Source organism: Pinus tabuliformis, chromosome 9 (assembly GCF_031772625.1).
Source record: "Pinus tabuliformis cultivar Carrire ecotype Pingquan chromosome 9, CPIR1, whole genome shotgun sequence".
NCBI lineage: Eukaryota > Viridiplantae > Streptophyta > Pinopsida > Pinales > Pinaceae > Pinus > Pinus tabuliformis.
The window spans coordinates 1406962654-1407034742 of NC_142307.1; positions in this window are offsets into that span (position 1 = coordinate 1406962654).

Sequence of the window (72089 nt, forward strand, 5' to 3'; positions counted from 1 at the left end):
GTGAAGGATTAAGGGAGAGTCTCCTGTAACCAGATGGAAGTCGCTGCATAGAAGCAAGATGGTTATCCAACACTTTTTTGGCTTCATCTAGATAGGGACAAAGGTGAATCGGGTGATTCCCTTCACATAACCTACAGGGAAACTTAACTTTACCCTTCTTTACATGAAATTTACTACCACTAGTTGATGGTTTGTCACTAGCATGATCTCGAGAAGTTGATGACATAGGATGATGTGAACGAGAAGACCATTCTTCTAAGATCTGAGGAATACCAGAACAATTTCGAAGAAGATGGTCTCCCGTACAAAGTTTTCAAGGGTATTGAAGTTTGTGAGGCTTAACGGATGGTTTCTCATCAGAAATTGCATTCGAAGCTATGATTTCTTGGTTGCCCCCTGATGAATTTGCTTCTTCTTCTTCTTCTTCCCTTTCTTCTTCTTCTTAGCCACGTGGTTACTAGTGTCAATACTTTCACTAGGCGAAGAGGAAGAAGGGGAGGAATAAACAATGGACGAAGAAGGCAAAGGGTCAACTTTAGGATCAACTGGAGGTTGATTTTGTCCAGTTGTAGGAATATTCACTTATGGGGCCAAGGAGGTTGAGAAAAACCATACTGGCAAGCCGATGGTAAGTCCCAGAACAGATAATGTAGCCATATAAGGAGCACTAATATTTCCAAAAGGAGGAAAAGGACTAGGATTCCCATCAAAAGGAATTCCTTGATCAGTGGACTCCGAGGTTGTTGCCATATGTATCAACGTAAGATCAACTAAGGAGTGATGTGGAGGATGTTATCCCTGGTCAATTAATTTATTTTAATCAAAATAACATAACAAAACAAAAGAGGGATAATCTAGGCAAAAGGATTACCAAGTAACTATGAACTGCAAAATACCTCCTGATGAACTGAGAGGTATGGGTAGGCAATCTCCCCGAATGCTGTGTTCGGTGTATCACAGTGTACAAGGTGGTCAAATTGGTTACCTAAGGATGGATAGCAACCTAATTTAGTCCTCCCATATATACCCAAAAGTACGTGGAGGCCCAATCTGTGTTAGCACTGTCTAATACGAAACCACACAGTGAGAGCATTCCTTTATACTTTACATACTGTAACACCATCCTATATACCCAAAGTTACGTGGATGAGCTACGATATACTCATGTACGTGGAATGAGGTATCACACTCATAATGTATCATAAACAAATTAGCGATAGCAACTATGTTTTACAACACTGGAACATGTCTCTAGCCTAGACCTCTAAATGTTATGCGTTAAGTTACAATGCTCCATTAGGTTAATTGAGGTTAATTTTAAGTTGATATTGATTAAGAATTTTCTTTTCATTGTTCACCACGTGATGTCTTTGAAATTCATAGAATTCAACTAATATGATAAGCATTCTTTTCATTCACTTTGAACGATGAAAACCTTAGCTAGTAGGGATAGAGCAATCAGATTCTTTTTAATCAAAGAACAAAGAGCACATTTAATGCAATTTCCCTAAACTATTCCTATGAGTACACTCAAACTTTTTCAATGTACAATGCAAGTTTTTATTTTCAATTCCCTTAATGTTGAAATGAACAAAAGGAAACTAATTCACATATAATCAATCAATCTTTTTGCAAGAACGAAGACTTTATGATAGTTCTGTTTCGAAAGAAATGAAGACTTTTACGACACTTTCTTTTGAACAAAGATTAATCAACTATAAACTAACTTTGACAATGAATTGATAGTGATAAAGAAATCATTTAAGAAACACTAAAAATCAAGGCCAAAGTAGGGCTAGCAAAGGAAACACAAATTGATTTCAGAGAGACAAGCATCATTGATCTTTCAGCAAGTAGAAACAAAAGGAAAGTTGGGAAAAATCAAGTCAAAGGAGGGATTTTTTTTTTTACCTAAGGAGGATCAGCACAACCTTGAGTGGGAGACAATGCGATTCAGAGTACTGCCCGTAAGCCAATGTTGCTCTCAAACACTTCATCTCTTGCCAGACCTGCATTGGTGCCAGAGAGGCCATCCTAGGGGCTTGCAAGCACAATTTTTACCAAAAAAACACTTCTAAAAAAGGATGAAACAACATCAATGGAAGCAATTAAGTCTACTACCGTGTACTAGGATGAAGGTAAACTACCCAAAAAATTATCGTTCCCCACCGGAGTCGCAAATTTTTTATGTGGAATTTTGCATCTATGGATAAACACAGTTTCCCTAGGTGGGTAGCTACACCTAGAACAACATAATTAAAGAATTTAACCTTTTTCTATAGAAGATAAATAAGACAAGGGACCTACTTGTTATATTTCTCTTTCCCCTTTCCTCCTTTGTATGGCTCCCATCACTCCTTCTCGAACTTAATCTGCTCGACAAGTACTTACAATCATAAACAGAGGACAAAAACCAATCAAGGCAAGAGATCTATTGACTATAATAAAATGGAATCGAAAACATTTACACATATAATCATCATACATAAAGATAAGAATATGGGAAAAGGTGTAAACAACTTTATTAAGTATAAGGAAGAATTACAACCATGAAGTCCGATCCATTGTCACTCTTCCAGCTTGGGTTCCAACCAACATCACATCAAAATCATGACACTTCGGTAGCATAACAATACTTGCTTACAATCTCAAACCTCACACCAACTGTATCTCCTTACAAATTCTCAAAGTCCAGCCCCTGATCACTTAGATGAGTGCTCAATTTATAGGAAAATGATGGTGGTTTGGTCATAAATGAGGGTATTGAATGGCCTTCCAAACATAGAGTTAGTTTCCATGGAGGAAGGGATGAGAGGATAGGAGGTTACTTAACTCATTCCCTATCTTATTTCGAGCTCATAGGAGATGATAAGTGTGAGAATATTCTAGATGGTTCTAGAAGATAAGAATATTCCCAGAACCTTATGATGATTTCATTCAATCTCACCCAGTGAAGGTCAAAGTGGGCCTAAGTGCTCCAAAAAGCACCCTAACATGGGCCTACCTGCACTGAAGCACACTTACCCCTAACCAAGGCTGCGCTGGTCCCTCAAGGAGGCATTTCTAGAGGGCTTGAGGCCAAGAAACTCTCAGGAAAGGAGGCATTCAAAGTGTTGACTTGTCTAGGGCATGTAGCAACTGAATTAGGGTTTGATGAGCCCCAAAAGTACTGATCTAAATGATGGGAGTGATGTGCCCAAATGGATCTGTAACAACCATCCCTCCCCTTCCACTCTTCCCCTCACTTGTCATTTAAAGGAGTGATGGGCTAAGCCTTCCTCTTATTCCCTTGTTGTTAGCTTATTTTAAAGAGAACCTTTTCAAAATAAATGGTGAGAGCCCCACATATCGCTTAAAGGAATGACTCACCATTCCTTTAAGTAATGGGAATGGAGGGGAAAGGGGAGGGAAGTGACAGATGAAAATCACCTCCTAATAAATTTTAATTTTTCCTTTTTTCTACTATAAGAAAATATATGTATTTTTAAAATTTCTAAATATTTTTCATATAATTTTCTTTTCTTTTTGTTTTTCCTTCAAAATTGGTTTTTAATGTTTTTTTAGGACATTCGTTTTAATTAAAAAGTCTAACAAATTAGTGTGTAGTAATTTTCTTTTATTTTTTGGTCTTTATTTTAAAATTTTTTGAAGTTTGTATTCTCTTTTTATACTCTATTTAAAAATGTCCCTTTATTATTTATAAAATAAAAAGAAATAGGATTTTCATTTTTTTTTTAATTTAATGTCCCAAAGAATATTATTATTGATAATATATTATTTCAATTCAATAATAAGTTTTATATTTTTTTATTGTAGGGTACTAGTTATCAAGAGTATGATTTAAAAAAAGAAATAAATTTTTAGTTAAAAAAAAGAAGTGCTAATAGGAGCACCATTTTTTAATTGGAAGGTTGATTTTAAGATTTTGGCTATAATAATACCAATTGTTGGGTTCATGGTTTCAAAGTTACTAATTTTAACCTTAAAAAAATAGTGATGTCAATAGTGCAACTTTTAAATTCAAGGGTTCATTTTAAGGATTTTCTTGGCAACATCATGAGATTTGAAAAATGTGGAAATTTAACCCTAAATAAATGGTGCCACGAGTAACACCACTTTTGAATTCAAGGTAAGAACAATTACTAAATACAATCTCTAAACCAATGAGATATCTTGAAGGTTCTTGTCAAGTAGGTAATTACGTTTGAGTCAATATAAGTGGTTGACTTAATTTATGGCACATCATGAAAAAGAGATGAGTTTATATGGTGATACCTACCAATGTAGGTTTCACTTACCCATAAACCCCATTTTCTCATCCCTTATGTTAAAACCATAACCCCTCTTGTTCTCATTCTTTCACGATGAGGACGAACCATTTTATATCATCTATTAAACATTAGAAACTACATATGTATGTCTAGTTATTTATGCATCAAGGCTTAGTTTGTCTAATGCCCTCAACACTTAACCCTTATTGATATTGTAGTTGTAATTGATTATGTTATCGATCTATGTATGGGCATGTAAATGTAAATGGGTAAAAAGAACTAGAATAATTGTAATTATAATTTAATACCGCCTAATGAAGGGGTGAAGCCTTAATACAATCCATGAGAAGGCATGAGGTGGAAAACCAACAAATGGGAACTAAAGCATTAAATTTTTCTAATGAATTTTTGGTTGTGGAAAAGAATCATGAGATCTAATATTGTAAAACTTTACCCAAGAAAATATCTAATGGCAAGGTGTGGAATTTTATGGAAGTAAAGGGGTTATACCTCAACTATATTATCCAAGGTACGGGAAAAATACCACAAGGAGACTTCTAGAGTCTAAACTAGAAGCTTCATATTTGACTAGCATAGGAAGACCTGGCAAGAAACCCATCAAGGAAGGAAACTCGAGGAAGAAGAAAGAGAATGGGGAAGCACTTTTTGGGGAGGAAGAAGAGTCTAGTAGAGTAAAGCACAAAACAATAATGAATCATGTGCAAGAAGCGTTGTGTGCAAGAAGAACAATGAATAATTGAGGAGGAAGTAAGGATGTTTTCCTAAAGCATGAGAAACCAGGGAGGAAAATTGATAAATGAATTAACCTGTGGAAGCAAGAGACAAGCCAGGAGACTAGAGAGGGGAAGAGAGAGGTGCATAAAAGGTAAGATAATACCAACACTTGTGGAAGCGTAGGAGAAGAAGATATAAATATAGATAGATAAGACAAAGATTAATGAATTTTATTATATGAATGGGAATAGACTTGACTCTACCTAGTGTTGTTGAGCAATATCTTCCCTCATGACAATTTCATGGTATAGCTCACGGGTTAATAGTAGAAAGAAATATGTAAGTGCAGTTGAGCCTATGGTGGTGTTGACGGTGTTGGACCTGCCAACATTCATGGGATCTCCCTGGTATGAAGTCCCAACTAGACCTTACACTGTTTGGTTTAGGAGACCCATCTGGTATGATGGCCTAGTTTCCATTATCTTAAATGTTTGGCTTAGCTCTTTCTTGTAATCACATGAGAGTGGTCTACTTTTTCTTTAAGGTTCGCGTGCCTAGTGAGTGCTAGTGTTACTTGTGTCAAGGTTCTTTCACCACAGAGGGAGAGGGTGGAGGTGAGTCTCTACGTGAAAGGGAAGAAGTCCCAACTCTATCAAAGACACACAACACAACATGAAATGCACAACTTCTGGAGGAGCAGTCCACATGGATGCGGAAGTCACAACACACAAGAGAAGATAGCACGTACAACACCCATGGAGTAGTCCACACGAGTGCAACGATCGTTATAACAAGTTTATGGGAAAGGTTTTGTCTGATGTCCGATGAGGTAACCCACGTGGGCATGACAAAGTTAGCAACTTATACAACACATTTTCATCAATATATGTATTAGAGAAACCAAAAGCATTTAATTGTTTAACACAAGTTAAAGCAACATGCATTACAAGTGTTCAAGATTAGTCTTGCAAATAGTTACAATACATGTGTGAAAACGCACTGGCCTGTTATCAAGCTTCTGAATTAAGAGAAAGTTCCAAGACACATCGATACATCATACATCACTAACCCCATGAAAGGTGTGTTGGAGCCACTGCTTGCTCCTCAAAGAAAAAGCTACTGACTCTCAAGGCTATGTGGGAGGAGCTAAGGTGAAAAGTCCTTTACATGTACAAATGAGGGGGTATTTATAGCTAAGGGTAAAATTGGCCCTTATGACTGTTCGACTTCCCTCATGAATGTCTGACTTATTTGACTCTTCAACTTTACATGACTCTTCGTATGACATGTGGGTCTCTTGGACTTCCACGTTACATTACATTGATTTACAGAGTATGGCCAACAGTAGTGATGTGGGCAACATGACTCATGACACAACTCGACACGACAATGCTGGTATGTTCATGCTACTCGTGGTCTCCATGTCGAGCTGCAGTGTTGCTGAGTGATGGATGTTCTCTTAGTGTATCACAATTTCACCTCCGCATGGCAAGGTGTGTGAAGTATTCGATGGTATTGGTGTTCTCTTGATGTTGCATGAACACATTGCTCCTTTGCTTGTAATTTGGCATGCTTCACATGTTCATTTGTTCGTGAAAAAGGCTCCTCGCGTGCATCGTCCGTTCATGAAAAACTCTCCTCGCATGCATCATTTGTTCTTCTATTCATGAACAAATCTCCTTGCATGTGCTCTCCTTGTTCATCCCATCCCTCTTCGCGTCATGTCTTATCCATGTACCTGTATCTACAATCACTCATGACGAGACGACATCAAATCCATAAACCTCCTAGTCTACCATGATGCGTTGTTGTTCGCTTTCAGATGTAGGTGGCTGGGAGGGAGGACACTGTAGAGCTATAAAAAGGGTCTCTTTCACCTCTAATTACCTCACATTAATATGTCAATCCGGGAACATTTGGTTATTTCAAAGAGTGACTCAATCCGAGGCTATTTGTCAGAGTAATGCAAGTAGTACAGCATCCTACAAAATACAAGAGCAAACTGATGCTTGTCTATAACTAAGTTCCTTCAAATGACTAAAGCACACACTCTCAAAATATCAGTCAAGGGTCCGACAGCAGTGTTCCATCCCTTTGGAAACTGATGGAAAAGGAAACTAGAGCATGGATCACGGGTCTGGGAGCAAGGCAGTAAATGCAGAGGCTCACTACAGCCACAGATCGTCTCTCACACCAAATGCGAGTAAATGAAACGGCAGATAGAAATTAAACAGTAAATCTAGAAAGGAGCAACAATGCTTAAAATGGAACAGCAATCACTATAACTAAACCTCGCGAGTAACAATCAAACTTTATCCTATCAACTCAAAAGCTCTTATTATAATCAAAACTCCAATCTTTCATTCTCCAAGCAAATCACGCAATCCACTAAAGGAATAGCAATAACTCTCAATTATGGAACAGCATGTGAAAGTCATACACACATAACACTCTAAGGAAGTAATCTGATTAATACCAATCATCAACAGGAATTACAACTGTGTTTCCAAATGGAACAGCATGAATTCTGAATCATAAAGAACACACCTTTTAGATAATTACCTTAACACGCATACTTAGCATAGAAGCTTCATAACACAAGGATAACATTGTTCAGTTGAATCTAATAAGAATTCATTCACTCTGAAAGTATTGATAATATAATGCAGAGTCAATGGAAAGAACATTAATGAACGAATCTTAGCAGAGCATGTGATGTAACTTATAAAGCATATCAGATTACTAACTAGTGACGATAAGCAAACCATGCAGAAATCAAATCGTAGTGATACAGAAGCAAGTGCCCTCCGGGGCCGGGCCCTTAGCCTCAAGGGTACACCGCTTTAAGCTAATCCAGACGCGAAGATGAGATAATCACCAAGTTTATATTAATGCATAAAACAGAAAGTACAATGAGCCAAGTTCAACGAGACTCAATGATCAAAGTTAAGTCTTTAACAAAAAGTTATATAAAAGCCTCCCCCCAGACTAACAGTGCTGTCCCTTTATATAAGGATAATGGCGGAGATGTCTAAGTGATAAGATAAATAAAGCAGCAATCCCTCAGGATCGAAGATCCTGAGGGATTCGCAAAACTGTTAATCCCTAATCACTTCTTTCTCTTCCGCCGAGCTGGTGCCTTTTCCTCCTTTTCCGGACTGGTTTGCTTCAGCTTGCTTTGCCTCGTCTGCACTCGGTCCTTCGTCAAAGGGACAGCAGTTACCCTGTTCTTATCTTCTTCTTTGGAACAGCAGCTCCTTGTTTCTACCCTTTCCTGCACAGGAGAATGACAATTATCAGCGGATAAGTCTTTACATACTAATTCCATGTATTCTACCACAATTCTCTATTGTTTTCCTCATTCATGATGTAAAAGATTCATAAGTCCTACTGAAAAGCCACTAAAATGATCATTAAAAACATACCTTTTTAGTACTCCACACACCCCCCTGCTTACCCTGTTTCATGCCCTCATGAAAACGTTGTAGTTGACATGCAAAGCAGTGAGAGAGTAGGCTGGAGAAGGAATCTCATGTGGAGGCCTACAGCCATGGTAAGTGACTAGGTAGTCAAAGAACTGGCCTATTTGACCCTCAGGCATCTCATATAGGGCTTGATATCTGGGTGCAGGATGCCAGATAATTGGACTGCAGAATCTATATTCTAACCAGGATGGTCCTGCCCTCAAGATGCTTTCGCCATAGAGGTTCAAATGATTGGCAGCTAACTGAAAATTCTCATACTTAAATGGCTCCCTGAGCTGGATGTTTGGATTAGAGGTTCGGTACCGAAATTTGGCTGCATCAATGGCGAGGTCTTTGATAGAAAGAAAATATTCTAAATTTTTTCGAACGAGTGCCTCGTGCATGGGTCCTAATTTTTCAATAACACTTGGAGTTCTCATAAGGTTTCTATGTGCTCTCCATAGTCGTGCTGGGTCCCTAGGCTCAGCCCTTACCCATAAGTCTAGGCCATTTTCCTGTCTCTGGAAAGTGTTATAGGCTTTGAGCCATTTAATCTGATTGACTCCAAATGAAATGAATGCTTGCAATTGAATGTCCCCAACAAAAGGGCCAGGGTTCAACCCAGTTTCCTGATCTAGCACGAGGTTATGCAAATAGAATTCACATAGCAATCTCTGGACCTTCACTCCATAATGTTTACAACAATCTATAAAGTCATTGACAGTATTAATTTGTATCAGGACACCTGCTTTAACAGCCTTTATCTTTAATTGCAAGTATCGTTCCAATAAAAACAAAGCATAGTTTTTGGCAGGGGCCCTACATGCTAAAACGTCATTGTATAAAGAACACAAGGTATCCATCTGTTTGATGACAGTATCTAACCTACGGGTTACCTTTGCAACTTTCTCCTGTTCCTTTTGCCACCCTTCAAAGGCCTGGCTTTCAGATTGATTGACAGTCCGTAGTTGCTGTTGGAGTTCTTCATACTTCTCATGAGGGACTGTCTGCTCTCTAAGCCTCTCCATCTCTTGCTGAGCCTCTTTCAATCCTTTGTGCAGGGTCCTTGTCTTTGGATCTCTTTTCCATGCATCAGTGGAGGCCGAGAGTTTTACCTGAACTTTCTTATTTCGTTGCTTTGAGTTCAGAACCCTTATCACCCCTGAGGGTGGTGCCTCTGTTTGAATCTCCTTGTTGTCTTTTTCTTTTTTAACACGAATATCGGCTGGCAGTTGTTCCTTTTCAAATGGAACAACAGTCTGTCCCTCAGCTTCATTTGGGACAGCAGCTGAACTTTCAGCTTCATTTGGAACAGTAGCTGGGCCTTCAGCTTGATTTGGAATGTCAGCTGGGCCTTCGGCTTCATTTGGAACAGCAGCTGGGCCTTCAGCTTGAATTGGAACAGCAGTTGGATTTTGGGCAGGGTTTTGATCAATAGAGCAATTTTTAGTCCTCTGCCGTTTTATCCTGCGGTTTCTTACTGCAGTGGTCATCTTTTTCTTACTGGCGGTCTTCCTTGTCCTCTGCCTTGCTTTCAGAATCCTGATCTGCTGGTGGAGCTGAGCTATTATACTCAATAGCCTCCGCTGTTCCTTTCGTAATTCTCTAATTTCCAATGTTTTATTAGAAGGAACAACAGGCTTTTTGCTGCATTTTGGGCTGTGACTAGTCCCTTGATCTTTCTCCTGGGGCACTTCTTCACTGTTTTGTGCTGGCTGTTCCGGGGTAAGAACCCTAGCTGATTCCATGGCTTCACTTCGAACTGCCCTACCTCCCATGGTTTCACTGTGGATTCACAATGGAACAGCAACTGCTTGTGTTGTTTGAAACACAGAGAGAGTAGTGATCGACGGTTTTGGGAAAAAAAAAACACAGAGTATGCAACAGAAATGAGTTATGAACAGCAACTTGTATAAAAAAAAAAAATAGAAATGTCATGCCGTTAAACCGTGCCATTTCCTGGTATGCTATCTTTCCCGAATAGTGAGCTGACACATAACCCGGGGAATCATGAGGTGAACCTCCCCCCCGCAATGCGATAGGCTGCCCCAGCCGTCAAAGAAAGGAGCGGCACCCCAATCTATAACCAAGTCATAAAGGAACAGCGTATGAAAATATGCCATGTTTAGAAAAACAACGGTTTGCCGAAATCGAGGCGTAAAGTTAGATCGCATATTACGTAAGAGGCTGTTGTGATATGATGCAAGGCCAGGGATAGGACGTCTGTCGTACTTGCCAAATCTCAAGTGGTCATTGTCACCTCCTTTGCCATGATTGGTGTAATAAATGTCCATGCGGTATATAAGTCGGGAGATAATGTATGATTAGTGCCTAGGATATAAGAAACAAAAGAGTATTAGTATCCTACCTATTGGTGTAATTAATGTGACCTCGATACCATTAACAGTGCTCTGCTGCCGACAGGTGTCCATAACGTTGGCAGAGTTGTTTATTTCACCTGCAGAACCATGATCCTTTATGTGCATATTAAGGAATGCGATGTCAAAGTGTAGGCCATTATGCTGGCTTGGTAACTAGGTAGCCATAATGCCATTCACGAGGAGGGGGCGAAAAGTGGGCAGGCCGGCTCGTGATGAGACCTCTTGTTCCAAGGTTTTTTCTTTTACTATACCTTTTGGACCATATCCCTGGTGTGGTGGCCATATTGGGAATGCCACTTCGCTTCCATCCTCATGATCATGGTAGGCTGGCTCTTGATGAGACCCCCTATCCTGCATTTGACAATTTATAATTCATTTGCTTTTTCTTTCTCTTTTTTGATAAAGCACTATTCCTTATATATCCACAAAGGGTGGTTCAACACTCCTTAAGAGTAGGAATGGTGGAAGAAGTCTTATCATCTCAATAGGAGGATATAAACCCTTTGCTCTTATTCCTGAACAAAATCAAAGAAAAGAAATGGCATGATAAAAGATAACCAATCAGGGCAGGATTAGTAAGACAATGATAGCAAAAAGATAAGTACATCCTTCCTTTTGTCCTCTTACCAATACATAGCCTTATAAAGATAGCGATTTATAATTGCCTGATTTCAGTGTGTTGTGATTTGGATTCATCACATAAGTGCATCGCTTGTCTCTAAAAGACTTGGAAAGAATAGGGGCAAGAAGCATCCTTACTTGGACCAGCAAGAGGTTAGCTATGTCACAAAGAGAGAAGAAGTATACTAGATGAATAAAGGAGCATGAGTTCAAAAAGTGCAAATGTCGTTCCTTTTGGGAAAGAAACAGCAGAACACAGCAATGCCGTTCCTTTTGAAAAAGGAACAACAAAAATCAAAATGTGTTGTTCCTTTTGAAAAGGAACAGCAGAAAATCAAAACGTGATGTTCCTTTTGAAAAAGAACAGCAGAAAATCAAACGTGCTGTTCCTTTTGAAAAGGAACAGTAGAAAATCAAAACGTGCTGTTCCTTTTGAAAAGGAACATCAGAAAATCAAAATGTGCTGTTCCTTTTGAAAAGGAACAGCAGAAAATCAAAACGTGATGTTCCTTTTGAAAAGGAACAGCAGAAAATCAAAACGTGTTGTTCCTTTTGAAAAGGAATAGCAGAAAATCAAAACGTGTTGTTCCTTTTGAAAAGGAACAACAGAAAATCAAAACGTGTTGTTCCTTTTGAAAAGGAACAGTAGAAAATCAACAAGTGTTGTTCCTTTTGAAAAGGAATAGCAGAAAATCAAAAAGTGTTGTTCCTTTTGAAAAGGAACAACAGAAAATCAAAAAGTGTTGTTCCTTTTGAAAAGGAGCAGCAGAAAATCAAGAAGTGTTGTTCCTTTTGAAAAGGAACAGCAGAAAATCAACAAGTGTTGTTCCTTTTGAAAAGGAATAGCAGAAAATCAAAAAGTGTTGTTCCTTTTGAAAAGGAACAGCAGAAACATGCAAATGTCATTCGTTTCAGGAACAACAGAAAAATTGAAATCTATGTATGCACAACAAGTTTGAAAAAAAAAGAGATTATGTACAAATTGTGAAAAGAAATGAGTTGCTTAATGAATTACGGGTGAGGAAGATTTCTCTTCCTCTCCTAAGATCTCCATATCAGCGTCTCTGCATAGCTGTTGGCAGAAAGATTCCCGAGTGAGTGGTTTACGATAGAGACGAACCCGGTGGCCATTCACTTTGAAGGTATATCCAGAACCGTCAATGGTAGTTAAAGTGATGGTCCCATTGTCATGTACCTTCTGGAGTTCGTATGGTCCTAACCAACGAGTCTGGAGTTTCCCAGGGAAATCCTGAAACCGAGAGTCATATAATAGGGCCCAGTCTCCTTCATGAAAGACTTTGTTTTTGATAAGGGCATCATGCCATTTAGCTCGCTGCTGTTGAATCAAGGCTGTATTTTGTAGTGCGGAGAGCCTGATTTTGTCCAATTCATTGATCTGTTGTAGTCGATTAATCTGTGCCTCAGTTAAATCTAAGCCGACTTCCTGTGTTGTTCGTAATGTTTGGATTTCAAATTCTATAGGTAAAATGGGTTGTTTTCCAAACACTAATTGATAAGGTGAGTAACCAGTGGTGCTTCTCCATGTTGTTCTACAGGCCCAAAGTGCTTCAGGTAGTCGGGCAACCCAATCACGCCTATGTGAGGCAATGGTTTTTGTCAGGATCGATTCTATTATCTTATTGCTGCTTTCTACTTGTCCGTTCGCCTGTGGGTGATATGGAGTAGTAATTTTGTGCAAGTGTTGCTGCTAATCTATGGCCAGCAAATTGTGGTCCTCCGTCTGTGATTATTTCCCTTGGAAGGCCATAACGTACAAATAGATGGAAGAGGAACTGTATAACAGAGTCCTCTGTGGCCCTTGGCAATGCTTCTGCTTCAACCCATTTGGTGACATATTCTGTTGCCACCAAGATATATGTTCTCTCATTTGATGAGGGGTTGATGGGTCCAACGAAATCAAGAGCCCATCGCTCAAATGGTTCGATGACTAACTGAGGTTTAAGGGGCATCTCATCAGCTTGACCAGGACGTCCTGCTCGCTGGCAGCTGTCACAGGCTTGGACAAATTTCTTTGCATCTCTAAAAATCGTGGGCCAATAATATCCTGTCTGTAATACTTTGTGTCCCATTCTATGCTCAGCTAAGTGTCCCCCACATGGTCCGTCGTGACAGGTTTTTAGGATGTCAAATATTTCATCTTCTCGAACACATCTCCTAATATGCATGTCTGCCCCTGTATGAAACAGATAGCCCCCAATCCAGGAAAATCGAGTACTCTTCTGAACAATATTTTTTCGCTCATTAGGGGTTAAGTGTTTTGGTAGTTTACCTACTGCAAGGTAATTGGCAACATCGGCATACCAGGGTGTTCGAACGGCAATATCAAACAGATGTTCATCCGGAAATTGATCTTTAACTACTGCTGCATCAACTGGCTTTGGCATTCTTGAAAGAAAATCGGCTACAGGGTTCTCTTTGCCAGGCCGGTCCTTGATTGTGATATCAAATTCCTGCAATAAAATCAACCATCTAGTTATTCTGGCATTTGTGATAGGCTTATTTGCTAAGTATTTTATGGCGGAATGATCTGTATACAAAATAACAGGATAGCCTGTAATATAATGTCTAAATTTATTGACAGCATGTATTACAGCTAGGAATTTCTTTTCAGTAACAGTGTAATTTAATTCAGCAGGGGATAAATTTTTGTTGATATAATAGATAGCATATGGTTTTTTATCTTCTTCCTGCCCAAGGACTGCGCCAATGGCTGTATCTGAGGCATCAGCTGATATATGAAATGGCAGGTCCCAGTTTGGTCCTTGCAGGACTGGGGCTGTAGATACAAGCTTCTTTAAATCCTTGAAATCACGTTCACATTTGTCTGTCCAAAGAAAATCAACGTTACCAGTTAGTGCATATAAAGGTGCAACAATATGTGAATAATGTTCTATAAATCGTCTATAATATCCAGAAAATCCAAGAAAGCTGCGTACCTCTGTTTGAGTAGTAGGAGTGGGAATAAGCAAAAGTATTTGGATTTTGGCCGGGTCTACCTGAATGTCAGCTGCTGAAATATAGTGTCCTAGAATAAGTCCTTCAGTCATCATCATGTAACATTTCTCGTGACTTAAGCAGAGCCTGGTAGCTATACAGCGTTGTAGGACTTTTTCTAGGGTATTTAGTGCTGGATCAAAATCATCTCCATAGGGTGTAAGTCATCCATATACAATTCAAGTCCATCATTTATGAAATCTGCAAAAATGCTAAGGATAGCCCTTTGGAATGTGGCGAGAGCATTACATAGGCCAAATGGTAGGACTCGGTAGGCAAATGTCCCCCAAGGACAAGTAAAAGTTGTTTTGTCCTGGTCTTCAGGGGCAATCTGAATCTAATTGTATCCACTGAAGCCATCCAGGAAGGAAAAGAATTTTTTCCCCGCCAAAGTATCTAGCACTTGGTCTATGAATGGAAGTGGAAAATGGTCTTTTGTGTTGCTTTATTGAGTTCCCTGTAATCCACACAAATTATCCATTTCCCATTCTTTTTTGGTACAACCACTAGTGGAGAGACCCATTTACTGTTGAAAATAGGATAAATAAAATTAACATCTAACAGTTTCTGAAGTTCCTCTTTAACCACATCTTTTAAATGAGGATTGAGTCTTCTCTGCGGTTGACGGACAGGTCTAGCATCTTTTTCTAAATAAATGTGGTGTGTGCACAAATGTGGGTCGATTCCTTTCATATCAGGGTAATCCCATGCAAATGCCTGTTGATATTTTCTTAATACATGGATGAGCTTAGTTTCTTGTTCAGATGTGAGGTTGGCATTGATATTTAAAGTTTTTCCCGGTTCAATTTCCACAATTTTACTATTTGCAACAGAAGTAACAGGTATTGTTTGATCATGTGTGTCTTTTAGAGGATCTTCCTCTAATTCATTATCAAATGCTACTTCTATGATGTGACATTTTGTGCAGGATTCAGCTTCAGTTTGACTGATGAAATTATTAATGGCATCATCTTCCGTTTGATCTTTAAAATCAAGTGCCTCTTGCAACGGCAATGGAGATCTAATGTTGTCAGTAAGGTATGATACAAGATACTTGTTAGTTTTAATTATTGTGAGACTTGGCTGCGCTGGAGGGTATAGAACCAAATTCTTAATATCGGGTCCTTTAGTTTTGGTCATATTTCCTTGCCGGCAACTAATGTAAGCATCGACGGTGGCAAGCCAAGGCCTTCCTAGGATTAGCGGGTGTCCATCAAGTCGGGTTTTTGGATTAATTATCAAGAAATCGGTCGGATATTCCCAGGAGTCTACAAAGACCATGACATCATGTAGAGTACCTTCCAGTCTAATCACAGATCGGTCAGCTAATTCTAACAAAGTAGAGGTAGGTTTTACAGAAGTAATGCCGAGTTTTTGACAGGTGGTGGTTGTTAAAATATTGATTGCAACTCCTAGATCAACTAAGGCATTAGACAAGGTCTGACCATAAATTTGAACAGTTACAATTGGATTTCCTGGGTCTTCATATTTGATGGGTGTTTCTTTCCCAGATAAGAGATCAGATAAAGTACCGACTACTTGGACTCTTGGATTAGTTGTTATATTCCTCCTTGGTTTCTTTATGCACAATTCTTTAATAGTTTTTGCATATATAGGAATGTCTTGAATGGCTTGGAGGAACGGGATTTTTATGTACAAATTTTGTAATTCCCCCAGAATGTCAAAGTCAGGGTACTGTAAAGGTCGAGGTATGACTAATCGTTCTGGGAATGGGGGAGAGGATGTGGTTGCTTGATTATGAGACTGCTGATTATTTACATCCTCTCGTTGCAATTGATGTTCTCTTACTAACTGATCTTCATTATGAACTGTTTTATCTCCCTCATTTTGAATGATACGTCTAGATCGTAATTGAAGATCATTACACTCCCGCAGATCAGGTCCTATTTCTGGTGATTCAATGATTTGAAGAGATTGGACCGGTCTGTTATTTGGATTGGGGTTGGGTTGGGCTGGGAGTTGCGGTCTCAAATTAGACTGGGGATTTTGTTGTAGAGCTGGCAGAGTAGGTTGAGGGAGCGGAATAGTTCCTATTGGCTGTTGCATCGGTCTTTGCCAGTTTGTCTGCCAGGATGAACCTTGTGAAGTAGGGGGAGTCCATTGCGGAGGATATGGGCTATTTTGCCAATATGGTGAATTATAAGGGAAATTCGGCCAACTAGATTGATTTGGATGATTCAGCCATGGGTTTGAAGAAGGAAACGGTGGTGGTGACCAATTCAGGAATGGGGGTGGGGGTTGATTTTGCCACATATTATATTGTTGAGCATTATATTGTGGAGGCTGAAAAGAAGAGGTTGGGTCTGAAAACATACCAGATTGTCTTTGCTGCCACTGATGGCGTTGGTTGATCAAGTACACTGATTCTGGTTCTTCCTCTGCTTCCTTGTATACTGCCTTTAATCCAGGAAGTGAGGGGCAGCTTTCTGTAAGATGATCGTTTGTACAGATGGCACATGTTTGGACTGTATCCAGTGGACACTCCTTGTGGCTATGTTTTTTTCTGCATCGGGGGCAGAAGATTTCCAAATTCTGTTCTGCCTCCATTTGCTTCTGCTTGGCCTGCATAATATCAAGTTGTGAAGTTAGTGTCCCTAGAATATCAGTTTTAAAATTTTCTAATAAATTTCCAATCTCCACACGCATTACTCCTTCTGTTGCTATCTTATTGTCTCTTGCAAACCGATCATATTCTGCTGGTTTTATTCTTGTGCTGCCTCTCGAACTCCTGATGCATAAATCAATAATGTCAGCAAAATTCTCTTGATAAATATCCCCTTTTCCCATAATGTTTAATGTTTTGATCCATTGTTCCTTCATGCCCCTTATCAATGCAGTTTTTAACACATTATCAGGTAAAGGTAGTGATGCATAAGGAGATCTTTGTAAATTATATTGAAAAAGTTCCACATATTCCTCTAATTTTTCGTTTGGTTTGGCTGTCATTTGAAATATTTCATCTTTCAATTCTCTAGACCTACAATAATCCTGATATTTTTTTAAGAAGGATTCTTTCATCTGATCCCAATTGTTGATGACCCCACCACCTAGTCCCATAAACCATCTTAGAGCAGCCCCTTTTAATGTTGAGGGGAATAATTTCAATTTCTGGGGATCGGTGGTGTAATCATATCCCCTACACAACACATCGAATTCGAATAAAAATGCATCCGGATCTTCTGATGTAAGACCGTGAAAGGTTGGGATATGTTGAAGAGGGATAGCTTTCATGGGTGCATTTGCTGCAAAATCCACTATAGGATATTATAATGTAGAGGTTTGAGTATTTGGCTGATTCTGAGCCATAGGATCAAATATGTGCCAATAACCTTCTGGGATATCTAGGAGGGTATTCCTAGGTTGAGAGGGAAGGATTTTAGCAGGGATAGTTTTAATGGCACTTCCTTTATCTGGGATAAGAGGAATACCTGATGTTTGAGGAGATTGAATTCCTTCAACAATGATTTTCGTAGCACTCCCCTTATCTAGGTTGTTTAATGGCTGATCTGTTCCAATGGGAGATTTTGGTTCCTCTGTTTCCCCTGTTTCTCCTTCTCCTTCACAAAAGTTACTGAAATTCCCTTCTTGCAATAGTTCTGGAGTAGAATTTTCAATTTCCTGAAAGTCCTACTCTTCAGTTTGACTATGCACCTCAGCAAAGGCTACAGATGGTGATCCTGTGGCCTGAAGGGAACTAGTAGGCTGCTTAGAAATGGTTTTCCTGAAACCTACTGATGGCTGAGATTCTGTTTTCTTATAGATTTCGTCTGTGAAAGTTGTTTGGCCAAGGGTCACTGGCCCCTTAGCTTTTTCAGGTTTAGATGGAAGCTTGATATTCTTTTCTGGTTTTTTCTGCTTAGTCATGCACTCAAATAAACTGCTAAATTCTATTCAATCAAAGCAAAAGCAAATCTATTAGGAAAGCGGACAATGGAGCAGGGCTTTTACATGCTCCGTACGCAGGTTCTTACCTTTCGTTTTTAAAATCCAACTCTTTCCTAGAAGGTTCGTACACCACTCTGAAGGAACAAATGGCTACACTCTTTCCCCGGCAACGACGCCAAAATGTAGAGTTATAAAAAGGGTCTCTTTCACCTCTAATTACCTCACATTAATATGTCAATCCGGGAATGTTTGGTTATTTCAAAGAGTGACTCAATCCGAGGCTATTTGTCAGAGTAATGCAAGTAGTACAGCGTCCTACAAAATACAAGAGTAAACTGATGCTTGTCTATAACTAAGTTCCTTCAAATGACTAAAGCACACACTCTCAAAATATCAGTCAAGGGTCCGACAACAGTAGTCCATCCCTTTGGAAACTGATGGAAAAGGAAACTAGAGCATGGATCACGGGTCTGGGAGCAAGGCAGTAAATGCAGAGGCTCACTACAGCCATAGATCGTCTCTCACACCAAATGCGAGTAAATGAAACGACAGATAGAAATTAAACAGTAAATCTAGAAAGGAACAGCAATGCTTAAAATGGAACAGCAATTCTGAAATGGAACAGCAATCACTATAACTAAACCTCGCGAGTAACAATCAAACTTTATCCTATCAACTCAAAAGCTCTTATCATAATCAAAACTCCAATCTTTCATTCTCCAAGCAAATCACGCAATCCACTAAAGGAACAGCAATAACTCTCAATTATGGAACAGCATGTGAAAGTCATACACACATAACACTCTAAGGAAGTAATCTGATTAATACCAATCATCAACAGGAATTACAACTGTGTTTCCAAATGGAACAGCATGAATTCTGAATCATAAAGAACACACCTTTTAGATAATTACCTTAACACACATACTTAGCATAGAAGCTTCATAACACAAGGATAACACTGTTCAGTTGAATCTAATAAGAATTCATTCACTTTGAAAGTATTGATAATATAATGCAGAGTCAATGGAAAGAACATTAATGAACGAATCTTAGCAGAGCATGTGATGTAACTTATAAAGCATATCAGATTACCAACTAGTGATGATAAGCAAACCACGCAGAAATCAAATCGTAGTGATACAGAAGCAAGTGTCCTACGGGGCCGAGCCCTTAGCCTCAAGGGTACACCGCTTTAAGCTAATCCAGACGCGAAGATGAGATAATCACCAAGTTTATATTAATGCATAAAATAGAAAGTACAATGAGCCAAGTTCAACGAGACTCGATGATCAAAGTTAAGTCTTTAACAAAAAGTTACATAAAAGCCTCCCCCCATACTAATAGTGCCGTCCCTTTATATAAGGATAACGGCGGAGATGTCTAAGTGATAAGATAAATAAAGCAGCGATCCCTCAGGATCGAAGATCCTGAGGGATTCGCAAAACTGTTAATCCCTAATCACTTCTTTCTCTTCCGCCGAGCTGGTGCCTTTTCCTCCTTTTCCAGACCGGTTTGCTTCAGCTTGCTTTGCCTCGTCTACACTCGGTCCTTTGTCAAAGGGACAGCAGTTACCCTGTTCTTATCTTCTTCTTTGGAACAGCAACTCCTCATTTCTACCCTTTCCTGCACAGGAGAATGACAATTATCAGCGGATAAGTCTTTACATACTAATTCCACGTATTCTACCACAATTCTCTATTATTTTCCTCATTCATGATGTAAAAGATTCATAAGTCCTACTGAAAAGCCACTAAAATGATCATTAAAAACATACCTTTTTAGTACTCCACAGACACGACTATGGGACTGCGCAAGGTAGATTCCAAGCTAGGATGCAGGCTCTAGGCACTGTGGTGAAAATTGTGCAGAAATCACTACGAGACTGAGATGGAAAATTTGGATCAACAATGACTGTTCGTGGGATCTAGCTCGGCTGGCGGGAAAATCTACGTAATTTTTTGGAGGAGGAAGTGCAGGCAGCAAAGGGTCTTAGTAGAAAAAAATATGCAATTCTTTTGGGGAGCTGGCACCAAGCTGTAGGAGGCTTGTCAGGAAAAAATGCGCATTTTTTCAGGGAGTTGGAAGCGGGCTGCGGGATTGCTAGTGACAAAAATTGCACAATTGCTGGGAGGTTGACCTACTGAACACCTCTGCGCAATTTCTAAAATGAGCGGGCTACTAGGAAGTTGAGGGACTGCTAATGAAATCTGTGCAGTTTTCTAGGTCAGCAGCCGGTTAGTTTACTGGGTGGCTAGCTAGAAAAATAACACAATTTTTTGAGGGAGATAGGAACAGACACTAGTTTTCTGTCTGGCTTGTCTGCATAGTTTTATCAATCAAGGAAGTGAGCAAGGTTTGTAGCTTTTGCGTAATTTTTTAGGGGAGTGAGTCTTGGGGTCACTGCCTGGTCAAACTCTCAAGTTAACCAACAATAGGCTTGGTTGATTAGCTTGTAGGCAACACATATTGAAATGGCTTGTTGGACACTTCTGCACTGTTTTGGGTGACAGTTGGTCAAGTCGACTCTAGGGGGAGTTCCGACTGTTAGAGGGTGATCTAGTCCTTAAAAATTTAGAAAAATGACTAAGTGTGTGAGTGAGTGAATTTGTGCATACGCGACCTTGCGAAAACACACTCAACATGACTTGACGACAAGACACCTCAAACCATCAAGACAACATATACTCGTCATGACTAATTGACAGTGCGAGCGACAAGCGCGATGCTTGTGATAGATCTTTGAATGAGCATGATGACGCTTGTGCAATAGTGCATACAACTTTTTGTGTGAGTGTGGCAGATGTTTACATAGTGAATACAACTTGTACACACAAAGCGGGACTTTTTGCATGAGCAGAACATGGTTGAAAGCGTGACATTGTGACCAACATGAAAAAAGATGTCCGTTTAATGGTTAAGCAAGGAGGGTGTAAAGACTCAACATGAGCTCATGAGGTGAGCTTGAGTGCTTGCAAACATCAAGTAAAAACCCAAGGGAGGCTCCAAAATTGGATGCAGGCCAAAATTTTGGAGGGTGTTGCAGTTGCTACAACACTTGGCGACACATTAGTTGAATTCCAGATTCTCTATTTTGGTCCATTTACAGCACATGGCTTTGGTCCTTCAAGGTGTATTGAATCATCGTGTGGGTTTGGCTTCCTCACTTACCCCATGGATAGACATGGTTCACCTTTATCCAACTTAGTCAAACACAACAAAAAGTTTCAGCTTGATCACAGTGTTTCGAAATCAGGAAGGGTAGTTTGGCTCGCGAGTTAAAATTTTTAGGGTATAAGTTTTCATCTTCGGTGTTGCTCAACTACTAGGAAGTCTGGATAGTACCCCAGTGGAGTCACATAGGAACACACACATTTCTCCATTTCCAGTGAGCTTGGTTAGTACCCCGGTGGAGTTGCATGCTTCACCTCTCTGCACAGGAAGCCTTTCTTTTCTTTCGCCTTTGTATTTTTTAAAGAGGACTGTGCATAGGCACTTATTTATTTTTGGGGTGGAAGAGGGATCCTGACTTATTGAGAGTAGAATAGGTTGTTCCTTTAGAGAAGCATGTAAGACCTCTGACATAGGTTTGCTCGTTTAGATTTCCCCTTCTCCATTTCTACTAGTTGGATGAGCTTGATCACACAGAGTAGAAGGCTGAGTATAGGCATGGGGTTTCCCATTGTGGACACAGGTTCATGGTTATACCCAAGCTTCCCTTGCAAACAACTAGTATTTTCCATCAAGACTTCATTGGTCAAAGGTTACAACAAGCACAGAGAAGACGGATGTAGGACAGGCCAAGTGCTGCAGTGTCACAAGACTCTTTAGATCTCAGTCCCATACTCATTCAAAATCCATAACTCAGTAAAGGGCAACACTTATTTACAAAAAACAAAAATAGCAAAATACTAAAAAAAAAAACAAAACAAAGCAAAAATAGTAAGCGAAAGTGAAAAAGAAAAACAATAAGCAGCAAACAGACTTATGTACATAGCGCGGGGTGCGGCCCAACCTATTGAAAATAATGTTTGAGATCTTGGTTGTTGACAGGAAGATTGCCAATCCTCCTATCAAGCGATTGCAGATGGTACATGTAAGGGCCAAACTTCTTATGGACTGTGTACAAACCAATCCACAGGGACTGAAACTTCGTATGCTTTCCTTTGTCTTCATGGGGTTTATCCCATTTCAAGACTAAGTCATCAACATCAAAGTTAGATTTCCTTGTAGAATTCTTGTCCAACCATCTATTGATATGGTTCTGGTGGAGTGTAAAATTTTCGTTTTCTTTCATCCTTTCTTCATGTAGCTTGTGAAATGTATCCATCCTTCACTGAACTAGCAGACAAGGCTTGCCTTGGGATTCTTGAAACAACTAAAGTGCAAGCAAGTAGATGTTGGGCAGTAGGATGGCTTCTTTACCATAGACCAAGAAGTATGGTGAGGTATTTAGAGAGTGTTTGGGTGTTACAAGGTCAGCCCATAAAGCATTCGTCAGGATAGAGTGCCAGTTACACTACTCATAGTAAATGATATTTTTGATTGTATAGATAAGGTTTTTGTTCATGGAATCTGTGAGACCATTTCCCTGCGGGTAGTAGTTAGATGAGTGTTTCAACATAATACCATTTTGCAATGCAAAATCATAAAGCTTTAAAGATTAAAAGTGCTTTGCCTTGTCAAACACAAGTGATACTGAGACGCCAAAGCATGAGATGATGTTCTATTGGAGGAAGCTGATGACTTCCTGGTCGTTCACTTGCTTGAGCATAACTACTTTTGTCCATCGGGTGAAGTAATCAATTGATGTGAAGATGTAGCGGTGTTGTTTCGACGAATGTGGGAAAATTTCCCTGATGATGTCTAGGCCCCATTATTGGAATGGTTCAATCACTGCAACAAGGTGTAGTGGGGCTGCTAACCTTTTTGTTCTACCGATGCATCGCTGATAGACCGGCCACTTGTGGCCGTAGGTGTGTGCATCCTTGAATAATATGGGCCAGTAGAAACTGGCTCAAATAACTTTTTTTGCAGTGGTATTTCCCACAAAGTGACCCCCAGCTGGTCCGTCATGCAGATCTTGCAAAACCTTCTCTGATTCATGTGCCTCTAGGCACCTGAGAAAGATTCTGTTACTGTGCTTTCTGTAAAGCACTCTGTGCACCAACTGATAGGCTAAAGCTTTGAGGTGTAGTGCCCTCTTATGCCTGATGGAGAAGTGAGATGGTATGGTGTTGTGCTCAAGGTACTGAAGCACATATTCATACCAAGAGTTTCTTCTTACAGTGGGTGGTGCTCACACTACATCATACATTTCAATTTCTTGTTCCCAGTCATCGAGATCTGCTTCTTCCTCCTGTGTGTGTACTGCCCTAGTTGTGACTCGATAGAGACCATGACCCTTGATAGTGTGAACTGGCTTGATGTCAAGATCATACTCTTGCAAGTCTGTCATCCAATTTGCACATTGTTTACCCAACTATTGATGTATGAGCAGTGAGCGGACTGTTGGGTGAGGCACATAAAGTATGCAATGGTTCTTCAGCAAGTAGGGTCTGAAGTGTTTCACCACCTTGTATACTACATATTCTTATTTTTCAATGGTGGGGTAGTTAATTTTAGGTCCTTGCATGCTTGCACTCATGAAGGAGATGGGACGTTCATTGCTCATTTCATCCTTCTGAGTGAGTATTGTAGCGAGTGAGTTGTTAAAGGCGAAGGTGTATAATAGGAAGTCTTTGTTAAAATTTGGGCTATAAAGTGGAGGCACTTTTTCAATAACCTGCTTGATATGGGTAAATGCATACTTTCCCTCTTGCCTCAGTTGTAGACTACATCCTTCTTAATCATGTCTTGCCCCAGATGAACTTCCGGAGGAAGTTTATCTTTCCCAAGAAGGACTGCATTTCTTTCTTGTTGGCTGGGTGAGGGATTTGTGTAATAGTACGAACTTGGTCCAAATAAAACTTGATCCCAATTTTGGAAATGATGTGTCCAAGGCGGTTCCCCCCAGACACTGAAAATATGCTCTTTTTGGGATTCAAGGAAATCCCATATTTCCGGCATCGCTCAAAATTTTTCTTCAGATGGCGTATGTGGTCTTCTTGTTTTCTTGAAAACACAATCACATCATCAAGGTACACCACTACTCTTTGTCCAATGAGTCCGTCGAAGGCAATTTCCATGGCGCGCTGAAAGGTTGCGTTTGCATTCACAAACCCAAATGGCATTCGTCTGTATGTGAATGTACCCCACTTGGTACAGAAGGTAGTTTTAAGTTTATCAGGTCCCACTACCATGACCTGATTATATCTTGAAAACCCGTTAAGTAAGGAAAGCATTTGTGCCCCAGATACTATTTTCAAAATGTGCTCCATAGACAGCATAGGGTAGTTTTCTTTATCCAAGATGCGGTTCAAGTTCTTGAAATCATCACACAAGTGGATTTCCACGGACTTCTTACATACAGGAACAAGGTTTGAAACCCAAGTAGAATGAAAAACTCTGTATATAATTTATGCATTCAACAACTTGGTGAGCTCTTTCTGTATGAGTGCTTCAAGTGATGGATGTACTTTCCTCATCTTTTGCTGATATGGCTTGACCCCTTCTTTGATAGGAATGATGTGTTGGATTATTAGTGTGTCTTAATTTTTCAGATCATCATATGTCCATGCGAACACATCCCGATAGTGTTTGAACAAGTGTACAAAGTCTTTTCACTCCTACTGTGCGTAACACGTACCGAGATTGGTGAAATTTGGATCTAGTTCCATTCCTAAGTTAATCAGTTCATGCGTCATGGTACAATTATGTGTTTTGTTGTTCCTTAGCCCCTGAAAGTGTTCTTCCAAGTCATAGAGAATTTCCAAAGATACCACACCCTTGGGGAAGAGGTTTCCTTTCTTGATATCTGCCCCATCTTGCAAAGATTGCTCTTGCTCATCTTTGTCTATCGCTCCATCCTTGAAGATATCAGTGTTGGCCATGAAATGCAGTATCCGTTGATCATAATAAAAAAATGCATAAATTAGTTATTTTATCTGGGATAGACGGTCTATAAAACATTTCAACAGTAAATCTATCCCTAAGCAGTGACATTATAGAAGCTTCGTTTGCTAAAGCATTGGCAACTACATTACACGTTCTTGGTACAACATTGATATTAAATGCTTGGAAATTAGAGATCAACCACCATACCTCTTGATGGTAACTTTTGAGATGAGGTGATAAACAATGAATGGTGTTACATACCTGGCATATCACTATATCCGAATCACCTACCACTTTGAGCGCGGCAACATTGAGGCTAACAACTTTTTGCAAGCCCAACACGAGTGCTTCGTAATCAGCAATGTTGTTCATGCACTCGAAATCCAAGCAGCTTGGAATCAAATGTTTCCTATTTTTTGGGTCGACCAAGACACACCCAACTCTTGAGCCATCCTGTTTCTTTGATCCGTTGAAGTACATGGTCCACAATGCGTCTATACATGGACCATTCGATGTGCTTGTACTACTGCTACTCCTACGGCTACTAATGTTACAATGCACTGTAAAGGTTTCATTTCCATCAGTTGGGCAAGGAAGGAGACCCAACTACGTGTCTGGTTGGGTTGGAGTTGGACGTGAAGGATAACACCCCAACATTGTTTCCAAGAGGTAGTTGTCAGACATGATCTCTACAAAGGCCAATGGTTCATTCTCGCCATTGATGGGAATGACATTGTGCCTCATGTATCTCTTGGATAACACTTGCATTTGATTTTTTTTCCCTTGTATGGAAGCCACATGTGTGATTAGTCTGTATCAAAGTATTTGTTCAACTTGATGGGCCAGTCTCTGCTGAGTAGTAACCCATATGCTTCTGGTATGTCCACAACAATAATGTTTATGCCCTAGTGAACTCAGCCGTCATGAGATAATTAGATGATCACATCCCTAAGTTCACCAATGGCTGGTATGGATGTCCGATCGAGTTGGATGATCTGCACAAATGTCTTGCTCCATTGTGCATTGATCTTTTTTGAAATGGAGAGTGGCATGACGTTGGCTTCCACGCCAAAATCAACCAAACAGTTGTCAACATTACAATTAAATATTTCAAATGAAAACTAGAATGGAGGGAAAACAGAATTTGATTCTTCCATCTGGAGTGTGTTTAGCATAGTTGAAAGTGATCCGGGAGGTGTGCTTTCTCCCTTGTTGGTAGAGGCTATGCTATCCATTGATGTTTGCCCCAGTGCATGCAACAAGATGTCCCGTTGACTCTGAATTTTATCTGACTTGAACAAACTTATGTTTTCACAAGTTTTCTTCATGTCTTCCACAATGTTGTAATCCAGAGTGGGTATACTCACCGAGATGTCTAGCGCTAGACTGGTGTTCGTGTTGTCCAACGGAGTGTTCTGCAATTTGCTGCTCATGGGCATACTCTTATCTATTGTTGTCTTCCCAGGGTTGCTTGGTATTTTCTTCTTTTGGATGGTTGGTGGGTCAACCTTCCTCAGTAGTTCGAGCTTTTGTTTCATTTCCCCAAGTGTATGGGGAGCCCATTTACTTCAGAGATTGTAACAATCATTTTTATTTTTGGGTTGCTTCTCAGTGTTTGTCTTCTACGTTGCTTGCAAGCACTGATACATGTCCACCACCTTCCGAGTGCTCGATGCCTCATCAGGTGCAACATCTTCGTCACCATATGTGTCTCACGGTTGTCCCTGCACACTTCATGCTACATCAAGTGTGTGGTTTCATATTGAGCTTGCGACTCACTTCCAGTCCGAACAAGACCCTTCCGAGTGATCATCTTCATGAAATGAACAAAATTCGTTGTTCGCACACAGTTTGAGCTGGAACACTAAGCTATGTGCAGTTTTAGTTAGGAAGCGATTGCTTCTTGATGACATGCTTCCTTATCTTTTCTTGGGTGGTCGGTTGCTCGCAGATGTGTCAATAGTTCGTTGTTTGAGCTCAGACACTTTTGTTGTCAATTTTTTGACTAAACAGGTAAGGGTTTGAATATCACTTTTTTCCTTGTCCTTACCCTTGCTCGCCGCAGTCTGGGCCTTCCTGCTTGCATCTCTGGAGTCCTTTGTTGGTTTTCCATCCTTGATGACTCCAATCGTGCACAATTCCTTTTCAACAACAATTGCCTCTTTGCAGTTTTCTAATAGTGTTGGTTTCACAATTCATTTGACGAATTGCGCAATGCTGCATGACAGTGTGGATGTATAGTAGTCAACTGTGATCGAGTGATGAGGTTCCGTGTCCACTGAAAACTTATTCAATATACGCAAAAACCTCTGATTGAAATCTTTTACCTTTTCTTTCCCCTCCATCTTCAGGCTTCCCAAATCTTTGAGTAACATGGTTGGGGTCTTGTCATTAGCAAAATTTTCCAGAAACATACGTTTGAATGTACCCCAATTATGGATGGATTTGAAAGGAAGGTTGTGATACCATGATGATGCGTGACCATACAAGGTACATGGGAACAGTCTTCATGCAACGTCATCGTATCATACCTCAAGGGTTTGCAGTTGTAGCTAGAAGTTGTCCAGTTGATCTTCAACCTTCACTGTGATATCAGGTTCAAAATTTGTAATCATTCTCTCTGGTTGCTTCGTCATCTTGTGAAAATCACCCGGGAGAGCCAATGGTCCCTTAGTCATCCATTCCAGATTTTAGTCAGCCATGTCTTCTTCTTCTTCGCCATCCTCCTCTTCTTTAGAATCTGACGATTACAACTCTAAGTCTGTTGGTTCGTCTTCGCCTCTACCTCCTCCGCTGCCTTCCCCTCTGCCTTCTGTACCTAATTCTGAGCCCAAGATCACAAGGGTGTCTTATTATCCCTGTTGGAAGATCAAAGGTTCCTCTCTGTTCTCAACAGCTTCTGCCAAACCTTCAAGTGTGGCAAGAACTTCTTCTTCCACTAATGATACAACAACCCCTGTGGGAGTGGTTTTTGGAATTCTTGATGTGTATGGAAGATGTTGTATTCATGGGATCAGTCCAACTACTTTCATGAACTAACGGGTGATGGGACGGATAGAGCAGGGGTGATGATACGAAATTCCATGTTCAAGTCTGGGAAGTGAGGAGTAACCAACTCCAGAGTCACACTTAGGTGAGAGGTAGTGCGAGTTATTGCCTTAACCAGATGATTGATGAGTGGGGGTGAGAGGACATTTAACCATAAACAACTGGTGGCCCTCTTTCTAGTGCCAAAAATGTTGACAGTGTTGGACTTGTCAACATTCAGGGATCTCCCCAATATGAAGTCCCAACTAGACCTCATACCATTTGGTGTAGGAGTCCCATCCAATATGATAGCCTAGTTTCCATTATCTTAAATGTTTTCCTTAGCTCTTGCTTGTTAGCACATGAGAGTGGTCTACTTTGTCTTTGAGGTTCACGTGCCTGGTGAGTTCTAGTGTTACTTGTGTCAAGGTTATTTCACCACAGAGGGAGAGGGTGGAGGTGAGTCTCTAGTTAAAAGGGAAGAAGTCCCAACTCTGTCAGAGACACACAACACAACATGACATTCACAACTTCCAAAGAACACGAATGCGGCAATCACAACACACAAGAGAGGATAGCACATACAACACCCACGGAGCAGTCCACACGAGTGCAACGATTGTTATAACAAGTTTATGGGAAATGTTATGTCTGATGTCTGGTGAGGCAACCCATGCGGGCAGGACATTGTTAACAACTTGTACAACACATGTTCATCAATATATGTATTAGAGCAACCGAAAGAGTTCAATTTTTTAACATAGGTTAAAGAAACATGCATTACAAGTGTTCAATATTAGTCTTGCAAACAGTTACAATACATGTGTGAAAACGTGCTGGCCTATTATCAGGATTCTGAATTAAGAGAAAGTTCCAAGACACATCAATACACCTTACATTACTGACCTCGTGAAAGGGGTGTTGAAGCCACCTCTCGCTCCTCAAAGAAAAGACTATAGGTTCTCAAGGCTATGTAGGATGAGCCAAGGTGAAAAGTATTTTGCATGTACAAATGAGGGGGTATTTATAGCCAAGGGTAAAATTGGCCCTTGTGACTTCTTGCATTTCCTCATGATTGCTTCACTTATTTGATTCTTCATCTTTACATGACTCTTCGCATGACATGTGGGTCAATTGGACTTCCACGTTACATTACATTTATTTACATAGTATGGCCCACAATAGTGATGTAGCCGACATGACTCATGACACAACTCGACACGAAAGTGTTGGTATGTTCATCATTCTTATGGTGTCCATGTCAATTTGCAGTGCTACTGAGTGATGGATGTGCTCTTGGTGTATCACAACTTCACCTCCGCATGGCAAGGTGTGCAGTGTCTTCAATGGTCCTGGTGTCTGCTTGATGTCACATGCGCATGTTGCTCCTTTACTTGTACTTTGGCATGCTTCACATGTTTGTCCATTTGTGAAAAAATCTCTTCGCATGCATCATTCGTTCACGAAAAAAGCTCATCGCATTCATCATCCATTTGCAAATAAATCTCCTCAAATGCATCATCCATTCATCCATTCGCGAAAAAATTTCCTTTCTTGTCCTCTCCTTGTTCATCCCATTCGTCGTCACATCATGTCTTATCCATGTACCTGTATCTTGAATCACTCATGATGAGATGACATCAAATATATAAACCTTCTAGTCTACCATGATGCATTTTCATTCAATTTCAGATGCAGGTAACCAGGAGAGAGGAAAAGGCTATGGAACTGCGTAAGGAAGATTCCAAGCTGGGATTCAGGCTCCAGGCACTGCTGGTGAAAATTATGTAAAAGTCACTGGGAGACTGAGATGAACAATCCGAATTAGCAGTGACTATCCACAGGATCTGGATTCGCTGGCAAGAAGATTTGCACAATTTTTTGGAGGAGGCAGTGTACGCAACAGAGGGGCTTTACATAAAAACCTTGGCAATTCCTCTCGGGATCTGGAAGCGGGTTACAGGAGGCTTATCGAGAAAAAATGTGTATTTTTTTTAGGGAGATGGTAGCGGGCTACACTATTGTTGGTGAAAAAAACTATGCAATTGTTGGGAGGTTGACCTGCTAAACACCTCTGTGCAGTTTCTGAGCTAAGTGGGCTACTGGGAAACTAAGGGACTGCTCATGAAATTTGCCCAATTTTCTGGGTGAGCAGCCAGTCGGCTGACTAGGTGGCTAGCTAGAAAGACTGTGAATCTTTTTGAGGGAGACATGGATGGAAACTAGGTGTCTGTCTGGCCTGTCTGCATAGTTTTATTAGTCAGCAGAACGGGCAAGGTCTATAGCTTTTGCACAATTTTTTAGGGGAGTGAGTCCCAGGGTCACTTCCTGGTCAAACTCTCAGGTTGACCAGTAGTAGGCTTGGTTGATTAGCTTGTGGGCACCACATATCGAAATGGCTTGTTGGACACTTCTATGATGTTCTAGGTGACAGTCGGTCGAGTTGATTCTAGGGGCGAGGTTCGACTGTTAGAGGGTGATCTGGTCATCAGAACTTCAACAATGTGAGCAAGTGAATTTGTGCATACACGATCTTGCAAACACATAATTAACATGAATTAACGACAAGACGCCTCAAACCATTAAGACAACATATACTCATCATGACTGACCGATGGTGTGAGTGGTAAACACGATGGTTGTGATAGATCATTGAATGACCACGAACAACAATTGGGTGACAATGCATACAACTTCGTGTGTGAGTGCAACGGATGTTTACATAGCGAATAAAACTTGTACACACAAAGAAAGAGTTTGTGCATTACTAGAACATGGTTGCAAGCATGACATTGTGACCAACATGCAAAAAGATGTCCATTGAATGACCAAGCGAGGAGGTTGCAAAGACTCAATATGAGCTCACGAGGTGAGCCCGAGTGCTTGCAAACATCAAGTAAAAACCCAAGGGAGGCTCCAAAATTGGATGCAAAACAAAATTTTGGATGGTGTTGCAGCCTCTACAATAGGTGGGATGGAACTTGTCTCGCCCTTCATCAGTTGTGGGAAGCATACAAATTATAATTAGATAAGTTCCCTTGCAAGCTTCATCCTTGTATTGTAAATCTTGTTAATGAGAAAGGTGTGATGTTGCAAAATTGTTCCTAAATGGATAGGATGGAATTTGTGTTCTTTTTTTAATAGACAAGAGAGTGAAGATGGTTATAATTGTTGTGGTCGTTGTGTAATGTTCATAAGCCTACTTTTATATCCTTATTTTCTCATATGTTTTGCTCTCAAGAGAATAGGATTGTTAGACTATAGTTTTGGATTTGGTGAATTTCTATGGCTATTATAGGCTTTAATCAAGTAAGATGTTATGGCTGAGAAGACAAGGGAAGTTAAGACATGTGTGTCTTGAAAATATATGATGGCTAGTTAGTTATAGTGGTCTCTCAATGAGTATTAATTAGTAAGATTGGTCTAACTTAGATAGAATAAAGAAGATCTATGTATTTTGTGGAGTTATAAGGTCCTCTTAGTGATTTAGACATAGATGCAAGGGTAACATCATACACTACAAGGTGGAGACCTACATGATATACATCTTCAAATAAATTCTAATGGAGACTGTTAAATATACAATTGAAAAACTTTTCAATTGGTTAGAAGTCTATTGAAGTGCACAAGGTGCCTTGGGTTAAGGTGCTTGACATTTACTAGGCTATGTTCTAGAGGATTTATAAAATATGATGTGTGCTTGTTTGTACTAATGATCAGTTGTAAGGTCTCCTTGGTTGGGAGAAGAGGTAAATTGTGTGTAGTGACCTCTCTGGTATTACTAGACAAGTTAAATGGTTATTGGGAGTGAGGATGAAGTGTCTAGGCATCTTCATGGTTGGTGAAGATATTTTTAGTTCAAAATCCTTCTGTGCAAACCAAAACCTTGTCAAGGTATCTCTTTTAGTTCTTGGAACAAAATAAGGATCCCCTATGTACACATGCTTTCCTAGGATACAATCAGTGATTAACCTAGATTTCTTTGGAATGTTTAGAAATTTTTATTGTATACCATAGCCTTAGCCCCTGGTCACATGGTCAACATAGGTTTATGAACAAGAGACTATGTCAAAAGGGGGCTTAAGACTTGAGAAGAAAGATTGTTTGAGTCCCTAGATATAAGGATATCAATCCTCAGGCTGTCAGGAATTTCCATATATAACATATATAAATTTCTTATACACCAACATTCCAATTTACTAGAAAGTGTTGGGAATATTCTTGTCATTAGATAGAGTATTCACAATCTAATTCTTGGTAGATTGGCTCTTGAAATTCAATGTTAGATCCTTTTTCCTTTAGAAATTGTTAATGGCAAAGTTTTGTCTTGGGGTGATGGATATTACAGTATCGATATATTGAGTATTGGTAAATTCTTTATGTGTATATGAAATTAACTCCTAATAGTGATAAACCCGACACATATGTTGATTGTGGCATAAAGGTGGTGGATAGCTATCACCCAAGATATCAGTGACATGGAATGTTGAGATATCAAACTATCGACTATCAACAGCTGGGATCTCCTTTATATTTCCTAGTATCTCAGGGCCTTGATGACCTAATGATCAACCTAATGGAATATCGACCTATTGGTGTGTTGGGTTTCAGATATTCATTGATCTTAAAATTGTAGTAGAAAGGTATGTCTTAGTGGTTTGGTGGGCGGGGGGTGGGGGAGAGCACTAGGGAGTTGATAGATAGAACAAAAAATGATGGGTGATGGTTCCCATCAAAGAATAGTCTATTATTAGGTCAGAAATGTAGAGGATGATTTTTTTTTGTGTTTTCTAGAGGATGTGAGGGCTAATGTTAGTTGACCAAAGGTGGGGGTTTTTTCAACCAATGACTAGTATCAGTTCAACACAATTGAAATAAATAAGTTTAACTTACAGTTTCAGGGGGGGATCAAGGGGTCTGTATGTATACCAGTAATATGGGATGGTTGATGTGGTTATAGATGTGGCACATGTCATAGTGTCATGTACTAGGAAGGAGTTACCACATTCCTACCATGTGGATTAGTATAGATGTTGATGTGGCCCTTTCAAGGGAAGATCTTTTATTAGGAATAACTTCTTGTCTAGGACTCATATTGGACAAAATTTATATAGTTGGGAATATTATTTATGAGAAGAAGATGATGGTGACCTTAAAAATAAAATTTGAGTAGGTTGAAGGAAAGACAAAATTTAATAACACCACTTTCATAACATGGCCAAGGAGGTTTGGTTTAGATACTCTGCAACCTTAATTAGGTATTAAGGGGCTAGGTATGTTACTAGTGGTATCAAAAATAAAGTTTATAACTTAGAAAGAATGGGATTAGGAAAGGTAAAATTATCATAGTTGTGGTTTAGATGCTAGGCCTAGAGAGTCAAAGATACAACACATGGAAGAAATCAATTCGAGTAGGTTCAACTGTATACTTGGATAAGAAATAAAATAAGATCATAAAGACAAAATTTCTAGAGTAATTGCTCAAAGTAAAATCTTGAAGCAAAGGTTATAGAGTAAAGAGTATTATAATAAGGTTGTACAAAATAGTAACTAGGTTTATGGGGTACAACAGAAAGGTTGTATAGATCCAAGATTATTGAAAAAACAAGCCATGGGATTTGTGACCTATGTGGAAGGCCTATGTTAATATATTTAAATGAAACTATTGAAGATGCAACAAGAAAAACAAAAAAAAGGTTGGACTAATGATGGCTAAATTTGTGAAGGACACAATCAAGATGTTGACTAATTCTTCCTGAACACGTCAATAAAATGATAATAGAAAAAGCACATGGCTGATTGAAGAAGCCATGATTACAAGAGGAATCACTAAACTCATCTATTGCTAATTTGAATGCCATTCCTTCAATTGTTGAGAGGGATGGTATATGTTGATAAATAAGAGAATAATCATGATGGAAATTCTAGAAATTAAATAGAAAAATCGCATATGCATTAATAGGAATTAGTAAAAGGAGATGGCAGGTGCATAAATAAATGTTGGGGGCATATAGTAATGATTGAGCATACATGTAATGTACTTATGGTCTAATAATAATCTGCTCTCATAAGAATTTTTTGATGGGTAGGCATGGATTAATGATGAACATGTAATTGGGAATAGGTTCACCATATGGCTAGAGAAGCTAATGAGGATGCTTCATAGGGTATTGCAGGGACAAGGTTATGGGTAATAAAGTATTCATCAAGAGGTTGGTAAAGAGGAGTAAGAAAACACTTCTTGAGACATCAGTAGATTAGGTAGCATCAATAATTGATAACAACCATGTAGTTATGATTATGGTATGCTCACAGTATTGAGAGGGAATTAAGTAAGAATTCCCTTACTAAAATTCTAATATCAACAGTGATATGACTATATGAATTGCAAATAAATCAATATTTGGTACAAGAAATGCTCTAGGTGAGCTTAAAATTCGTGTAATAATTCCATGTTATTTGAAATAAATTATTTTACTATTTTTTGATGTCATATGAAAGGGGATAACATGTAATTCCTACGAGACATGTCATTGACTGGCTATAAGTTCTATAAATACGTATTGTTATTTACATTTTATATATGTACATTAATGATGAGAAAAGGTGTGGGTGGTGCACAAGAATGTTAGTAAATGCATGTTTGAATGCCTAATGTGAATGAAATTCCATACATATTCACAGGAAATGCATAGACACATAGTTGAATTAAGAGTTAGTTTTGACTTCTGAAACTGAGCTAATCTCAAGGATATTTTGATAATACGTTTAGGGAAAGTTTCATGTTGATATGGTCACTTGTGAATTGACTACCAAGAAATCTCTAACTGGGGAAACAAAGGCTCTCACAGGACCAGATTGAAGAAACATTGCACGAGATTGACATTTTGAATACTAATATGGTCTTGTGAGGTGCCGGTGTATGTTAAAGGATGTGTTGAATAAATGAGGAAATGACCAGCCCAATTAAAAAAAAATATCAAGGAAAATGGAGCCCAATTATGTAGAAGGGGATAAATGACCCAACAACAATTGCATGGGTTTTCTCTAGTATGAGATCCTAATTAGACTTCACATTGTTTGGGATAAGAGACATGTTTGAATTCTAGTCCGGTGATGATGATTTATTTTATATTTTGTGAGATATCGAAGGATCATTATAGCATAAACTAATAGATATTTACTTGTAGAATTGAAATTATTGTAAGCTAAATTTATACTAAAAGAGAGAAAAGGATAGGAAGAGGAGTAGATAAATAGAACAATTGTTGAATCAAGAAAACAATTAGCATGTTTTTTGACTAGATGTTTAACTAATTAGATAAAATAAAGTGTATCCAACCTTTTTTCTAATAAATACTCAATGAAGAAAGATACAATAAATAAATAGTAAAAATTGGATAAAAAATTATCTCGCTCACAAAAGAGAATGTTAACCAATGGAAATAAATCTCACACAATGCACATATAAATTACACTACTTAAGATTAGTCTATAGAAAAATCATAATGTATGCCAAGTCACGATTCCTATAGTGGACCTCACAATATTCTTGACATTATTTATTAATAGATACAAAATGTACCATCTTCTTAAATCATGTCTTTTAAAATACACAAAAATTTACTAAAAATCCAAAAAAAATTATGACTAGGAAATTATATGAATTTATAGGTGACATCGGTAACTACCTCTTTGGCCTTCTAGGATTGCATAAGCAAAATTACAACATTTCATATTATTATGTTTTTAGATATAATAAAGGAAAATTATTTGCAAAACTCCTAAAAAATGAAGCTAATAGCTACTAAAAGATGATTGTATCCCCAACTAGGACCCCCCAGATTTCATGAGGATCGACAACCCAAATATGATAATATGATTATATCATCTTAATCCTATTTGGTAAAAACCATTCCATGGTGACATGGTAATCTAATATGTGTTTTGAGAGGATATGTACGTCCTTATTCAATGATACCATTAAGTAATTCATAATTGTTTACTTCTTGGAAGGTTCCACAATGTGTTGCTTGAGATTGTTCTTGGTGAGTTTGTTGGTGAACATACTGAAAGATAGTTCTTTAGCATTATGAATCTCTTCCAGTTATCTATCCAATTCTTCATTTGGAATTACTTCTCCCTAAACCCCAATAGTTGGAAACTCATTCATATTGATTAATATTTCAACTAGGGAGTAATTATGTTGGTGTTGAGCCACATGCCTAGAGATGCCCTTTTCAACTTTTATTGAATCTATAGGGCCCTATTAACAACAATGGATTCATAAGTAAATTATTATTCATTGATTCTATGGGACTTCCTATGGGGCCGAGGGGTAGTTCTTAGGCCATTTATATAGTTGATTCAGAGAATTCAGTGCCCCTTTGAGTTGATTACCTATATCCTTGGCTATTTCCCAATGTGTCAACAGTTTGGTGGAGATATTCTAGAGTTGTTGGATCAATGGGTAAACGTGTTTCACCATGGCCCTATATGACACATGAAATTCGGAAGAAAATTCCCATTGATACTATATTTTAGTGTTCTCCTACTTCAAGGTTCTATTATCAATCTTCAATAACTTTACTTATTGTTCCAATTATGTTATGCATGCATCCTTCAACTTTAGCTATTTTAAAAGGTCCTTCATATTTTTCTTGATGGCTTGAGAGAAATTTGTTCATGTCGAGGCCATAGAAAGTGGAAATTTCCTATTATATACCATAATAGGCCTTTAAATGGTGACTGCCACTGGAGGAAGATGAGGAGTTGAAAGTTCGTTCTCCTTATGTTCCATTATCATATTCAGAGTGGGATCATATATGAATCTTCCCAACTTATCTATCTTCTTTCCCTAGTTGGTGCAATGCCCATGTTTGTAACTAGAAATAAACCACTTATGATGATGGAAGATGTTGGTTGAACTGGGATAAATTCCATTGAACTCGTGTCCTAGTTGGAATCTTGTTCAACTGCTTCTTTCTAGGATTTGAGAGCTTCTTCTTTAGCTCTTACCTCTACTTCTTATTGGTTTCTCTTCTCTTCTTACTCTTGTTTTCTTCTTTCTTCCTCTACCTTTCTTATTTGTTGTTCATCCTTCCTCATCCTTTCCTCTTCTTTCTCCTTGAGCTCAATTTCTTGAGCTATCTTGGATGTTCCTTGGCCATGTTTTATCTTATTTTCTTGTGCAACTCGAGATGATTCCTACTAGACATATTGCTTCTAGGAAAGGGCTTCTCTTTCAACCTAAGCTCTCGCCTTATTCACTATGGAGGAATTATATGATATTCTAGAAATGAACTCTATGAAATTTAAAGAATTTTTCTATTTCTCTTCATCAAACCATATTTCTTATTGGTAGTTCCACACGTACTTGCATGCATTGCAATTATTTTTCACTATAGAGTCATGATCATATCTGTGGAAGGTCATATACCCAAAGAAAAAGAGTCAAGGTGAGATTATTCCTTGGCTTATTTTATATCCTTAAATTGATAAGAGGATAGGTTGAGAGGTATTTGTTTCCAGGGATCCTTATTATCCCATGAGAACACTCCACCTACCCCTATGTATAATTGATATGAAGTTTCCTGTAGTATGACCCTATCAGTTACAAACTTGGGATGTAGATGAGGAGGCTTGGTTGATCCAAATATTCTTAAATATATTTCATCTTGATAAAAGAAACAATGTCAAACTATGGAAATCACCTGCATATCCCTTTCATAGATTCAGGGGGTATATACATTAAAATAGACGACATAGAGTGGCATCAAGAAGTCTTGGCAAATTCTAGTGTATGACTAGATATAGTGAGACTCCCATATGATTTTGAAATATATGTGAATTGACTCTTCTTGAACTCTCCATTTCCATCATGTTACAAGGAATGAATTCTTTACATTGACAACATCTAATAAATATGAGGCCATGAAGAACTAAGGCTATAGACCTTCCCTTGGATTCTATGATGCCTGATGTTTTTATTCAAGGAGAAAAAAAGGATATCAACTCAATTTAAATTGCTTGCTTCAACCACCATACAATGAACCAATGGAACCCATCCTCCATATAAGATCTATGCATTGGATCAACAATATAGGCTTCAAATCATGGAAGCCACCAACTAAAAGGAAGTCCTTAGCATATATGTAGGTACTTCTTATTTTCCTGGGACCTAAACCTTCCTTTGTTGACCCACCATATCTTCAATATTTTTTTGGGCAGGCCTCGTGAAATATGTTATGCAATCCTCATGAAAGATGATTTATTCCTTGAGGATATCATAATATATCATGATATCTAAAGCATTGAATGAAGAAAAATGATTCTCATGACCATCACTAATTTGGATTCTTATAAGCCAGTGTATTTTATGATCCACATAATTGATTTGACACATGAGAATATAGTGGGATGGGAAACCACCTTGTGCAACCAATATTTTCTAATAGCCTTGTATACTTCTAATTATGGGTTGTCTAGAGGCAGGTTGTCTCTTTGTAACAATCAATATACCTTTATCCATGAATATGTTGTATACCAGTCAATGAAGTATGAACTGCCAATGAACTCAAGGCTAAGTGAGATAGTGGGTGACTCTTCATCTGGGATCTCAATAAATGGGAATTTAAAATCCCTTTTTATGTGAAATGTATATGGATTATCTACGTGATATATTAAAAAAAAACTGTCGTTATAAATATTATCACAAAATCATTAAATCAAATAAATTTTTAAGTCTTGTCTTGAGGTCATCATAATTGGTATGCTAGTTTATCTTGCTACTTTTTTAAAACCAGGATAGAGGCTCTAACTCTCTGTGAAGAGTGGGAGGCATGAATTGTAAAGAGTGACAAGGGGAAAAGTTCTATGACATTATAACCCTAGAATAGCATTACATGAAATCACAATATTGACCAAGATGGTTCCATGTTTCACCACATAAATGCTCTTTTTCAATAGGGAAGGATGAGGCTAGGTTTTTTGTGAGTCAGAATTATGTGTTCATGTGCTCTATATAGAATTAACTAGTGTGTTGATGAATGAGGCTAGGTCTAGTTTTAATGGTGACAATGGATTAAGGGGGGTAGATATGGTGTCCATAAGAGAAACCTTTGGTGATATGGTGAGTTGGATCCAAGATATGAAGTGAGGAAGGGTCCAATTTTAGTGTGTATGAAGAGGGGAATTTTCGGAAATTGACCAAGGGACCAAAGAAAAATTCATGGGTGTCAAGGTAAAATATTGGGGCCCTAGAGGAAGTGTTATGGTGTGAGGAGTGAGCTAGGGGGAATGCATCCCTTCTATATGTGTTGAGGACATGTACTAAGTTAAATCAAGAACCATATAAGGTTATTCAAGTGCATGGAGAGCGAGGAAAGGATAGGACTCAATGAAAAGGTAATGAAGCAACCAATTACTTTGAGAATAGTGTTTTATTAAATTAATTGATAAAGAGAAGGAGGCGATAAAGTTGATAGAGTGTGGGGAAGAAAAGAAGTCGGGCCATCAAAAGGGAAGATCAATTTCATTCACAAAATAAATAAATAAAATGAAAATAAGAAAAGGAGTGTGAAATAATTAACGCATACTTGAGCTGGTTTGTTTGACATGGATTCAATCTCAAAGGAGGGAGGAAGAGCTAAGAAATGTGAGGAATGACAGTGAAATGACTCCTTTATAAATATTTTATTGATCCTAAGAGTGAGAAAACAGGGTAATAATTTCTTTGTGATGTTAATTTGGAAGCTCTGTGATGAATTCTAACCATGGGATGAAATTAATATTTTCAATAAAAACAATTTTGACTATTAAAGTGCTCGATTTAAATAAGGGAAAGTGTATTTTTGAATTAAAGCCCATATGTGCATATTTTATCAAGTTGGCCCTAAAGAAAACTTGACACCCTTGGAAGGCTATAAGTACAAGTGACCTCAACCTTATTTGGACATCATCATGGATCATTATTCTATTATCTTATTTGGTTTGGCTAGCACAGGTCTGAGGCAAGTTCATGGAGATTGGTTGGACAGGTCCGAAATTGTAGGATCTGAAGCTCGCATCTCTATTTTTAGCATTTTGGCTCTTAGTCATATGCTTGTCATGGAGAAATTTCGACTGCTATCACAGGCATGTTATGGAGAAATTTCGACTGAAGCCTTTCAGCCACATGCATGACACACCTTCCCTGCAATTGGGACTTAAAGGTTGAATTTTCAGTTGACCAAAGTTTTCGCTCGTTGATTGTAGAGTTCGTAAGTTGACTACAAACAAACAGTTGATTACATGTTCCTGAATCAGGGTTTTTGATTATTGGAATTGTTGGGTTCATATCATGAATGTTGTTTAACTATTTTTGTTGGATAGGTTTATGGTTAATATGTGGATCATTGTACTCTCTCTTTTTTGAATCATTCAATGACAATATAACAAGAAGAATAATTTGAAATGGTTTTCCCCATAGTGGATTAAGACATGGTCTCCAAACAATACTGGTGTATCTATGTGTGAATGATTTTCTTCTATTGTTCCTTTATGTTCCACTGCATTGATGATGATATTTTTCTTTCCATATAATTGCATATTTTTCTGAATAATGATGTAAATATGAATACAGTTATGATGCTATGTGGTGAATTTCATATGGAATTAATGAAATCCAATTATCAAAGAAAAGAAAATTGTATCCATAAGAAAAATTAACATGGTATCAAAGTTGGGTTGAATAAAATTCATTGAATATCACCCCTATGAAGACACCATTAATGGAAGCAAGAAAAGATGGAGGAGACCTAAAAGAATACTAAGGTTTGAAGGGAACCCTAAGAAATATGGTAATTTTTGGCTTGTGGGGGCCTAACCCAGGTTCAACGTTAGTTAGCCAAACAAATCCCTACACTACTAGCCCTTTCGGCATCAGCCAGCAGTGCATGGACCGAAGTCTCACTCGAAGCAGTATGGGGGGATGCTGGAACCAAGTTTCTGCACCCTTAGATGGTTGTGATGTCAGTTTATTCCTTCTATTCCTACCTTCGCATAGGTCACTTAGCTCTAGGGCTTTCCTGACTAGCCCTTTCTTCTTCCCTTCAGTACCTCCGCGAAAGGGTATGATTGACCTTTGCGCAGCCTGTTGGGTAGCAAATCCCCCCATAGAAGGTTTTAGGGGCTTGAAGCCCGAATTTTGGTCAAGTGTAATGTAAAGACCCTGCGAAATGCGAGCGGAGAGTGCAAGAGTCTAGGGTTGTCCACCCTAAGATAATGTAATTTAATGTAAAGTGTGTCGGCCTACTCGTGGTCCACGGACCATGGTTAGAAGTTAGATGTAGATCTGAAGGTATTGGGTCGTAGTGATAGGTAGAGGCTCTGCAGCTGAGTGCGTAGAGGCCTAGTAGAGTCCGCAGCTGAGTGCGCAAGGCAGAGTTGGGATTGTACTTGGACAGAGGATTAATAAAAGATAAGTTGATTCTAAAATATTGTGTGTCTATGCTTCTTGTATATTTACACATCTCTTTACAGTTTTATGATTGCGCGCACTTGTTATGAATGTTGAATGGTTAATAAGAATATTGGGCCCACACAATTAAGTTAAGATCTATAATAAAAGCACAGTAAGGATAACGGATCTAGACAGCACCTCTTCGCGCTCTTTACAGAGCTACGCGGAAACAGTCGCACAAGTTGTGAAGGACAGACAGCTGCGCAGAGCAGTGCAAGCATGCAGGTTCGGTTCGTGAACTTCCTAGATTTCATCAAGACATCCCTAGGGTGCGAAAGCCTGGTTCCAGCACCTTCCCATACTACCTCGGGTGAGACCTCAGTCCACGCATCGTGGACTGTTGCCGAAAGGGCTGGTAGTTTTGGGATTTGTTTTGCTAAATCACTTCTGAACCTAGGTTAGGCCCCAACAAGCCAACAAATGGTTCTGTTGTCGAGACCGGGATCTGCCTAAGGGATGTCTTATGTCATGCCAGTGGAACCCAACAAAGAAGGAAATTGAAGAGTGGTTGGACAAGAAGATTCACGAGTTCATGACACAGGAAAATAGAACTCCGCAGGTATCCGAGAAAAGGTGGCTAAATCCATGAGATCTTCTTCACGTCCTTTCCTTCTGAACTGTATGAGTGGATCACGAGGTTAGCCGACAGCCAGGGAAGGTATAAGCTTGACCAATAGAAAGTGTGGACTCCAGAATTAGTGCGCAGACTAGAGGCATCAGAAGATAAGATCGCACAAGCTGTGGACAATTGGCTCGACCGGATAATAGGGGGACTTATCATTGAGTTTGTGGTAGACACGACCGTAAGCTATAGCGAAGCAGAACGGCGTTTTCTCAACGGACTGTGAGGTAAGTACATTAAATCTCTGAATACCTAGATTAAGATGTTGTTATGTGAAAAGCGGGTTATGCGAATACATTAATGTTTGGAATGACGCGGAGCGAAAAGATTTGCAAAGGTAGCGGGGAATTAGGAAACAATCCCTTAATTTCACCTTCACGAGAAAGCGAAGAGGAGATCACTCGGGTCTCTCTGAGAAGTGTTGTCAGTTTGATAAGATAGCGCATTCTGCAGTTACCACCTCCATCCATGCCACCACCCACTTCACCTCCTTCACCTCCATCTCCACCCTCTCCACCTCCACCAACCCCGCAGTTCAACATGGCGAGTGCGATCAAGCTACCCGTATTCAAAGGAGTAGGGAATGAGGATCCAGACCAGTTCTGGTTCGTGGTAAGAGTAGTGTGGGAAGTGCAAGGGGTTACAAATGATAACATTAAGAAGGCTATATTGGTGAGCACGTTGTAGGATCGCACGTTGACATGGTATATCAAGCACTTTAATGACCACCCAAATGCGGGAATAGCAGAGATCCAGAATGCGCTGTACAGAGAATTTAGCTGGCCGAAATCAGAGACAAAGTCAATCATTGGGTTCAAAGAGATCATGATGCTTCCAAGTGAGACCCCCTGGGATTTGGATCAGTGGCTGAAAAGTACGATCCGTGAGGCTAATATGATGCTCACGGATGCACAACATCGCGCATGGTTTGTAGCATCTCTGACACTGCACCTGAGGATGGCGCTATCACAACAAAAACTTTCTACCCAGGCCGAAGCATTGGAAATGGCGATGAGGTTACACAAGACACCGATACAAGATCTGGGGCTGGGAGTTCAACAAATCCACGTGCAACTACAGAATCTCTGCCCAGAGATGTAGAGCTTGAAGCAGGATAGGGCATCGTAGCCAGAGGCGCGCGAGGAAGTGTGGTGCATAAAATGCAAAGGCCAGGGCCATGACAAGGACCACTATCCAGTATTCACGAACTACTTGGCAGGAGGGGGGCCAATGCCATTGAGACCGAAGGCACAAGCATGGCCAAGTGCAACAACCACATTATGGTGTGCAATCTATCAGATAAGAGGAAAACACAGAACGAATAATTGTCATTTGTTGCAGAATTATACACAGACTCCGCAACAGTTGTTTTTTAATTTTTGCAGGTCAGTAGGCCACGACAAGCATACTTGTCATAGCTATGAGTTAATGATGGATTGGACCCCAGCCTATAGAATGCAGACAAAAATGCGAGGCCTTGACCCAGCCATGAGGATGGTGCGCGCTGGATTTTAGGGGCGATATCGAGGACGAGGAGGGATGGGACCAGGAAGGGGCCACGGACAGTTAATTTGTTACAATTGCAGAGGACCAGGGCACTACGCCCACAATTGCACCAACCCGACGAGAATATCATGTTCATACTGTGCTCAGTTTGATCATGAAATGATAGATTGTTCTACGTTGATCGCACAGATGCGTGAGAAAGGGGTACTCCAGCTTCCTCCAACTCAGAATATCCAAATGATGAGGTCTGAACCACGCAAAGAAGACCCAAATGTGAACATGATGCTCAGAAGCGGTGCGACCACAGGGGAGGATAAGGGGATGTAGCCCAAGGAAGATACATGGGTTCGCAAGGCTCCTATAAAGGAACCTGAGTTTGACCTAGAATGCGCAAAGGAGACGTTCATGGAAGCTAAGAAGAGCTTCACGAAGGCCTATACTTTAGGTAGTAAGGATCAACTAGAGCCAGGGATAGATCCTTCTATGCTTACTACCTTTTTGGAGACATGCATGAAACTGCTACGTGATAATAAGGTAGTTAAGGGACTACAGGAGTTGATTACCAGATGCACACGATTAGGGGAACTATGCGTAGTTTGAAAATTGGGAAAGCATGTGTTGCACATCGGAAGGAAAATGAGATTGACAACAAAGATTGGTGAGTATGAAATGGACCAGGTAATCCTAGACCTGGGTTCGGACGCAAATGTGTTACCAAAGCAGACATGGGAACACATGGGCAGGCCCGCATTACAGTGGTCCCCTATTCAATTACGAATGGTGAACCAACAGAAGATTTTGCCCATGGGGAGGTTGCAAGGGGTAACAGTTGATATCGAAGGCACGAGCACACAAACAAACTTTGAAGTAATAGAGATTGTCGACGACAGCAATCCTTGTCCTACGTTGCTAGGAAAAGACTGGGCCACTGATATGAATGGAGTCATTAACCTGAAGAAGTGGAAGATAAAATTCGAGAAAAAATCCCTACGTGTAGTAGTTCCGTTAGACCCAGCCAAAGGAGCACGCTACACTGAACTAATGTGCGATGATGAGCTAGATTGTATTTACCAGATAATGACGTGAGACCAGGATCAGGTGAACCCAACTACAGATGGGAGAATCTCGTGGGAGCGTGACAGCTCTTGCACTTCGGATTCAAACGAAGAAGTAGAACGGTGGCAGAACCGGTTGCACAAAGTGACAACGCTGAATTACAACATGATGATTAGATCACTGCGTTGCATGACGATAGAGGCAAGGGAATTGCCAACATATGATGGAGTAACAATGGTGGATTAATTCCTAGACAAATTTGAAAGTGTAGTACCAGAACAGCAGCAGAACGGTGCGCTGGAATGGGCACTATGTGCAACACCCTCATGATGGTGGAGTACACATCAGAAGACCATTGTAAACTGGTACGAATGTAGAATATGGATGCGCTTACAATTTGGAAGCCCCCAATGTCAAACGAGAGCTAGGCAGCCAGGACGAAGCAGCTTGCGCGCCCACCTGTGTCAACGGGTGCAGATGTGCACTGTGCAAGCACATCGCAGACTAAGGATCAAAAATCAGAACTAGACACGGCAATAGGAAAAGCGACATACACCATAAATATTCCACGTCAAAGCATTCAAAAATCTACACAAAATAATGAACAGAGTTCACCAGGCAAGACGAACTGACTGGGACGTGCGTGTACCAACAGTTCAATGGGCCTATAGGACCATGAGCCAAAACTGGAGCGCGGAAATGATCCCTGCACCAACAAGAGAAGAGAAAACCATAAGAGCAGAGAAGAATCCCCCTAAAACAGCTCCCACAATTGGGACAATATGCAAGGACCCAGGTAAAGGAATTATGCAGTTACAGGAAGCCATTCGGTGAGGGAACTTGAAACTTCACGAACTCGACGACGATTGGCTACGTCTGAGAAAGAAAATCATGATATTGGACAAAGAAATCAACAAATTGGAGATTGAAGTCGCACACGCATGCTTCACCTAGAAACTAAGCATGATGGGACAAGGAATAGCTAGCCATACTACTGCAGTAGAAGGATTTATGACCCTGCTACCATGGGTGCGACTGCACCTTACTAGACAAAGTAAATAGGCAAGAGCACTACAAGAGGAGGAATAGGAGGCGCTGACTGGCGTGAGGGTAACTAAGGAAGGTGAATTGAAGCCTCGCACTAGTGGTGTGACCACCTAACTATTCGTAGGGAGCACAGTCTCAGCGCTCCAAGCAGCTGAAAGAGAGCGTGGGACTATAAAAGAGTCTATATGGGAGATGCGTGAGACGGAGGTTGTGCGTAGGGTCAGGATGACACAAGGGTCACGACCACGCATAGGGGGCTACGCTGCTACACAGGTAGGCTGGGAGGTGACTGTTTGTGTCACTGTTCATGACAAGAGGTCCAATGTATAACAAGGAGGAACGAACGACAGGAAATTAAGACACAAAGTCAGAACTATATTTGGGATGATCTGCAGCCAAGAATGCATTAATGACTCAGAAATAGGGGGAGCAGTCAAATTCAAATTCAAAGGATGTTATAAAACTAACAAGGCAGGCCACGAGACAAAACTTGTTTGTTTGAGATTTGAGCTTTTAAAAAGAGCCCACAGTGTTGAGCGCCAAGTGGTGTTTGAGCCTCCAAAGTTGCGAAAAACTATAGATAGCTCAAACAAGATGACAACTAGCAGGAGAGGTGTGGGATTTTTTGAAAGTAGCACCGAAGAAGCCACCCAGAGCCCTTCACTGCAGGTGGAACTGGAAATTCCAAAATCGCCCCGGACGCCGAGGCCCAAGACGGATCCACAGGCAGTGGTACTAGTCCGCATGTCTCCGCGAAATTTGCGATTCGGTAAACTATTTATGGAAGACAAGGGAAAAACTGTTAATCTTGAGACAGATGATGATGAGGAATATCTCTAAGCGTTCGTAGAAGAAATCGAGGTAGATGAAGAAATGGAGGAAGACATTCAGCCAGTGCGCGCTAAAGAAAAACTGCCCAAGTATGTCCCTCCGCAGAAAGGGATAGTGAAAGTACCCAAAGATTTGGATGTCGTTAAGAGCGCACTCCAAATCCCATTTCCCCTAGATGGAATTCTATTTGAAGGATTGGTTCTAGGTCGTTTGCCGACAATGAAGTTTGAAGATTTGGACCTTTCAGACAGCAAAAAGTTCCCACATTTGGAAACCATCCAACTCATGAAACAAAGCGAGGGGTTAGTTACAGCACTAGAGCTACAGAAGTGGCTGCAGGGTGTGGAGGAGGCCAGGCTACTCCACTTACTATGGATTCCACACTATCACCAGGCACCAATCACAATGTTCATCATCAGGCAACTGCTTTTCCTAGTGCATGATGGGTACTTGTGGCTGGAGGAGTCAATTCCCATCACGGCGGAGCTTATTCATAGGATTTATTGGTTTCCCTGTACGAGAAGGGACCCCACAGAAATAGCTTGCCAAAGCGGAGACTTGGCACTCATAGAGGCCATGAATAAGAAATACAATTTGGAGAAGAAGTAGAGGGGCTATGTCATTACTAGCATTCAAGACAAAGGGGTGCACATAGCCACCCAGTTGCTGGCAGGAAAAGTAATGAGAAAATGTCAGGGCAACGAGGTACCAACAACAGTCATCGCGTTGGTCGAGCAATACGCCGAGGGGGTACAGTTCAAATGGGCACATTTCCTCTGCGAGGAGTTCCTAACGAACTGCAAGGAGGCCCAGGAGCAGGGTAAGGCCTTCCACTATGTGTGGTTGCTCTTATCCATCCTGTTAGTCACAGGGGAATTACCGGAGGACAATCACTTTCCTCCTCTTGATCAGGACTTGCTAGAGGCAGCGGAATATGCATTGCTATGTGCAACAAGGGATGCTACGCGGATCCGTGAAACCAAGATCTTTTGGATACTTATGGAGGCAAGCATACAGATGGGGATCAACAAACAGCCGCACCTATCATCTACGGTATCCAACAGTCTGCGGAGCTTTGCAGACTTTAAGGCATATATGCATAATGTGTATATCAGGGCATAGAAGGACCCGGATAAAAAATGGACCAAATTCCCCTTCATCGCGATTGATGACACTGTGTTCACGATTCTCGACTCATGGCCACCTGAGTGGCGCACCTTGAATCTGGAAGTACGTGATGAGGTAGCAATACAAAGACAGAAGGATGCTGCCAAGTTGTTGGCACAACAGAAGTAGAACGAGCAATTCGTCGAGGAGGTAAGGGCTTCCCGCGAGGCAGTGAAGGCCGCTGCGAAGCAGACCAAGGCCATGGAAAAAGAAGAAAAAGCACTGACAACTGGGGCAACCACGACGCAGGAGGGAAGAGGCCCGAATCTGATCATAGGATAGGGGACACACGACACGGTAGAAGGTGCGGACTTGAGCATGACATCAACCCAACTGAAACAACTGCGTGGTACAGGACAAATAGGGCCACGGAAGAAGTCCAAGGCTTCCAAATTGGATGGGGAGCCCATTACCCTAATAGAGGGTGATCTATACGAAATTGGTGACACAATTTGTGAGGTCACTAGGGAAGCGCTCCAGGAAGCAATGGCGAAGCAGCAGAATGTGTTGGGGGCCCTCAGGGCACAACTCCAAGGACTTCAAGTGCGACCCCCACAAGAAGGAACAATAGTCACCTACAGTGTCGTGGGAACATCGACAACAGAGCAGCTATTTTGGGCCAAAATGACTAAAACCATTGCACTTCCGGAAGGAGCACTAATAGCAGACAACATGGAGGATAGAGCCGTGGTAGGGCGGATCAAGGGACTCGACCTAAACTTGGCCACCCTTCCACAGGATATTTTATACCAGCGACAGGACAGAGCGACAACAGAACTCCATGCTAGGGAGGGATGTGCAGTGCAAATTCTAAGTGAACAGCGAATCAACATCGAACAACTTAGCATACAATGTGATGAAGCGGTAGCGCAGAACCAACAGTTGGAGAAAATCATAGAAGCATGTCGTCGGGTCCCAGAAGTGGAAATTGCGACAGATCTACCAATAGGAATTTAGATCCACAAATTGGCCAGTGGATTTCGTGAGGCAAAGGAGGAAGCTACAAGGATCCAACTAGACCTCAACTTGCAAATTTCTAAACTACAATTAAAGGTGCAGCCCTCCACACCCCCAGAAGTTCGAGAACAATGTGCTGGCAATATCTAAAAAGGGCTGGGAGAAATTGAACAAGCAATGCAGAGCTGTACCACTTTGTTGGAAGAATCCTTCGGGGTCCTCATAACCTTACAGGAGGATCCCACCATAAAGTGGTTGGAAACAAAGGCATGGGAGCTTCAAACGCAATATGATAGTGTGCGCAGGACGGTGCAGACAGTAGTCCTAACTCAGCGGCTCACAAGGCTACAACAGGCAAAGGCATTGAAGGAGAAAGTGGACGCAGTGTGCCAAAAAGAGGTAGTACTTAAAGCATATGTCCAACCTTAGATTGATGAGGCCTTCCTCATCACGACCGACATCAAAGGAAAACTCACACAAATGAGAGTGATGCATGATCTGAGACAGGGATTTGACCCTACCAATGAACATTCAGTCGAGCTAGCAAAGCAGATCTAGCGGACAACAAAGCAGTGCACTGCGGATCTTCATGCAACACAGGTACAGTTGGATGGACTTCATGCAAAGATCGCTGCACCAGCATAGTGACTTGGGACGAGTCACGATGATTGTGTTGGGGACCTGTTGGATAGCGGACCCCCCCATAGAAGGTTTTTGGGGGTTGAAGCCCAAATTTTGGTCAAGTGTAATGTAAAGACCCCGCGAAATGCGGGCACGAAGAGCAATAGTCTAGGATTGTCCGCCGTAAGATAATGTAATTTAATGTAAAGTGTGTCGGCCTACCTATGGTCCACGGACCATGGGATTATATAAATAGAGTGAGGCTCTAAGTGTAAAGGGAATCTTAGTTTTGAAAAGTAATAGATAGATGCGAAGGCATGGTTAGAAGTTAGAAGTAAATCTGAAGGTATTGGGTCGTAGTGATAGGTAGAGGCTCTGCAGCTAAGTGCGCAAAGGCCTAGTAGACTCTGTAGCTGAATGTGCGGACCCTTGCAGCTAAGTGCGCAGGGTAGAGTTGGGATTGTACTTGGACAGAGGATTAATAAAAGATAATTTGATTCTGAAATATTGTGTGTCTATGCTTCTAGTATATTTATGCATCTCTTTACAGTTTTATGATTGCGTGCACTTGTTATGAATGTTGAATGGTTAATAAGAATATTGGGCCCACACAATTAAGTTAATATCTATAATAAAAACACAGTAAGGATAATGGATCTAGACAACACCTATTCACACTCTTTATAGTGTTGCATAGAAACAGTCGCACAAGTTGCGAAGGATAGGCGGTTGTGTGGAGCAGCGCAAGCGTGCAGATTTGGTTCGTGAACTTCCTAGATTTCATCAAGACATCCCTTGAGTGTGGAAACCTGGTTCGAGCACCCTCCCATACTACCTCGAGTGAGACCTCAGTCCGCGCATTGCGAAATGTTGCCGAAAGGGCTGGTAGTTTCAAGATTTGTTTGGCTAAATCACTTCTAAACCTAGGTCAGGCCCCAACAAGCCAACACAGCCCTAACCTATGGCTGAGGTACTTTCACGCTGCTATGGAAGTGTACCGTGCAAATTCCCAAACTATTCTAAGTGTCTTACTTATCGTATTAAACCATCATAGTTAGCACTGCGTAAACAGATGTTCTTACTTGCGTTCACTTAACCAACGTAATTACATACATTCACACATCATATAAGCATTCCAAATGAAATTCCTACATAACATGTCAAGATGCAGTAACTGTAAACAAAGACACAGAATGGTAGAATACTTTACTTTATTGATATTTTTAAGTATTTATAGACTCTATCCGCCCTGTGCACATAGCTGCAAGGGTCCATGCACTTAGCTGCAGACTTCCACCATAGGCCTCTACGCACTCAACTGCAGAGCCTCTACCTACGCTACGACCTGAAACTTAGACTTCTTACTTCAGAGGTATGACTATCTGACTCAAAACCATTACTCTAAACTACTTAGAGCTTATCTCTTTTTATACAATCCCATGGTCTGCGGACCATGGGTAGATCTCTTATAGCTGACTTTACTTTACAAAAATGAGTGCAGACAACCCTTTATGACTCATGACACCTTCGCACTCCATGACCACAAAATGTAGAGTCTTTACAAGTTTATTACAAAATTTGACCCAAAACATAGGCTTTTAGCCCCAAAACTGTCCTTGGGGGATCTCATTCCCAGCAGGCCCCCAACACAAACATCGTCACTTGCCCTCGAGTCACTCGGCAGGCATAGAGATCTTTGCGCAAATACCTTCCAGTTCGACTCGTATGAACTGTTGGCCTGAAGCTTTTGTTGTGTTGCTTGCAAAGTTGCAAGCTTGCCTTCAATAGATTCTGTCACTATGTAAGCCTCATCCAGCCAAGGCTTCAGTCTTGCCTTCAACAATGCTTCCTTGTGTAGCGTTGCATCCACCTATTCTTTTAGTTGCTTGGCCTTCTGCAAATTTTCTAGTCTTTGTGTCAGTGTGATGGTTCACACTGTTCCCTTAACCTCATCATAGCGCTACTGTAGCTCGCGCGCTTCCGTCTCTAGTCGCTGGACATTGGGGTCCTCCTGCAAGCTTGTCAGGACCTCAAACAACTGCTCAAAAAGTTGCGTGCAATCTGCTACTACACTATCCACCGCCACTACTCCTTTTATGACAGTGGTTTCCCGCAGTTCCTTCACTTCTGGCGGAGTTGAAGGCTACGCCTTCAACTATAATTCTGTGATTTGCAGGTTCAACTCCAACTGAACCCTCTCTATCTCAGTATGAGTGTTGTGCACCCCTATGGCCAGTTTGCAGATGCGCACCTTGACTGGCTCCTCCTTCGGAATGGCAAACTCTAGGATCATTTGGCATGCCTCCTCGATGACCTACATAATGTGCTTGCTCTGATTAGTTGCCTCGGTCTCAGTGGCGAAGATAGAATCTCATTGTAGTTCCATCTGCTCATTGTTGATCTGCTATTCACTAATAACCTAGAGGGCGCAGTGCTCATTGACCCTCAGCTCTGCAATCACTCCATCCTACAAGAGGCGGATCGCTTCACATGGGAGCACTGCCAGATTCAACCCTACTACCTTTAGGGCACTGACAGTGGGCTTGTCAGCTTTGTTCTCTGTGGTTAGTGCTCCATCAGGCAGCACTATCACACTGGAGGCCTTCGCGTGGAGCATCTCGGCATCTTCTGAAGCGCCGATAGCCAGGCTGGTAGACACCGTGTCAGCTTGCGACACGTAGGTTTGTAGCTCTTGCAACCCTGTCTGGATAGCCCCCAAGATTATCTGCTACTACTACTCGAACTATTGTAGGGCCTCCGCAGTGACATACCTTACTGTATCACCAATATCATGCAAATCAACCTCTGTTAGCGTGACAGGGTCCAGTGATGTCTTGGTAGCCTTTGATTTCTTCCTAGACCCTTCTTTCTCCGACTCCCATGGGCACTTGATGCGGGAGTACGTCTCTTGTGGGTCTGCGTCGTGATGCTCATCTGTCTCCTCCTCTATCTCAGGTGAAGGTGACCACGCGCCTTTGTTAGAGCCTCACTCTGTCCCACCTGTCTTCTTTGTTGTTTGTGGCGCGGCCTCATGCTCCGCTTGGGCCTTATCAGCGGCCTCCTTTTTCCTCTTTTCGGCCAGCTGTGTCATCTTAAGCTTGGCCTCCTCTTTCTTTCTCTGTGTGGTAGGCTTGCTCCCTCCCACTACCAAGTCTGTTGTAGTGCACCACTCTGCTAGCCATTGATCAAGTATCGCATCAATGGTGTCATCCCTTGCCAGATAAGGAAAGTCGTACCATTTTTACGCAGGGTCCTTCTGTGCCCTGATGGATACATGATGAAAGTCTGATTTAAATTTTTCATAGCCCTGTAGGTTGGCGTACATCGTAGGCCACAACCAAAGTTTGTGATTGATAGCCATGCAGATGTTCATCTCCATCAAGATCCAGAAGATCTTGATGTCCTTGACTCGTTGCGCGTCCTTGGTCGCCCACAGCGAAGCATACTTCACTGCTTCTGGGAGGTCTGGTGTGACTGAAGGGAACTGGCTTTCCTCTAGCAGCTCCCACACTACCAGCACAATTGACAGAAAGAACCACACGTAGTGGAACATCTTGCTGAGCTCCTATGCTTTGTGAAAGTTCACCAGGAACTCACCGCAAAGGTAGTCTGACTAGTTGAACTGGATTTCTTCGGGACACTGAGCTACTAGCGTGACGACAGGCACCGACACCTCATCGGCACGACACTTCCTCATCACCTTCCCTACTAAGATCTCTATGGCTACCTTCACAGTAGGGTCACATATGCTGGATATAGCATATCTGTGCGGCTTCTTCACTAGTTTAAACTTTTCCTTCATAGACTCCATGAGGGCCTGTTCACCACCTTTTCTGCCAAATATCATGGCCGAATTCTCTCCTATGTAAGGCAATCTGGTTATTCAGTGAATCAATCTATCTGTGATGGGTATTGGCCCCTATAGCCATAGACACCCATCATGCACCAAGCACAACAACTGCTTGATGACCAATACTGTCCCAGGGGTGCGGCTGTAGTGCAGAACCCAAAGCAAGTTGAGCAACCCTGTCTTGTCTACTCCTCTGAGCCACCTCTGCGGCTCCAATGCGGTCATTCCGATGTTTATATCGATGATGTGCCACATCAGCTACTCGGTCGCCAGGTGTGGGAACTTCTCATGATTAGCCAAGTCCTAGTCCTCAAGACTTAGTAGCAGCACCCGTGCCAAGCATCGTCCTTCGAAAACAATCTCATTCGGTAGTAGAGGGGTTTGCAAAGGGGTCTTGCTCTCATCGATGTCTTTTGGCACCTTGGTCTTGGGTTTGCGTGGAGGGACATACTTAGGCAATCAACTAATAGGGTCAGTACCCTAGGTTTCAACCTCCTCTACTTCGACTCCCACATCCTCATCATCCATCGGGATGTATTTAATGTCTTCCTCCTCCGGCTCCAAATTGATGGCCTTGCCTTTCTCCTATGCGGTGGGTTTTGGTGGGCTTCTCCTTGGCGATGCGTGCCTTGGTATGGCAGGCTGCTTGCCCTCTTTATCCCTCACGATCTCCTTGGTTGGGATCGGCTTTGGTCTCCACATTCTCAGTGATTTAGGGACTTCAGCTAGTACCTCAACAACCTCTAGAGCAGCTACTTTTTCCTCCATCTCAACTTCTGACACCGACTCCTCCGCTTCGGTATCTATGGCTTCTATGGGTGCTGACATGATTTTCTGCAGGAACTCATGTGTCTCTTTTGGTAATGTCTCAAATACTTTATTGGCTATCAGAAGTTTGTAGTGCTCATGTTTCATGTGCGCCTGAGAGCTCAACAGCTCAATTCTCAAAACGCCAAGTGTTTTTCACTGGAAATCCACTTGTAATTTATAGGGCATTTTGAATTCAAATCAAACCATTCCCCCAAAATTTGGTTCATTAATGCCAGATTGGCGGCAGATTTTCAAGGATCTAAGCCATAAATTTCATCTTAAATTCCGGCCACCCACTCCATTTGGCTGCATTTCTACCGTCAAATCATGAACAGTGACTTTAACGGTCACTTTCCGGCCGACCTGCATGATTTCTCCACGGGTAGCGCAACTCCCTTCACACTGCCACGAACTGTATGACACTTCCTTGCTTCGTGCAATCCTCCAATTGTGCAGCTCCCCAACCTGGGCAGTGTAGTTTATAGTCTCGCACCTCCTTTCAACTGCCTGGAGTGCTAAGACTATGCTACCCTCATTTAGTCACATGGCCAAACCACCGATGTATGGCTTCAATCGACTGCCATTAACCTTTCCTAGGAAGGGATATCCATTCAACTTGACTAGATATATCTCCCCTCCATCGGTAATCTGCTTAATTACATAGGGCCCTAACCAGCGCATCCTGAACTTCCCTGTAAATTTATCAAGCTTACTGTCATATAAAAAAACTAGGTCATTTACCTTAAAGGTGCACAACTTAATGTGTCGATCATGCCATGCTTTTTCACACTGCTTTTGGACCTGTTGGTGGAATCCAACTATAAAGCTTTCTTCCTCAAGCTCATCCAATTGTGTGAGCCTTTCCTCCAGGGCTCCATGATCCATCATACCTGTGAGCGCCGCTATGCGTAGACTAGGCACAATATATTCCATATGCATTACTGCTTTAACACAATAGATAAGCCTAAAGGGAGTTTGTCCAGTCAACTTCTTGCACATCGTTCGATAAGCCCATAGTACTGCAGGTATGCGTAGGTCCCAATCACTTCACTGAGCATTGTAAACCTTGGTCACCGCAGCCTCCAACACTTTATTGAAGGCTTCCACTGTCTCGTTAGCCCGTAGGTGATAAGGTGTGCTCTTCTGGTGATATACCTGAAATTCCTCTGTTAGCATGCTAATCGTCTCATTCAGAAAATGTGTACTGCGATCACTCATCAAAATCTTTGGATAGCCAAATCGCGTCAGTACATTCTCAAAGAGGAACTTTGTAGTAGTCATGCCTGTGCAATCCTTCACAGGCTATGCCTCCACCCAACGAGTCAAATACTCTGTCGCGGTGATAATGTACCTTGCTCCCGTCTTTCCTTGGGGCTGAATGGGTCCCACAAAATCTATCGCCCACTTCTCAAAGGGTTGCAACGTCATTTGTGGATTCAAAGGCATCTCATCCCTCCGTGATGGCCTGCTAGTCCTTTGACACACATCACACGCTTTGCAGTAAGCTTTTGAATCCTGATGGAGGGTTGGCCACCACAACCCTGTGTATAGAATCTTTTGTGCGGTCGCTCTCCCTGCATAATGTCCTCCCGCGGTGCCCCCATGAGCATCCGCGAGGATGCTGCTCCTCTTAAACTCAGGTACATATCGTCGCAATATCTCATCAGACTCCATTTTGTACAAATGCCCAACAATGACAGATAAATCTCTCGTGTGCACCACTAACTCCTTTTTCTCTTGGATGGTGTATCCCTCCATGGCAATTCCTGTCATTAGGAAGTGTATTATATCCTCAAAATGACCATCTACGAGACGCACTACAAATAGTTGCACGTCATCCAATCCCTAAATTAGCGGGCTCTTCCCTTGTTTCTATGCGCGACATATGGTATGGTCCCGCGTTCAGTCATCTAGGCTTCACAATAACTTCAAAATCATACTCCTGGAACAATAACAACCACCTACAGATTCTCCCCCCCAACACAGGCTTATTGACCAGGTACTTTAGTGCGAAATGATCTGTGTACATCTTAAAATGGCCTCCTAGCAAGTAGTGTCTAAACTTCTGGAGTGCGTATACCATGGCTAACCCTTCGCGCTCGGTTGTGGAATAGTTCTTTTTTGCCTTAGATAACCTTCTGCTTGTGAATGCTATAAGATGGTCCAAGTCTTCTCCACCAGCTTGTGTCACTACAGCTCCCAGTGCTATACATGATGTGTGGATGTGGACATGAAACTCCATCTTCCAATCCAGGAAGACTAAAATTGGCGCAGTGACCATATTTTCTTTTAATAAATCTAGGCTCTTCTTACAATCCTCATTCCAGCAGAACATGACATTCTTATTTATCAACTTCTCCATAGGTGTGGTGATCTGGGCATAGCCTTTGATGAACTTTCTGTAATATCCTGTATGTCCTATGGTAGCGTGCAGTGGTTTCAAACTCCTAGGTGCTTCCAAGTTTAGTATAATCATGATCTTCACGGGATCTACCATCAGTCCTTGTCTACAAACCACATGACCCAACAGGGTCCCAAAAGGAACACAGAACAAGCATTTCTTCAGATTAAGCGTGATCTGGTATCTTCGATAGGTATCTAGCATCAGGCACAAACTTGCTACATGGTGTTTCACCAGCCCAAACACAATCCAATCATCAAAGTATACTTTGAGGAACTTATGAAGAAACTCCTTGAACATAACAACGACTACACGCGAGAAATCTGCAAGCGCATTCTTCAATCCAAATGGCATTACAGTGTACTAAAAATAACCCCACTCAGTCGTGAAGGTTGTCTTGCTCCTATCCTCCGGCGCGATTTTGATCTGATGGTACCCAGATAACCCATCAGTGAAGGAATATGCTTCCTCGCCACTTACATTGTCCAACACTTCATTAGCGAACGAAGTCAGGAAAGGATCGTGTACGCAAGTGTCATTCGATTTTCTGAGATCCACTCATATCCTTATTTCATCCTTCTGCTTCTTTTCTTGTACCACCATTGGGCTTACCCAGTGAGATTCTTCCACAGGCTCAATGATTCCTATTGTGGGCATCTTGTCTAGCTCTAAGCGGACCTTCTCCTTATATTTTTGATTGAGAGGGTAAGGTCTTTACTTAACCAGCTTCACGTTGGGTTTCAATGTGATCTTCATAACACCTAGGTCTTCGATTATCCCCTTTAGATCTGTAAACTTGGTAGGGAATAAATCCTGGTATTCATGGAGCAATTAAATGACCTTATCCACCACCGCATCGTCCCAGTAATCTCCAATCTTCGTGAATTCGGGCTCTGCTTCCGTACCAATCTTTACTTGTTTTGTTTTCAGTGGCACGGTTATATCCGGATTCTCAATCTATGGTCCTTCAACCTCGTGGTGACCTTTTGTTTTAGGGATGTTAATCTTTCGCAAATCCTCGTCCTCTTCTTCAACGGTTATGTTATAGCATTCTAGTGGGTGACTCAGTTGAGTATCCCATTCAGGTTGAATCAAGTCCAAAGGATCCTGTGGTATCCTAAAGATTTCTTCTTTCACTTCTTGTAGCGCTTCGTTAATACTGTCAAACCCGTCTTCAAATCTGAATGTCTTTATGAATCCCTTGCGCAAAATATCCCATTCACCTATACCATGGCGAAGCTCTGTTTCTACATACTAGTTCACCGGGATGACATCCAAGGAGTGATAGAACAAGTGCACCCATTAAGGTTGGGGCTTCTCTCCATAAGCCTGAGCCTATTTGGCCAAGTGCGTGCGTGGGTCATCCTGCCCATCATACTTGTCTGTCATTCGTACCTTCGGCTTCCCAAAGTGTGTTCTCATCATCCTCCTACATTTTCGCCAATCATCAAAGCTTCCCTTATGCAAACCCCACAATCTTGCGGGCGTAGTGCGCAATGGCCAGTCCAATGCCTGGAAGCACTGCTTTTCTCGTACCTCCCTCTCAAATGCAACCAGAAAGATATCTACATCATTCAGGCCATCATAAGTGGGCAAATTTCTTACCTCTGATGACACACAGTGCAACGACCGGGTCATCATGTTATAACTCAGTGTAGTTACCTCATGTAACCGATTTTGCCAGCGCTCTAGTTCTTCATCAGAGTTCGAGGTGCAGGAACTCTCGCGATCCCATGTAATTCATCCATCCATTGTTGGATTCACCTAATCTTGGTCTCATGCTATTATGTTATAGATACAGTCCAGATCGTCATCGCTCTTATAATTGCGGACTGGTTCAGTATAGCACGATCCTTTAGCAGGATCTAGGGGTACTATTACGCGGAGCGATTTATTCTCAAATATCATCTTTGGCTTCTTTAGAATGATTACCCTATTCATATCAATAGCCCAATCAATTCCCAGGAGTGCAGGGTAGGGGTTGCTATCATCCACAATTTCTATTACCTCGAAGTCAGCCAGCGCACTCGTGCCTTCAATATCTATAGTCACCCCCTGTAGCTGCCCCATAGGGATGATCTTCTGCTGATTCACCATCCTTAACTGAATCAAAGACCACAACAGTGCAGGTCTCCCATCCATTCCCAAGTCTGCTTCGGTAGGATGTTCGTGTCTGACCCCAAGTCCAAAATAACCTAATCCATTTCATACTCTCCTATTTGCATGGTCAGTCTCATCTCCCATCCCATCCTTTTTTTATGCTTACCAATATTTCGTACTATGCGTGACTCACCTGTGGTGTTTTTGGCACATCTTTTTATGAGCTCCTATAACCCTTTCACAACCTTGCTATCGTACAGTAACTTCATGTAGGTCTCCAGGAAGGTTGTAAGCATATAGGGGTCCATCTCCTGATCGGGCTTATCCTTGCTCCCTGAGGTGGAGGCCTCAGCGAAGCTCTTTTTTGCCTCCATGAATGTTTCACGTGCGGGCTCCAAATCGAACTCAGTCTCCTTCATTGGAGCTTTGCGAACCCATGTGTTGTCCTTGGGCTCTTTCCCCTTATCATCTCCTATTGTGATTTCACTTCAGAGCACTATATTTACGTTCAAATCCTCTTCACATAGCTCAGACCTCATCATCTGCAGATCCTGAGTCGGCTAGGGTGGTAGAACCCCTTTGTCACATATCCTTTCTATTTTCATAGGATAGTCTTTCATTTCATGATCAAACAGAGTGCAATATTTGCATGATGGACTTGTTGGGTTAGTGCAATCACAAGCATAATGTCCTGGTCCTCCGCAATAGTAGTAGATCAACTGTCCCTGACCTTTTCCAGGTCCTCCTCCGCCTCGCCCTCATCCGCGTCCTTGAAAGCCTATCTACGCCATCCTCGCGCTCTGGTCGGGGGGCCATGTTTCTGCCTGTACTCTATAGGTGGGAGTTCTATCCATCATTAATTCATAGCTTCTACAATTATGCTCGTCATGTCCTACTGACCTACAGACGTTGCAGAACAATTGTTGCAGTGTCTGTACAAACTTCTGCAACAAATTATAGTTATATGTGGCATGTTTTCCTGTTACCTGACATATAGCACACCAAAATGTAGGCCCTGTGTGCAGTCCTGCCTGAGCTTCCGCCCTTAAAGGCATCGGTCCTCCTCCTACAATATAGTTCACAAAGACTGGGCAATGGTCTTTGTCATGCCCTTGACCCTTGCATTTTAGGCACCATACCTCTTCGCGCACCTCTAGCCGAACTGTTCTGTCTTGATTCAAACTTTACATCTCAAGGCAAATATTTTTCAACTACGCATGGATCTGCTAAACCCCCAGATTTGGATGTTGCATCGGCATTTCATGCAGTCTCATTGCAATCTCTGAGGCCTCTGCCTGAGTTGTTATCTTATGTTGTGACAGCGCAACCCTTATGTGTGGTAGGAGCGAAGCCATAAACCATTCACGATGTTGTCTATCTATCAAGTTCATGTTAGCTTCGCGGATTTTACACTTCAACCTCTGATCTAATTCCCAAGGTGTTTTTCCTGGTTGCATCGTGATTTCCTTGAACCCCACAATCGACTGTGCCTCAGATTTAGGCCTACTGAATTCTTTATTCAATGTTGTCTACATGTTTGCCACTCCAGCATTCAAGTTATCATTAGAGTACTTGATGTACCAAGTTAGTTTGTGATCCCGCAAAGCACTAACCAGGGTTTCCTTCTTCATATTATCATTTATAATGCCCTGAGCTTCCCATATAGCTTTTACCATGAACCAAAATTGGTCCAGGTCCTCATTTCCCAAGCCTTTGAAAAAAGGCAGCTTTACTAAATTTACCATACTGAACTGCGGTGGAGGCAGAGGTGGTATGGGTGAAGTTGCAGGCGATGGTGGTGAAGTTGGAGGTGGAGTGGGTGGGGGTGATAGTCGTGGGAATCCTTCTCTTATTAATTGAATAGCACTTCACAGAGAAACCTACGCTATTCCCTCTTCGTCACCTCGTGGAGGTGAAATTAATGGACTATATTTAGGACCCTTTCTTCCTTCGTTCCTATAAGTTTTTCCACTTCGCATAGCTCCAAACATCAAGGTGGATGCATAACCTGCTTTTCGCACAATAACATTTTAATCTAGGTATTCAAATATTTCAAGTACTTACCTCGCGGTCCTTTGAAAAAAACACCGCTCTGCCTCGTTGTAGCTGACTAAGGTATCAACTGCGAACTTAGTCACAAATCCTCTTATGATGTGATCGAGCCAATGGTCAACAGCATGGGCAATCTTACATTCAGATGCTTCCAATTTTTGTACTAGCTCCGGGGTCCAAACAATAGGACCATCAAGTCTCCACCTTCCTTGGCTATTTTATAGCTTCACGATCCACTCGTATAGCTCAATCGAAAAGGAGCAGAAAAAGATCTCATGGATCTCTGTATATAGGTACCTGTCGTGGATCTTCCTATCTAACCAGTCTCCGATCTCTTTCTTAGTTGGATTTCAGTGATACGGCATCACACATCTGTTATGCAGATTTTGCTCCCGGCAACGGAACCATTTGTTGGCTTATGGGGGCCTGACCCAAGTTCAACGTTAGTTAGCCAAACAAATCCCTACACTACTGGCCCTTTCAGCATCAGCCCATAGAGCGCAAACCGAAGTCTCACCCGAAGCAGTATGGGGGGATGTTGGAACCAAGTTTCTACACCCTGATATGGTTGTGATATCAGTTTATTCCTTCTATTCTTGCCTTCGTGCAGGTCATTTAGCTCTAGGGCTTGCCTGACTAGCCCTTTATGCCTCCCTTCAGTACCTCTGCGAAAGGGTATTATTGACCTTCACACTTCCCTAGCCTGAGGCTCAAGTATTTTCATGCTGCTATGGCAGCGTACTGTGTAGATTCCCAAACTAGTCTAAGTGTCTCACTTATCATATTAAACAATCATAGTTAGTACCGCGTAAACAGATGTCCTTACTTGCATTCACATAACCAACGTAATTACATACATTCACACATCATATAATCATTCTAAATGAAATTCATACATAAAATGTCAAGATGTAGTAACAGGAAACAAAGACACAGAATAGCAGAATACTTTCCTTTATTGATATTTTTAAGTAGAATACTTTCTTTTATCCTTACTGTGCTTTTATTATAGATCTTAACTTAATTATGTGGGCCCAATATTCTCATTAATCTTTCAACATTTATAGCCAGTGTGCGCAATCATAAAATGTAAAGAGATGCATAAATATCACAGAAGCAATAAACACATAGTATTCCATAATCATCTTATCTTTTATTAATCCTCTGTTCAAGTACAATCCTGAATCCACCCTGCGCATTCGGCTACAGGGGTTCGTTCACACAGCTACGAACTCTACCAGGCCTCTACGCACTCAGCTACAGAGCCTCTTACTACTACTATGACCCAAGGCTCGGACTTACAGACTCAGAGCGAATTCCTCATTCAAAAACCCATATTACTTCTCAAAGCTAAGACTAAGACTAACTTTTAGCCTTAGAGCCTCACTCTATTTATACAATCCCATGGTCTGTAGACCATGGGTGGGTGTTTTGGGCAAATTTAGTGTTTTATCAAACACCTAACCCCCTAGACTTAGTCGCTAGTCTAGAAACAATAACCAAAGTAATTCGCTACCTTTTCTTTAATCAACAGATAAGGGAGGTAAGAAGAGAAGCCAACCTATAGCTTTAGCGTGTTCCCTCTCTCCTTTGACCAATTCCGCCGCTCCTTTCCGTACTTAACTCGCTTGGAAAGTACCTGCACATAAGCCAAGACAGAAACCCATCAAAGCATACAATAAAGATCTGTTAATTAAACATATCATAGAATCCAAAATATGATATACAACATATAAGAACATGAATGGAAAAAGCTTTGAATTCTTTATTGATAAAAGGAATGATTACAACCCATGAATGTTCATGCTTGATTCAATGTCTTCCTTCTAGTTTTGATCCCTTCTCTCCTCATGAAGCAACAATTTGACATCATTACAATACTCTTATTAATCTCATTCAAACAGCATCTCCTTAGCTCAAGAAATTCCAACCTAGACCAGCCTTTGAATGCTTGATCAATTTATAGCTAAATGGAGGAGGTTAAGACATTAATGGCCCTCATGAATGCTCTACCAAATTTGGGAGGTGGTTCCATGGAGGAACGGATAATGGATTGAGGTTCATTCATCCTCTTCCTCATCCAAATCCGAGCTCAACCAACTTGGAAACTTCCATAAGTATCCATTGGATGAGGAATCCAATGGATTCATTTAAAAAATTAGTTGGAACCCACTCAGCACAGGTGAAACAAAGGCTAAGTGCGTTGCAGCGCACCCAGTCAATGCAGTTCCTACATTGCAATGCAGCCTGATAGAAAGCTACCTGCGCTAATCTCCTTAGGGACACTTTTTGGATGAATGGCGTCATGGAAACTCTTGGGAGGCAAGCATGATGTAGGTTGACCTCATTAGGGAATTAAAACAACTGAATTAGGGATTGTTGGACCCTAATAGTACTTATCTAGAAGTCGGGGTTGATGTGCCCAAATTGACCTGTAATAGTTTCCCCCTAAAGCATGAAGTCGAAAATAAACATGTCGAGTGAGATGCTTTACCATTTGGAGAGAAGATTTCGAAGTGGAAGGTGACCTGCATCAGTTACAATACAAATATCATGATAATTTGATTTTTTCTCACGAATTAGCTGAGGGAAGGCATACCCATGCTTAGCTTATAAACTTTCATTTCATGTAAAAATATAGTCATCTACAGATGTAGACCCATGAATGGATGACCATGAATGTAAGGCCATTCGTACATTTGATATAGTACTCCTGAAAAAATATATTGCAGCCCGGATGGAAACTAGATACGGGGTCTTCAATCTCATTCAATCTACACTCAATGTACAAGTCTAACCATGTGAATAGATGTTCTGAAGTCGAACATCGAGAGACATCATCTAATTACTAGCCAATGATGTAAGTCATTAACAGACACGAGAGAAATCACTGATAATGATAATGACCCTCAAGGTACTGCAGTACATTTCGCATGGTGTGAATAAATGATTTGATGTCGAACACCATACGAAGTCTTTCAGTCGAAGGCCATTGATTTCAACCTATCGTTGGAAGTGAGAAACCTGCCATTGATGTATGCAAGCCTAAAGGTACTGAAGGGGTGTTTCTAAGTCAACTTCTTGGATGATGTGCTGATGTCGACAAGAAGCGACTCATCGCAAGAGGGCCTTTATGTATCCCACATCAACGACATGAAACGAGGTAAATTATTTTTGAGATGAAACATTTACTGACGACACAAGGTTCACGAATGGCACCCATGAAAATGAAGGTTTACTATATTGTAAAGGATGAAGTTTTGAACTGAATGACTTCTCTTGAACATATCGGTGACACTGAAGTGAATTGGTAGCATTGACCCAAAACAAAGTAACGGATGGTATGATAGACCAACGGTGTGATAACCATCAATCTGAATGACCCAACCCACATAGTCACTGTGATGAGGTGAAAGTGGCATGTTCAAGAGTGACCTACTACCATAAAGTTTTCTCGGCTTTTTCTTATTTTCCCCAGTCATTTTTGACCAGTACCTCTTTATTTTTTATCAAGCTTGAGGAGGATAACATATGCTTGTTGTATAATTCCATCCTTTGGGTGAATCCATCACTATTTTATGTTTTAACGAGTCTAGCAAAGGTGAAACTCAGTCTTGTCTAAATGGACAAGCTTGTTGCTATTTGATGTTTTTAACGAGTTTAACGACAAAGACAACTCGGTCCTTTTCATGTTTAGAGAGTTTGAAAAGGGAATAAAAGGAAACTCCACAAGTTCTTTTTCGTAAAATAATCTCTCAAGTTCAAAAAAGCATAAAATAATACAAGAGAGATATCGTTTCCAATCCTTTAACGAGCTGGAATAGACAAGCGCTCGACAATCTTTTCATATTTAGAGAGTCTAAAAAGCGTTTAAAGAGGACTCCATTTTGAGGAACGAGTGGTGTCTAGGACAACAACTAGTTCCAGTGATGTTGGAACTTCTCAAAACATGTTGATTTATGTGAAGAGGGTAGCTAATAAGACCACTCATTGCAACTGTTCCTCAAAAAGGGTAAACAACCAAGTGAAAGCGTAGGATCAGCCAAAGGGATGGTGGCAATGGGATGAAAACAACCAAGGCTCATCTGATCAAAGAGGCTGATAGAATAGCAAACACGAGGGTTAACTTGGAAATGGATTCATTTTTAGACAAGCTTGAACCATAGGGAAATGTGCTTGGATTTAGTTTCATGTTTACACAAGCTTGAAATGAAAAACTGTGCTTGGATTCAGTTTCATGTTTACACAAGCTTGAAATGAAAAACTATGCTTGGATTCAGTTTCATTTTTACACAAGCTTGAAACAAAAAACTATGCTTCAGATTCAGTTTACATGCCCCCAACGTGATGAAAGGAATATTCTCCTGTAACAAGATGGAAGTCACTATGGTGAAGCAGGACGGTTATGCAACACCTTTTTGGCTTCGTCCAGATAGGGACAAAGGTGAATGGGGTGATTCCCTTCACATAACCTACAGGGAGACTTAACTTTACCACTAGGTGCATGGCCCCAAAGCTTCATTTCATTCACCTAAGTAGACTACTCACGGCTATCAGGTGGATGGAATGAAGGTTCATTTATGAGATCAAGTGAAAGACTCAACTGGGATTTACGAGATCTAATCAAAGAATCGACTTGGAACTTTGCTCCAAGGGACCTTGTTTCATTTTTTAAAGAGCTTGACACAAGACAAGGAACTATGCTCATGGGCCTATTTCATTTTTTAACGAGGTTGAATCAATAAAAGAATTATCCTCATATCCTCCATTTCATTTTTCAACGAGGTTGACACAAGACCAGGAACTATCCTCAGATTCCTTGTTTCATTTTTTAACGAGGTTGACACAAGACCAAGAACTATCCTCATGGGAGATGTTTCATTTTTTTAATGAGGTTGACATAGTAAAAGAACTATCCTCATCCCCTTGGTTTCATTTTTTAACGAGGTTGACACAAGACAATGAACTATCCTTGGACTGAATCACAACTCATAAGAGGTCATGAAGGAGAGATCCGGTTCCAATGCCCCCAATACATGATGTACAACATCACTAAATTGATCATCATTTGATGTAGGTATGGAATAGGTTGCCACATAATTAACCCATGGTAGGGATGATACAATTGGTACAAAGGACCATTTAGGGAATATGGTTGACTGGAAGCCATATTTGGACCAGGAAATGAATGCTGGTCAACGGTGACAATTCTACCTTCATGCGGGAAACAAATCACTCAAAAGAGTGTCGAAACAATAGCTCCCATGCCATAAACATAGTCACACCCAAGAATTAAATTGTAATCTAAAGGGCCTGGGACTGCCATCATGTTCAGATAAATGATTTTTCCTCCCAAAGTAATAGGTCACTGAGGGAGGATCCCTAATGGTTGACTGGTTCCTCTATTAAAACCCAACAGATTCTGGGTAACAGGCACAAGCGGCGGCAAACTAAGTGCTTGCCAAGTAGTTGAGGAAAGGATGCTCACTGATGCACCTTCGTCTTAATAGTGCTAGATACAATCATATTACAAACTTGTACTGTGATTTGGAAAGGCACATAAGAAGGAAGGCGGAAACCTGCCAGTCGATTCCAATCAAAGGAAGTGACTAGACTACTTGGAGGGGGTACCGTAAGAACAAGAGAATTAACCCCTTGAGTTAAGAGAGCGGGAGGATTTTCCTCCTGTCTTGATGGAATAGTAGGATTGCCCCCAAGGTCATTCGAATCTGAAGAGACAAAAAGAACTTGAGTGGTATCATATTCACTCTCTTCGGGAATGGTGCGATTAACTGAAGGTGAAATCGGGTCAAATGTTACCTCGACCTATTGATTTAGGTCAGGTATAGACTCATAGGTTTCCCTTTCAGAGAGAGTGGTTTTGACCGACGGTGGATTTTGGTCAGTCAATTCATCATCTAGTGAAGGATTTAGGGAGAGTTTCCTGTAACCAGATGGAAGTCGTTGCGGTGAAGCAGGACAGTTATCCAACACTTTCTTGGCTTCATCCAGATAGGGACAAAGGTGAATGGGGTGATGCCCTTCACATAACCTACATGGAAACTTAACTTTTCCCTTCTTTTCATGACCTTTACTGCCACTAGTTGATGGTGTGTCACCAACATTATATCCAGAAGTTGATGACACCGAATGATGTGAACAAGAAGACCATTCTTCTAAGATCTAAGGAATAACAGGACAATTTCGAAGAAGATGGTCTCTCGTACAAAGTTTTCATGGATATCGAACTTTGTGAGGCTTGATGGACAATTTCTCATCAGATGTTGCATTCAAAGCAATGGTTGCTTGGTTGCCCCTTTGCTGAATTTGCTTCTTCTTCTTCTTCCTCCCTTTCTTCTTCTTCTTAGCCACTTGGTTACTAGTACCAATACTTTCACCGGGTGAAGAGGAAGAAAGGGAGGAAGAAACAACCGAGGAAGAAGGCAAAGGGTCAACTTCAGGATCAACTAGAGGTTGATTTTGTCCAGTTGGAGGTGTACTCGATTGCGGAGAAATCACGACATTTTGAACCAAGGAGGTTGAAAACAACCATACTGGAAAACCAATGGTAAATCCCGAAAGGGACAATGTAGCCATATAAGGAGCACCAATAATTCTGAAAGGAGGAAAAGGACTAGGATTCCCATCAAAAGGAATTCCTTGATCGATGGACTCCAGATTTTTCGCCATATGTTTCAACCTAAGATCAACTAAGGAGCGAGCGTGGAGGATGTTATCCGCAATTAATTAATTTTTACAACACTGGAACACAACTTTACTTTTTCATTTTTAAAGAGTCGAGAAAAACAAAAGATGACTCTAGTCGCCTTCAATGTTTAATGAGCCTGAAAGGACAAGTGCTTAGATGATCCTTTTACTTTTAAAGAGTTGAAAAGGAATGAAAGTGACTGCTCTAGAGATTCTAGGCAAGAGGGTTTACCAGAAAAATCATAAAACTGCAATATACACCTTGGTGATAAATGAAAGAGAAATGACCAAGGACTTTACAGACAGCAACCAATCTTCCTGAATGCTGTGTTCGATGCGTTGCAATTGGTAAGGTGACAGACTCGGCTTCCTAGGGATAAACGATTTCAACCTATTGGGATCTCCCACCATATACTCGATGGTACAGGGAGCACAAGTCCGTAATAGCACTTATCGAATCCGAAAGGAGGAATCACCCAGCCTCAGTGAAAACGACAGCCACTAGGTTTAAAGACACCGGAACACGTCTCTAGCCTAGACCTCTATATGTTTTCGTTAAGTTCCAATGCATTATTAGATTAATTGATGTAAAGTTTAGGTTGATCTTCTTTAGAATTTTCCTTTGAAGGCTCACCACGAGATGTTTTCCGAAATTCCTAAAAATGCAACTAGAATGAGAAGCACTCTTTCCATTTATTTTCAGTAATGAAAATCCTAGCTATGAGGGATAGAGCAAACAAGTACTTTTTGATCAATCAACAAAGAGCACAAACTAGATGCAATTCCCTAAACCATTCCTTTCAAGCATTCACAAACTTTAATGTGCACAATGCATGTTTTTCTTTTCAAATCCCTTAATGTTATGATGAACAAAAAGGAAATATGCACAGTCGATCAAAAATCTCTTTTAATAAGAATGACAATTTGTGACAATTTCTTTTGAAGGGAAAGGAAGATTGTACGACACTTTCGATTTTAAAGAAATGAATATTTTTGACACGTTAAATGAAAATACAAATCAAATGCACACATCAATCAATCAATCTTTCATGAATGAAGACTTTACAACAATTCAAATTTTGAAAGAAAAGATGATTTTATGACACTTTCTTTCGACAAAGATTAATTAAATATATTCTAACTTTGACTATAGACTGATAATGACAAAGAAAACATTAAAGGAACATTAATCAATCCAATAAAAGTAGGGCTGGATTAAGGAGATGAAAAACTATTTTCAGAGATAACACATCATTGATATTCAACAAGCAATTCAAACTACTGAAAATTGACAGAAGTTTTCACTTCCTAGATGGGAAAACTGACCCTAGAGGGATCAGCACAGGCATCAATTAGAGACAGTGCACTGAATCACACTACCCCTATGCGGGAAGTGCACTGCAGCGCATTGTGTCAATCACAAAAGTGCGCTGATTACTAAAGGTGATTTTATGCTTAAATTTGATTCAATTTTCAGTGAATTTAGACTTGAATTCCATAAATGACAGGAAGTACAGTATGTCAAAGTGCTTTAAGAGACCGTTGAGCTACTACAATGGATAGGATCGCTCCCCAGTATGGTCGCCAATTTGTTTTGGGAAAATTTAGTGTTTTATCAAACGCCTAACCCTCTAGACTTAGTAGCTAGCCTAGAAACAACAACCAAAGTAATTCACTACCTTTTCTTTAATCAACAGATAAGAGAGGTAAGAAAAGAAGCCAACCTGTAGCTTTCACTTGTTCCTTCTCCCCTTTGACTAATTCCGTGGCTCCTTTCCGTACTTAACTCTCTTGGAAAGTACCTACACATAAGCTGAGACAGAAACCCATCAAAGCATACAATAAAGATCTATTAACTAAACATATCATAGAATCCAGAATATGATATACATCATATAAGAACATGAATGGAAAAAGCTTTGAATTCTTTATTGATAAAAGGAAAGATTACAACCCATGAATGTTCATGCTTGATTCAGTGTCTTCCTTCCAGTTTCGATCCCTTCTCTCCTCATGAAGCAACAATTCGACATCATTACAATACTCTTACTAATCTCATTCAAACAACATCTCCTTAGCTCAAGAAATTCCAACCTAGACCAGCCTTTGAATGCTTGATCAATTTATAGCTGAATGGAGGAGGTTAAGCCATTAATGGCCCTCATGAATGCTCTACCAAATTTGGGAGGTGGTTCCATGGAGGAAGGGATAATGGATTGAGGGATTCCTCATCCAAATGCGAGCTCAAACAACTTGGAAAATTCTAGAAGTATCCATTGGATGAGGAATCCAATGGATTCATTTAAAAAATTAGTTGAAACCCACTGAGTGCAAGTGAAAAAAAGGCTAAGTGTGATGCAGCGCACCCAGTCAATGTAGTTCCTACATTGTAATGCAGCCTGATAGAAGGCTCCCTGTGCTGATCTCCTTAGGGACACTTTTTGGATGAATGGTGTCATGGAAACTCTTGGGATGCAAGCATGATGTAGGTTGACCTCATTAGGGAATGAAAACAACTGAATTATGGATTGATGGACCCTAATAGTGCTGATCTAGAAGTCGGGGTTGATGTGCCAAAATTGACTTGTAACAGTAGGCTGACACATTCTATATTAAATTACATTATTTTAGGGTGGACAACGCTAGACTCTCACGCTCTGCGCCTGCATTTTGGGGGGTATTTACATTATATTGACCCAAACTCGAGCTTTAAGCCCCAAAATTTTCTATGGGGGGATATGCTGCCCAACAAGCCCCCAACACAATCATTGTGACTTGTCCCGAGTCACTCGGCTGGTGCGGTGATCTTTGTGTGGAGTCCATCCAGCAACTTCTGCACTTCGCTTACGTCTACAACACATTCTTCCACTATTTGTTGTATCAATTGTGCGCAAATCTCTGATGCATTGTTGTCAGGGGTACCTTCTTGCCTTAGTGCATATGTATCCTACGTCTGTGCCAGCTTTCCCTCGATCATGGTGGTGACCGTTAATTCTTCCTCGAGCCAAGGTTGGATGCATGCTTTAAGCACTACTTTTTTCTAGCACGCGGTGTCCACCTGTTCCTTTAGAGCCTGGGCCTCCTTCATCTTGGCAAGTCGCTAAGTAAGGGTGACCGTCTATGCCGTCCCCCTGATATTGTCATATGCCTACTATAACTGCCATGCTTTTGTCTCCAGACGTTGTATGGTTGGATCTTCCTGCAGTGAGATGAGCGTGAAGAGGGACTGATCCAACAATCTCGTTCAGTCCTATACAACGTGCTCTATTTCTTCCAACCCCGATTGAATGGTTCGGTGGCACTGCTCTCTGACTTCTGGGGGTGTAGAGGGCTGCACCTTCAGCCGCAGCTCAACGATCTGCAAGTTCAGCCCCAACTGAACCTTTGCGGCCTCTTCCTGGGCCTTGCGGTCTCCAACTGCTAACTGGTGAATCTTTTCTGCTGTTGGGAGTAACACTGGCACGGCCAACTCCGATATACTGCTACAGACCTCTTCCATTGCCTGCTCCAATCCCTAGGTTTGTGCTACCAGGTTGTCGCACTGCAAAGCTAAGCTATTCTAAATTTACCTTCTGCTCACTCAAGACCTAGAGGGCGCAGCCCTCCCTGGTGCAAAGCTCAGCAGTTACCCCATCCTATAGTTGGTATAGGGTTTCTCTGGGAAGGGTGGCCAAATTCAACCCCCAGCCCTTCATTTTACTTGTCGTGGCCCCGTCGCCCTCAGCAACTGCTAAGACTGCGCCTTCTGGTAATACAAAAGTGTTTGTGGTGTGGGCATGCAACATTGGCTTGGCTTCGGATGTACCTGCCACAATGTGTGGTGCCATCATTCCTAGGGGCCGCACTTGTAATGTCTGCAACTACACTTTGATCGCCCCCAACATAGTTGTCTGCTTCATCATTAATTCTTCAAAAGAATCCTTAGTGACATCGCGAACTGTTTCACCAATGTCAAGAAGGGCTCCCTCGGTGAGCTGGGTTGGGTTAGCAGAGGTCTTTGTTGCCTTTGTATTTTTTCGCAAGGCTATCTTCTCATGGACGCGCAGCCTCTTGAGTTGGGTTGATTTTGGTGTAAGGTCTGTGCATTCCTCTGTCTCAACCTCCGCCTGTATGTCCTACTCTGTGGACATTTCCTAGCCTTCCTTGGTCTCTTTGGTGGGCGCAGTTGTGGTCTCTTCCATCTGCATTGCCGCTGCTGCCTCAGCCACCTTCTGTTGCGTGGTCACTTCTTCTTCCTGGCGCCTTCTCTCCACCAACTGCGCAATGCGTAGCTTGGTATCCTTCTTTCACTGCTGTGCTACTATCTTTTCCATTTCTGCCAAGTCCGGTGCACGCCACTCTAGAGGCCAGGACTCCATTACCACAAAGATCACATCATCCGTTGCAATGAACGGGAGCTTTGCCCATGTTCGTGCGGGATCTTTGCACGCCCAGATATACAGGT